The sequence below is a fragment of the Sus scrofa genome, chromosome 1, assembly GCF_000003025.6.
Source record: "Sus scrofa isolate TJ Tabasco breed Duroc chromosome 1, Sscrofa11.1, whole genome shotgun sequence".
Classification (NCBI taxonomy): domain Eukaryota; kingdom Metazoa; phylum Chordata; class Mammalia; order Artiodactyla; family Suidae; genus Sus; species Sus scrofa.
The window spans coordinates 163,344,869-163,413,667 of record NC_010443.5 but is presented as its reverse complement, the minus strand read 5'-3'; the positions used below and the strand labels follow the sequence as shown (position 1 = coordinate 163,413,667).

The following is a 68,799-nucleotide window of genomic DNA, read 5'->3' as shown; positions in this document are numbered from 1 at the left end:
ACTAGTCAGATTCTTAACCTACCTGCTGAGCCACAAGGGGGAACTCCATGACCCAGGATTCTTCATGCTTAAACAAGTGCCTGAGGTCCTTCTACTTTCCTGACATAGTTAGAAATGCAGAATCTGGGGTGCCCCAGGCCTCTGCATCTTAACAAGGTCTCCTGCGATTCTGTGATTTGTGTGCACAGCAAATATGTGAGAATTGCTGTCCCAGAGGTCCTGACACCTATGGTTCTGGGATCTCAGTTGGAGAAACTCTGCTAATAGCACTCCTGGTCAGAGGCTGGGAAGAGAGGGGCTGTAAAGGGACTTCATTCCTGACCCTGGGTACTTTTCCAGGAACTTACGCCACTAAGTCAGGGGAAGGGTATAGTTTTTTTGTTGTTGTGTTTTCTCCTGATGGCAAAAGTTGTTATGTATTCATTGTGGAAAACTAGGGAAAAGCAAACATAGAAAAATCCCACCATTCAAGAGATAAAATTGTTAACATATTGAGTGTATTTTCTTCCAGATTTTTTTCTGTGCACATGTACATTTTCCCTTAAAATTAAAAGCATGCTGTATTTACAGTTCCAAGTCCTATTTTCATTCAACAGTATATCATAAGCTTCTCCTCATCTTTAAATCTTTTTCAAAAAAATAAAAATTTTTTTGGCCTTGCCTTTGGCATGTGGAAATTCCCAGGCCAGGGATCAAACCTGAGCCACAGCAGTGACCTGGGCCACTGTGGTGACAATGCTGGACCCTTACCCACTGTGCCACAAGGGAACTCCCCCAAAATAATTTTTTTTTTTTTGGTTGCAGAGGCTCGATGTGGGATCTCAGTTCCCAGACCAGGATTGAACCTGGGCCACAGCAGTGAAAGTGCCAAGTTCTAATCACTGGACCACCAGGGAACTCCCCAAAGCTGATTTTTAATAACTGATATTCCATCACTTGAATATAGTCATAATTTAATTTGCTAGTTGTTGCTAGTTGGTGCCAGTTGTCCACTATTACAGTTAACACTTCAGTGATCAGCCGGGTTCACAGCTCCTCACAGCTTCCCAGCACAGGTGCCCACAGGTGGAATCCCTGGTTTTAAGGTCAAGGTGGAACCCCTGTATCAGTTACCCTTTCTCTGGCATTGCAACATACTATTTGAAAGATTTACCAATTTGATAGGTAAACACGAACATCTGTGTTTTGATGTGCATTTCTTTGATTTGGTAAAATTGAGCACTTTTTTGTTTCTTGGCCATTTGAATTCCTTTTCTGGATTTTCTGTTCATGTCCGGAAGGCAAGGGCTTTTTAAACAGTTTTCAGTTCACGTCAAGATAAAAGTCTGCACCTATTCAAATCTTTGGTTCTGGTCCAGACCTTTCCAGACATATTTTCATCACAGCAGGGAGCTAAGACCATATGGGAGGAGTGTGTACTTCTTGAGGGAAATGAATTTAACGACAGCAGGTAATGACTAGTAATGGCAATGACCAGTGTACTGAGTGCATTTTATGTGCCTGCATTGTATAAGGCCGTTTCACAGAACTTATTCGTTCCACTCTCAGAGCAGCCCTTTCAGTGAGGGACTATCTCCCCATTTTACAGACACACTAGGGCTCAGAGGGGGTCCGGTCTAGCAAGTGGAGAAACTGAGCCTGCTGTGTTCTCTTAACTGGGGTGTGGAGGGCCCTCCAGGTCCAGAGAGTGGATGGAAGGGCAGCCCGCAGCTCCCCCGCTCCAGCGCTTCCCCTCCTCCTGCAGACGGGAAGCCTATTTCTACCGATGTCATCGTCCTGGGCCGCACCAACCTGCTAATCACCAGCGCGCAGCCCCGGCACTCTGGCGTCTACGTCTGCAGAGCCAACAAGCCCCGTACGCGCGACTTTGCCACCGCCGCCGCCGAGCTCCGCGTGCTGGGTGAGGAAGGCTGGAGAGTGAGACAGGGTGTAGGACACGGGAGTAGGCGTGAGGAAGACCAGATTGAGGCTGGTTAGCTGGGGCTGAGGAAAGGAGGGATGGGAGGGGGGAAATGGGCAAGTGGGTATGCTGGAGGATAAAAAAGGATGGGGCTAGAGAGGCCGGGGTTGGAGAAGGGTGATTAGGGCATGGCTTGGGTGGTTGGGGATGTGGAGGGGTGGTCTGGGTGGACGCAGGTAATGGGGGAGGGGTGCGACTGGGGTTACTGGAGGAGATGGAGTGGTTTGGGTGGAGAAAACTGGGGGACAGGGTTGGCAGAGGGGTAAATCTGATAGGTGTGGGATCTGGGAGGTAGGGGAGAAGAGAGGGCTAAGTGCGGACGCGGGGTTAGATCCACGAGGGGCCAGGGTATTTAGGAGAGGCTGAGAAGGCCTGGGGACAACTCAGGGAGAGGGAGAGAGTGGGGGTAGAGTAAAAGCGCGAAGAGGGCTGGCGCTGCGCTGCCGAGAGTATTTTGGGGGACGGGTGAATCAGGGAGAGAGTTAGAATAGGTAGAGCGGACGCCATAGTTCGTCGGGGATTTGGGGGCGGGGCCCGGAGCGGCCGGAGCTCGAAGTCAGCGTCCCCATCCCCTCCGACAGCGGCTCCTGCCATCTCGCAGGCGCCCGAGGCGCTATCTCGGACGAGGGCGAGCACCGCGCGCTTCGTGTGCCGCGCATCGGGTGAGCCGCGGCCCGCGTTGCGGTGGCTGCACAACGGGGCGCCGCTGCGGCCCAACGGGCGTGTCAAGGTGCAGGGCGGCGGCAGCAGCCTGGTCATCACGCAGATCGGCCTGCAGGATGCCGGCTACTACCAGTGCGTGGCCGAGAACAACGCGGGCACGGCGTGCGCCGCCGCGCCGCTGGCAGTAGTAGTGCGCGAGGGTCTGCCCAGCGCCCCCACGCGGGTCACCGCCACGCCCCTGAGCAGCTCCACTGTGCTGGTGGCCTGGGAGCGGCCCGAGCTGCACAGCGAGCAGATCATCGGTTTCTCCCTTCACTACCAGAAGGCACGGGGTACGTCTGGGGCTAAGAAGCTCCAGCAAAAGCCTACGCAGGGGCGCACTGGGAGGGGCATATATTGGTTGGCAGAAGGGTTGCCTGGTTGGTATCTTTGGGGATAGAGTGGGGTGGGGAGGGAGCCCACAGGAGAGACCTGTGTAGATATGGGTTAGCCATTTTCCCCATACCCACAATTTGTTATGAGAAGTGGGAGAGGATGCTTTTCCTCCCATGGAAAATTGCCTTGGCATTCCTGGAGTCAGCTTAACTGCAGCAGGAGTCACTTAAGTTAGACGCTAGAAAGAACTTCCTAACCAGTGGAGGAATTAATACAGTGGAAGTTGAAATCAGGAGAGTGTATTCTCTCCTCTTCAGATTATCTGGAATGATTTATAAAGAGGCTATTCCAGAGAGTGGGACAATATGTAGGATCCCCAGACAGCCTCCAGCTGGATCACTGGTGGTGGCCCTATGACAGACCCTTTGATCCTTTCTCCCCTGTGTCACCACTTAGGCATGGACAGTGTGGAATACCAGTTTGCCGTGAACAATGACACCACTGAGCTACAGGTTCGGGACCTGGAGCCCAACACAGACTATGAGTTCTATGTGGTGGCCTACTCACAGCTGGGGGCCAGCCGCACCTCCACCCCAGCGCTGGTCCACACATTGGATGATGGTAGGGCCTCTGTACCTGCAGTGGGCACCTTGGGGCCCGGAGAACTCCCTGGGGATGGTAGTTCAGCTTCTCTTTACTAGTGTACACCAAGATGCTTTTCCCTACCTTGTATCATCTTTTGTGCCCTGAAAGGGGGTTAGCAGGGTTCTTATCCCTAATTTACAGTTGGGGAAACTGAGGCCCAGAACATGAGTGACTTGCCCAAGGTCAGTAGTGTAGCTGGGACTGGAGCCCAGTTCTCATGATTGCCTGTATGATATAGCTCTTCTCCTCCTCGCCCACGTACCAGCCAGTCAGGCAAGAGCCAGTGACAACCCAGTGGATGTAGGAGATTGTGCCCCCAACCACCTTCTGGCTTCAGGGTGGGAAGGATATCCCCTCATCTGCAGCTTGGAGCTCCCCTGAGAGGCTCCCTTTCCTCCCTCAGATCCTGGTCCTGGGCCAACTTCTGACTTGCTGTGTGACCTGGGCAAGTCTCTGACCGCTCCTGAGCCTCACCTTTCACGTCGGTGGAACAGAGCTCATGCTGATGTTCTTCTGTCTCAGTCCCCAGTGCAGCACCCCAGCTCTCCCTGTCCAGCCCCAACCCCTCGGACATCAGGGTGGCGTGGCTGCCCCTGCCTCCCAGCCTGAGCAATGGGCAGGTGGTGAAGTACAAGATAGAATACGGTTTGGGAAAGGAAGGTGAGTGGGGGCGAGGTGCAGGGGCTCCACCTGGCTGGGAATCCTTGATGTGCAGGGTGGGTCAGAGCAGCTGGGGGCCTGAACAAAGCTGAACAGTGGGGAGTCTGAGGAAGGTAGGCAGAGCGGTGGAGTGGGGCAGGGTGAACCTGGAAAAGGGGAGTGTGGGCTGGCGGTAGGGAGGGCAGGAGTGAAAGGGGGCTAACTCAAGACAGGGGGAGACCTGGAGTCTAGCCCCACCTCCTCTACAGCTGCGGGGCTCATCCTGTTGTGTCCCTGCCTTAGTTTCATTATCTGTGAAATGTATCGGTGGAAGGTTATCCCCGGGGTCCCTTCCACTCACAAAGTGGATGAGGGATAGGGCGGTGGAGGGTATGTGTGGGACTGGGGGAACTGAGGCACTGGGGGAGGGATTGGGGCAGATGTCCGGAATCTAGAGGAGGGGGTACGAAAGGGATAAAGAGTTGGGACAAGGAAGGTGGTTGGGGGCCAGGGTGAGGATGAGGGGGAAGGGGAGGGTGAGGAAGAGGGCTTGGGGGCCCTGGAAGGCAGGCCTGATGGCCTTCACAGCCAACCCCTGGTGCCCTTGCCCCGGTGCGTGTGGGGCGGTCATTGACTGCTCCTGGGAAGGTGGGGAGCGCATGCCATCATTCGAGTCTGTCCAGGCACTGAGCCGTCAGTGCTGAGAGGCCTCAGGCTCCGATGGGCACCGAGGAACCAGGAGTCATGGTCCTTAGGTGGCCGCCCAGCAGTCAGTCTTTTCTGTCCCAGCAGATCAGATTTTCTCCACTGAGGTGCCAGGGAATGAGACGCAGTTTACACTGAATTCACTTCAGCCCAACAAGGTGTATCGAGTGCGGATTTCGGCTGGCACAGGGGCTGGATTTGGGGCCCCCTCCCAGTGGATGCAGCACAGGACGCCCAGTACACACAACCAGAGCCACGGTACGGGGTCAGAGGGGACAGGCAAGTGATGTGTGTGCATGGGTATATGTGTGTCCTGGGAGTTCAAACCCAAAGGCCCCCATCAGAGACCTTCCATGGCTCCCCCTGCTGGATGGGCAAGGGGGGATGGGTGAAGAGGCCAAGCGCTGGCCTTTGCGGACACTCCTGGGCTCATGTCCCTTCCCTCTGCTGTGTGACCTTGGACAAGCCATTCAAAACTCCACCACTTCGTTTACTCCCAGGCATGGCATGAGGATTGATTAATGTATTGTAGACAAAGTAGTACAGAATCAGACATTGTTAAATAGCAGCTGCTTCTATGATTATGATTGTTGTGTGTTTTGTTGAGAAGCCCAATGTTAAAATGATTAAATGCAGACAAAACCTGGCACACATACTATCTGTGTGACATCGGCAAGTTACTTGACTTCTCTGAGCCTCAGTTATCTTACCTGCAAAATAGGGGTAGTAGTATTTTTGTTATTTTACAGGATTATAAGAATAAAGTTAGGAGTTCCTGTTGTGGCTCAGTGGGTTAAGAACCCGACTAGTGTCCATGAGGATATGGGTTCCTTCTCTGGCCTCGCTCAGTGGGTTAAGGATCTAGCGTTGCCATGAGCTGTGGTGTAGGTCGCAGATGCCGCTCAGATCTGGTGTTGCTGTGGCTGTGGCTGACCTAGCCTGGGAACTTCCATATGCTGCAGGTGTGGCTGTAAAAAGAAAAGAAAAAAAAGAATCAAGTTAAAAGATATGGTGCAGGAGTTCCCGTCGTGGCGCAGTGGTTAACGAATCCGACTAGGAACCATGAGGTTGCGGGTTCGGTCCCTGCCCTTGCTCAGTGGGTCAAGGTTCCGGCGTTGCCGTGAGCTGTGGTGTAGGTCACAGACGCAGCTCGGATCCTGCGTTGCTGTGGCTCTGATGTAGGCTGGCAGCTACAGCTCCGATTCGACCCCTAGCCCGGGAACCTCCATATGCCACAGGAGCGGCCCAAGAAATGACAAAAAGACAAAAAAAAAAAAAAAAAAAGAAAAAGATATGGTACAAAGTGTTTAGAACAGCATCATAGACACATAGTGAGCCACCCCACTCTTCGGTTCCCCACTCCAACGGCCCCATCCCTCCTTCCTGGCTTCAGCAGCCTCTGTGTTCCCCTTGCCTGCTGGTATCCACTCATTTGATTCCTTCAGAATTCTAGAGCCCTACTCTAGAGTAGGAACTATTAACCCTGAACCAGAGGTGCTCCTTGATAACTTCTTTGCAAATGCCCAGGAGACATCTCTGTATCCCCAGCACCCTGGGCTTGTGGAATAGTGAGCTCTCTAGACTGAGCCGGGGCCTGGCACTTAGGCTGGTGGCTGAGTGGTGATGCTGGCAAGGCTGTCACTCCATGCTGTCTTCCTGCTTTTTGTTTCCTCATGCCTCCTCCCTCTCTCACCCCTGGCCTCCTCCTCCTCCTTCCTTGTTCTCTTCTCCTCTCTTCCTGCTCCTCTGCCCCCAGTCCCTTTTGCCCCTGCAGAGCTGAAGGTCCGGGCAAGGATGGAGTCCCTGGTGGTATCCTGGCAGCCACCTCCTCACCCTGCCCAGATCTCTGGCTACAAACTGTACTGGCGGGAGGTGGGGACAGAGGAGGACGAGGCCAATGGTGAGAGCGCCCCAGGGGGCCGTGGAGACCAGGCTTGGGATGTGGGACCTGTGCGGCTCAAGAAGAAAGTGAAGCAGTATGAGTTGACCCAGCTAGGTGAGAGGGCCGGTGGTGGTTTGGGGGGAGTGCGGGGAGGGGATGAGATGGCCATGGCTCCGGTGGAAGGCTGGACAAGCTGGGTCAGGACTTGGAGATGGAATCTCTCTGAGGATAAGAGAAGAGAATGACCCCAGAGGCTCCTCTAGCCAGTGAGTTGACTCCCCATGACCTTCCTCAGTCCCCGGCCGGCTGTACGAGGTGAAGCTTGTGGCATTCAACAAACATGAGGACGGCTATGCTGCGGTGTGGAAGGGCAAGACGGAGAAGGCTCCCACGCCAGGTGAGGGGGTGGCGAAGGGGAGGAGAAGGCTCAGTCAACCGGCCTGTGTGTGGCCTCTTTCCCTCTCTTATGGTCCAGTCCTGGTTGTCACACTGAATGGAAGCTTCAGCCACCCCCAAACCCATTGTGCTAGGCTATCCTAGGTCACAGAAAGGAGCTCCAGCTTGTGCGCTGTCTTTTAGGCCTGCTACCATGTTTTCATTATCCATGAGCAGTGCTAACTTGGAAGGTTTGGACCAAGAGAAACCTCATCATTGACTTCCGACCCCAAGTTTGACCTTTAAACAGTTTTAAAAATGCATCCACCTATCCCTCTGCTCTAGGCAGGGAGGGGATCCCTGTGTGGCCCACCAGAAAATGGAAGCTCAGGGTCTTAGTCCAGGATGCTGTCACAAAACACCTTAGACGTGGTGGCTTAAACAAGCAACATTTAGTTCTCACGGTTCTGGAGGCGGAGAAGTCCAAGATCAAGGTACCGGCAAAGTTAGTATCTGATGAAGACCCTTCCTGGTTCATAGACCATAGGCCATCTTGCTGTGTCCTCACATGGCAGGAAGAGGACCAGAGAGTTCTCTGAGGTCTCTTTTCTAGGGCACGGCTATGGACTGGATGTTTGTATCTCTCTCAACATGTGCTGAAACCCTGTCATGGGATACATGCGATGTATAGGAGATAATTAGGATTAGATGATGTCCTGAAGGTGGGGCCCTCAGGAATGAGATTAGCACCCAGTATAAGAGGCGAAAGAGAGGAGTTCATATCATGGCTTAGAACTGAACTAGGATCCATGAGGATGTGGGTTTGATCCCTGGCCCCACTCAGTGGGCTAAGGATCCGGTGTTGGCATGAGCTGTGATGTAGGTTGCTTGGATCCTATGTTACTCTGGCTGTGGCATGGGCCGGCAGCTGTGGCTCTGATTCACCCCCTAGCCTAGGAACTTCCCTATGCCTTGAGTGTGGCCCTAAAAAGCCAAACAAACAAACAAACAAAACACAAGAGAGCTTGCTTCCCCTTTCTGTTCTGAAGATATGAGAAGTCAGCAGTCTATAACCCAGAAGAGGGCCTTCTCGAGAGCTTGACCATGCTGACACCCTGATCTCCAGCCTCCAGAACTGGGAATAATAAATTTCTGTTGTTCATAAGGCATTCAGTCTATGGTTCTTTGTTGTTGTTGTTGTTTTATTTTTCGCCTTTTTAGGGCCGCACCCGTGGCATATGGAGGTTCCCAGGCCAGGGGTCCAATCAGAGCTACAGCTGCTCGCCTACACCACAGCCACAGCAATGCCAGATCCGAGCCGCATCTGCGACCTACACCACAGCTCACAGCAATGCCAGATCCTTGACCCACTGAGCAAGGCCAAGGACCGCCCAAGTCCTCGTGGATGCCAGTCAGATTCTTTTCCGCTGGGCCATGACATGACAGGAACTCCTCTGTCTATGGTTCTTTGTTATAGTAGCCTAAAACAGACTAAGACAGGCACTAATCTCTAAGACAGGACCCCACCATATGTTCAAATCTCAACATATGAACTTTAAGGGGAAATAAACATTCAGTCCATAACATTTTCCTATATACTTTACAAATATTAATTTAATTCTCATAATAGCCCTATGAGATGTAGGTACTATTATCAGCCCCACTGACAAAATAGGAAATGGAGACACAGAGGAGTTAGTTAACTTCTCCTTAGTCACACAGCGAGTAAGTGGCAAAGTTGGAATTTGGACCAGGGCAGCTTGGCTCCAGAATCCATAATTACCATGATTTGCTGTCTCTCTCTATTACACTCTTACATACTTGTGTTCCCCAGTCTGTAATCTGTATGACCTTGGCAAAAAATCACTTAAATTCTTGGGTGCCTCAGTTTCTTCATCTGTGAGGTGAGAGCGATGCTACCCAATTCAGGATTAAAAGAGAAAGGGTAGAAGAAAAGGCCCTGGGGGCCCGAGCATCCTGGTGATAGTAAAGAAAAAAAAAAAAAAAAACCTGGCAAAAAAGAAAAAAAGAAAAAAGAAAATGCCTTGGGAACTGCAAACCACTATCTGTATTTAGAGATGAGTATCATCCCTCCCTTCCCATACCCTAATTTTTACCCTCCAGACCTGCCTATCCAAAGGGGGCCACCCCTACCCCCTGCCCATGTCCATGCGGAATCAAACAGCTCCACGTCCATTTGGCTTCGATGGAAGAAGCCAGACTTCACCACAGTCAAGATTGTCAACTACACTGTGCGCTTCAGCCCCTGGGGGCTCAGGAATGCCTCCCTGGTCACCTATTATACCAGGTGGGAAGAGGGGCTCATGGTATGATGGGGGAGGAAGAGTGCAGACGGTGGGGAAGAGTCAGCAGGTGATAAGGAGAGGGACCTGCCTGGGGGTTCGGGGACTCATGTGTTAACCCAATTGAGGGTCTGATGACCTGATGGTGACATGTGGAAAAGGGGGAGTCTATCCAGTCCCATCCACCCCCTCACAGGAGACCCTTGTACTCAACCTTAGGAAATGTCATGTGCAACAGACCTATTTCCTCAACTTCAGATTATGGGGAAGAGACAGCCCAGCTGCTGTCCTAAGAGGCCCCCGATTGGGTAGGGAGACAGACCTGACCTGGGGAGCTGTTGGTTTGGCAGAAGAAACAATACAAAGCAACAGATACATAAATCACACCTAAAGTAAAATTAAGTCAAGGATAAGATGCATCAGAGATGGTTCCTTGGGTGGAGAGTGATGTGGATTAATCCAGGAATGCTTCTTGGAAGAGGGGTCCTGGCTTGGGAATTGACCTTGGAGCATGATACCCTGGGAGCAAGGTACATCCAGGCCTCTCTGCAGGTCCTCTGGATGGTATTAGTGGTCCCCCCACCAGAGAGCAGGTTCCCTGCAAGGGGCAGGGGCTGGAGCGGGGTGTAGATCTGGAGGGGCCTGCCTTACTGGGAGGGTGGGCCTGAGAGTCCCAGTCACTGTTTCTTGCCTCTGCAGCTCCGGAGAGGACATCCTCATTGGCGGGCTGAAGCCATTCACCAAATACGAGTTTGCAGTACAGTCCCACGGAGTGGACATGGATGGGCCTTTCGGCTCTGTGGTGGAGCGCTCCACCCTGCCTGACCGTGAGTGGCCCCTCGGCCCTCTGGCCACTAGTCCATCTTTCATTGTACTCCTTTTTGCCCTTCGTGGCTCAGTGCTAACGAACCTGACAAGTATCCATGAGGATACGGGTTCGATCCCTGGCCTCATTCAGTGGGTTAAAGATCCAGTGTTGCAGTGAGCTGTGGTGTAGGTCACAGATGCAGTTCAGATCCTGCATTGCTGTGGCTGGAGTGTTGGCCAGCAGCTGCGACTCCAATTCTACCCCTAGCCTGGGAATTTCCATGTGCTGTGAATGCGGTCCTTAAAAAAAAAAGCAAATAAATAAAATTAGAAAGTACAAATAAGCCTTCCGAAAACTTTGGAGCTCTGTCCCCAGGTCCCTAGAATACCAGACAGTGTCTCCAATCCTTGGAAGTGTTTGGGTGTGGAAGTTTGGGGAGCTCTACACTAAGGAGTGGAGAAGCGTTTCTGAGAGGAGAGGAATGGTGGTGAAGTGCCCCCCCCAGCTGTTTTCCAGAAATTCCCCAATGAGTGACCAGACCTCATTTTGCTTTGCATTTTGTGGTTTTTCTTCCTAGTAAAAGAGGAAGCATGTCCTCACGCCCTGGCTCCCAGCTGCCCCCAGAGCTGGGGCTCTCAGTGACCCTGCCTCTTTCCATCTCCTCCCTTGCATCCCAGGACCCTCAACGCCCCCATCTGACCTGCGCTTGAGCCCCCTGACGCCATCCACCGTTCGGCTGCATTGGTGCCCCCCGACGGAGCCCAACGGTGAGATCGTGGAGTATCTGATTCTCTACAGCAACAACCACACGCAGCCCGAGCACCAGTGGACCCTGCTCACCACAGAGGGTGAGTGCTCCCACCCGGGGGCATCTGAGCCTGTTCTAAGGGCTTCTAGGAGGAGCAGGCAGAAGCTCCTGCCGGAGTGGGAGAAGCAGATTTCCTCTGAGCCACTTCCCTGGCCCCTCTCTGCATCCCACCCCGACTCTGTTCATCTGCTCTGCTCCCCCTGCCCCCCCCACAGGAAACATCTTCAGTGCTGAGGTTCATGGCCTCGAGAGTGACACTAGGTACTTCTTCAAGATGGGGGCACGCACGGAGGTGGGGCCTGGGCCCTTCTCTGGCCTGCAGGACGTGATCACGCTCCAGGAAAAGCTCTCAGGTAAGAGGTGGGAGGGGAGAAAAGAGTAGGGTCTGTGCTGGTGTCGCCCAAGGCCTCCAGAGGCCCCTGGAGTTGACTTCTAACCCTAAAATCACCTCTTCCAAGGCCCTGCCTCTGGACACACTACCCTCTTGTAGTTTTGGACAGCTGCCCCTCTTAGTTGGGTGTGGAGAAGACAGATTTGAAGGGGAAATGGGTGTGGTTCAGGGGCAATTCTGTTGAGGGGCCAGTTCTGAGGGAGATTGGCTTGGTTTCTTTGGGGGACTGGCTTAGAGATGTGATGAGCTTTATGGAGTGGAGGTCTCGGGCAGTGGGACTGGCTACATAATTTGCGGAATCTGGTGTGAAATGAAAACATAGGGCCCCTTATTTAAAAAATTAGGAAGAATTTCAGGGTGGTGACAGCAGAGCATTAAACCAAGGCCAGAGCCCTTCCAGGCATGGACTCCATGCCACTGCACTGCGGCAGGCATGCCGAGCCAGCCCTGCTGGGCAGGCAGGAGGCGTGTCTCACTGAAAGGCCAGGTTGGTGGGGAGGAACCACAACTTCCAGATGTCCCAGGGGGCGGACAGTTGCAGAGAGAAGTAGTTGTGTTGCTCGTGAGACAGGAAAGGCCCTCCTGCCCTTGTATGTGTCTGAAGGGTGAGTCTCTGAAGGAAGCCACAAGAAGTCCCTGTCTGTGAACCCTGGCTTCCCTGTCCTCCTTCTCCCCTGCCAGATTCTTTGGACGTACACTCAGTCACGGGCATCATCGTGGGCGTCTGCCTGGGCCTCCTCTGCCTCCTGGCTTGCATGTGTGCTGGCCTGCGCCGCAGCCCCCACAGGTGGGTGCAGGGACCAGTCTGACCACAGAGAGGAGAGATTTTGAGAAGGGCTACAGAGATGAGAGAGCAGGAAAAGTGGCCATGGCCTGCCCTGGGCACTCCCAGGAGCCCCATTAAAGTTGACTATGGGATGAAGGGATTGGGGGCGGTGTCCTCATGGGAGGGGGGTGGTTTAGGGAAGCCCTCAACCTGACCCCTCAGCAAGGGCAGGCTTAGGCAGAGATGCTTCTCTCTTGCTACCTTGGTAGCTGCCAGCACCTTGGAAAAAGGGATCCCCAATTTCCAGATACCTGGAGCCAATGGAAGAAAGGCCTCATTTGCAGTGTCACAGCTATTTTGAACCATCACAGAGTGTCTCATTCATTTCACAGAATGGGAAACCAAGTCCCAGAGATGGGCAGGAAGCTGCCCAGGGACACAGGCTGAACTAGATCCTGGTCCCACCCCCACCCTGCTCTTTGACTACTCTGCTTGTTCCCCATCCTCCCTTCCAGGGAAGCCCTCCCAGGCCTGTCCTCCACAACCACCGCTGGAAACCCCGCGCTGTACTCCCGAGCCCACCTTGGGCCCCCCAGCCCCCCAACTGTCCATGAACTGGAGTCCCTTGTGCACCCCCGTCCCCAGGAGTGGTCCCCACCGCCCTCAGACATCGAAGACAGGGCTGAAGTGCACAGCCTTATGGGTGGCGGCAGTTCTGACTGTCGGGGTCACTCCAAGAGAAAGGTGAGCCTGGAGCCCTGGGATGTCCGAGCCCCACACTGCAACTCACTCCCAAGTAGGACACCAGGGGGCGCAGGAGCACAATGTGTGACCCTGTAAGAGACCCTCTCCGCCTCCTCCCCCTCCCCTTCCTGGGCCATCTGAAGAAGAACTGGCACTCTCTCCCTCCTCCTTGAAAGGGCTGGCAGGCAGGAAAGCAGATGGGTCCCCATCTCTGGCAGAATAGGTCAACCTGGTTCTCCCCGAAGGAGGGGAGGGCCCCCAAAGGGCTGTTTGTCAATGATTCATGTGGCCAGAACACCTGGATTCCTTCTCATCCTGGAGCTGGGGCGACCTTTAAGATCCAGCTCTCTGCCATATGGGGAAAAGAACCTGGTTATTTTGGCCTTGGCCAAGTGGGACCGGGATCCGGATAAGGTAGGCCCACACAGGGCAAGTCCCCTCCTTGCTGGCTGTGGTGGCTCATCTCACATTCTCTGACCAGTCAGCTCGAATCCCTGAGTCCTTCCTCACCCTTTTTCTGACTCCGTGGTGAAGGAGACCCTGCCTGGGTTGGAAACCTCTGGGCCTTTCTGCAGGAGGACCTCTCTGTCGTCACATCCCCCCACCTCCCGCCCCCCAACACTCAGCCCATTCTGGCTTGTCCCCACAGCCTTGGGGAGGGGGTTCATCCTCTTCCTCCTCTTATACTTCCCAGCCAAGCCCTCAGGGCCCCGCTTCTTTCCCTATGCAGATCTCCTGGGCTCATGCCGGCGGGCCGAGCTGGGCAGGTTCCTGGGCAGGCTGTGAGCTGCCCCAGGCAGGCCCCATGCCCTCTCTGACCCGGGCTCTGCTGCCCCCTGCTGGAACCGGGCAGACGCTGTTGCTGCAGGCTCTGGTGTATGACGCCATAAAGGTCAGTGTCCTGGGAGGAAGGGGGAGGAAAGGAGAGAAGGGTCCCTGTGTTTGCGAAGAGCAAGTAGTGAATCCTCTGGAGACCCCTGGTGGTGACTTCTCTGGGGATAAAAGTCTAGCCTCGAGATCCCGGGAGCCTGTCATGGTGAGTGAGTGGAGGGTGGGCCGGTTTGTGAGAATCTGTGTTTGTCTGGGTTGGGGACCGTCCCTTTTCTACCTAGGTGAAAGTGGGCCATGGCAGAATTACCATAGATCTGAGGGTGAGCCTGGCCCAAGGGCATTCAGCCCTTCCCCCTATTCGCTGAGGCCCTGACTGAATCCAGTCCTTCTGGAACTCCTGGGCAAGAGCATTTCCCTGCCTCCCCAGGGATCCAGTCACCCTCTCTTGTAGGATAGTCCCTGATCTTCCTTTACCATCTCTCAAGTAATATACAGTGGGCTCTGGGCTGGAGGTCAGTCCCTCTCCATCCCAAGTGTGATGGGCATTCTTCTGATGGTCCCTCTCAGTGATGGTCTTGGTGTTCTCTGCTCTGACCAGGGCAACGGGAGGAAGAAGCCACCCCCAGCCTGCAGGAACCAGGTGGAGGCTGAAGTCATTGTCCACTCTGACTTTAGTGCATCCAAAGGGAACCCTGACCTCCACCTCCAAGACCTGGAACCTGAGGATCCCCTGCCCTCAGAGGCTCCTGACCTCACTTCAGGTGTTGTGGATCTAGGACAAGGAGCAGACTGGTTGGACAGGGAGCTGGGAGGCTGCGAGCAGGCAGCTCCTGGGCCAGACAGACTTACCTGCCTGCCAGAGGCAGCCAGTGCTTCTTGCCCCTACCCAGACCTCCAGCCCAGTGAGGCTCTGGAGGAGGCCCATGGGAACAGCTGCCCACCAAAGGCCCCCTGCCCTCCAGGAGCCAGTCCAGGCCTGCCTAGAGCCCCAGTCTCCTCCTCTGCTTAGCTCCCCTCGAGGGCACAGTTTGGGTCAGGCTGGTATGGATCATGGGACATGACCCATGTGACCACACATGTACACACGTGTACCTGCAAGGACAGAACATCATCAAGCCATTTGGAGCCTCCTAGGTTGCTTTGGCTCAAGGGAGAGGAAGAAATGGATTATTCCCTTCTGTGACACATGTGATATGTGAGAGACGTGTGTGGAGCACAGCTATATGTGATGTACACATGTGTGAAGCACACGTGTGTGTGCTGGTTGGTGAGCTGGGAAACTTTGGCCCAGGCTGGTCACCATGGCCTAACGGATCCTCCAGGTCAGGACAATGCCCCAGTGTGGTCTGTTCCCAGCCCTGTGGGCCCCCCATCTCCATCACCCAGCCTTTTATTACACACTCTGAGAGTGTCTCCAGTGCCCTGTCTGACAAAGACAGCCCCAGCCCCCTTTCCTGTCCGGCTGGGCTGAGTGCACGTAGGCTCTGAATGTCTAACACTTTAGTTGCATCGCCTCCCACCTGCCATATCCCCATTGCCCAAGTTGAGAGGGTGACTCTGGCTCCCCTCAGCACAACTCTGCATCTAATTTGGTAATTGGGGAAGTGCCTGGTTTTGAAAATCCACGTTCTCTTGCTCTCCTCTCCCGCCTCCCCACTCTGGTGTCTGTCTCCCACTCCACCTGCTCTCCCAGTCCTAGTGCCCTCCTCTCCCTCCCAATACTCTTTCCTTTCCTCTCTGCGGTTTCTCTTGTCTCTCTGCTGTCTGCCACACCTCTCCCGAACCGTGTCCCATGGTTCTCCTGCCTGGCTTCAGTCTCTGCATCCTTCCCTAACAACACGACTACCTCATGTCCATTCGAGGCGTAGTGCGACTCCTGTGTCCTGTCCATCGTCCACTTGAGCCATTATCCTCTTGCCCCCTCCTCCCTGGGCACCATAGGCCCCCTCCCCAGGCTGACTACCTACCCCCAGCACAGGTCTGGAGAAGTCCTTTCAGCTTCCCTTGCATTTTTCTCCCTGGGATTGAGATAGGAGGGTTCTCCTTGGAAGAGACAAATGCAAGTCATACAAGGGGGGTTTTGAGACAGAGAAAGGGGAACACAACTCAAAGGCTCAGGATAAAATTATTTTCTCCCTTTCTGTGCTAGGAGGCAGGTTTGCTGGATGGAGGGGGTTTGGGACCTTCCTTCCCAGCTGAAGCTAGAAGGGTAGAAGCAGATGGGGATTAGGAGCCCTGCAGCCCAGCTGTATCCACCTCTGTGCACCTTGAATGTGGGCTTGATGGGGTGCGGGTAGAAGGAACCTCTTCTGGGGTGCTGGAAGGGAGGAGGTCTTTGCCCAGGACAAGGGCGATAGGCTCATTTCATTCTGTTTTTTCTTTAAATTCAATCCTAAAATCATTTTCTGTTGACCGCCACCCAGGGACAAGCTTGACTTTTATTTCCTGTGGAGAGAAAACAATGTCATTTATTTGATTTTGCACCTCAGCCTCTCACAGGAGCATCAAAAATGCGGTCTTTTCTCCCTGAATGCGTCTTTTTTTAACTGAACAGCACATCAAGAGTTAACTCTGGCTTCTGGGCCAAATTAGAAATAACCAGTCTAGCTTTCTTTTTTTTTTTTTTTAAATGGTGAAATGTCTCTCAGCGGAGTTGCAGCTTTCTCAGACCCTTTCAGCATCTGTGTTTATTACACTCGGGTGTCACTCACGTCTGACATCCGCACCTACATTTTCTCCCCCTCCCCCTCCTTCAGCCAGCCTATGATAACACTAAGGATTATTAATGTTGGTTTTGTATCTCGTTAAGGACAGAATTGTCACTTGTACTCTTTCTGTGGCATTCAGCGTTGCTGTGGCTGACACCACTGTATATGGTTCATCATTGCTCTGAAGGTCAAAAGCCTCATTTTATTTTGCTGGTTTGATTTTTTTTTAAAGGAAAAAAAAAAAAAACTGCCCTGAATTAAATGGCTGTTTTAACAGTAGGCTCTTAGCATTACACCACATAGTCATTTTTCATGTTCTTGTTTAACAGGCACTGAGGTTCTGGTTTAAATTAAATAGCTGCAAATGAGACAATTTATAACCCATTAGGTTGGATGGAAAATTGTTTCTCAAAAGCAAATAAGTAATAAATCTGGTATCTGCCTATAACTCACAGTTGATAAGAAAGTGGCCATTACTCACTAGGATTATATATGATTTGGGCTTGGGGTAATTTGGAAGTGTTAGGTTTGTGTCTTTGTAGCAGTATTTTTATTAGAAAAGAGTCTATTGGCCTTTTACAGGGTATTAATCCCTTTGTCACCTACCATTGATGCCTTACGGTTTTTGACTTTCATTTAAAAACCTTTTCTTGATGCATGATAAGTGTAATCGGTACCTGCTCACTTATTTGTCTGTATTTAGTTTTGCTGTATTATTTAATTATTTTTCCAGCATTTTTTCCCTCCTTACAAATATGATATTCTTTAGTGTTAAGCCAAGGTGTTTGTTGATCATGTACATGTCCCAATAATGAATTAATAAACTATTTTCCAAAAATGTTCTCTTTTGAAACCAAAGGACTAGAATTCCCTCAGCCTTTCTGTCCTAAAGAATGTGTTTCCTACTAGGATGGGAAATGTTGGTTTCTGAGAGAAAGAGCAGATGGTTATAAGCAAGAATTGAACGGTCTCTGGAGAAAAGGGAACCCTCGCACACTGTTGGTGGGAATGTCAGTTAGTGCAGCCACTATGGAAAATAGTATGGCGATTTCTCAGTAAAACTAAAAATAGAACTACCCTACCATATGACCCAGTGGATTCACTCCTGGGTATATATCCAAAAAAAACCCCAAACACTAATTCAAAAAGATACATGCAGGAGTTCCCGTCGTGGCGCAGTGGTTAACGAATCCGACTAGGAACCATGAGGTTGCGGGTTCGATCCCTGCCCTTGCTCAGTGGGTTAACGATCCAGCGTTGCTGTGAGCTGTGGTGTAGGTTGCAGACTCGGCTCGGATCCCGCGTTGCTGTGGCTCTGGCGTAGGCCGGTGGCTACAGCTCTGATTCAACCCCTAGCCTGGGAACCTCCATATGCCGCGGGAGCGGCCCAAGAAATAGCAACAACAACAACAAAAAAGACAAAAGACAAAAAAAAAAAAAAAAAAAAAGATACATGCAGTTCCTAGTGTGGCTTAGCGGGTTAAGGACCCAATGTTGTCTCTGTAAGGATGTGGGTTTGATCCCCGGCCTTGCTCAGTGGGTTAAGGATCCGGTGTTGCCACAAGCTGTAGCATAGGTCACAGTTGCAGCTTGGATCCAGTGTTGCTGTGGCTGTGGTGTAGGCCTCAGCTGTACCTCTGATTCATCCCCTAGCCCAGGAACTTCCATATGCTGTAGGTATAACTGTAAAAAGAAAAAGAAAAAAGAAAAAAATACATTCACTGAAATGTTCTTAGCATCCCTATTTACAATTGCCAAGATATGGAAGCAACCTAAGTGTACATCAACAGATGAATGGGTAAAGACCATGTATACACACACACACACACACACACACACACACACACACACACACACACGCACGCAATAGAATATTACTCAGTCATAAAAAAGAGTGAAATTTTGCCATATGCAACAACATGGATGAACTTGGAAGGCATTATGCTAAATGAAATAAGTCAGACAGAGAAAGACAAATACTGTATGATATCGCTTATATGTGGAATCTTAAAAAAACAGTGAATATAATAAAACAGAAACAGAATCACGGATATAGAGAACAGCTAGTGGTTACCAACGGGGAGAATGAAGCAAGAGGGTCAATGTGGGATTAAGAGGTACAAGCTATTATGTATAAAATAATGGAGTTCCCTGGTGGCTTGGTGGGTTAAGGATCTGGCATGTCACTGCTGTGGCTCAGGTTTGATCTCTGGCCCCAGAATTTCTGCATGTCACAGGCACAGACAAGTAAATAAATAAATGAAATTTAAAAATAAAATAAGCTACCAGTATATAGTGTACAACACAGGGGATATAGCTAATATTTTATAAAAACTATAAATGCAGTATAATCTTCAAAAATTGTGAATCCCTGAATGGTATATCTGTAACTTATATTGTATAGCAACTATACTTCAATAAAAATGTTTTTAAAAAGAGGGAGTTCCCGGCATGGCACAGCAGAAATGAATCCGACTAGGAACCATGAGGTAGCAGGTTCGATCCCTGGCCTTGCTCAGTAGGTTGAGGATCCAGCATTGCTGTGGGCTGTGGTGTAGGTCGCAGACATGGCTCAGATCTGGAGTTGCTGTGGCTGTGGTGTAGGTTGAAGGCTGTAGCTCTGATTAGACCCCTAGCCTGGGAACCTCCGTATGCCACAGGTGCAGCCCTAAAAAGCAAACAAACAAAAAAAAAAAATTAAAAAGAAAATAACTTATTCAGAATCCTAGGATAGGAAACCCCCCCCCAAAAAAAAAGAAAAAAGAAAGAGCTGAACCATCTCTTTCTCTCAACAGGCACTTAGGAAAAATATTTAAACTTAGGAAAGATGTTTTCTTTGATGGCATGCTTTTAGACTCTTCAAGGATCTCCTTCCATCTGGACACATATTTTTTAACTTTCTTGGGTGCAAGGGAGGAGTGAACCACTAACTCCAGAGGTCTGGGCTCAGCAACTCTTCTTTGTTCTGGCAACTCCAGAATTGCCTGTGGCTGCATGTTCACACATATAGACACTGTACCTACAAGCTCAGAGACCTGTACATGCACACTCACCTTCACAAATACCCTTGAGTCCATTAACCTGGGCACAACAGTCACACACAAAACCCCACACTGACACCACTCACACAAGGATCACAGTTGGCAGCTTCTCTGCTAAGATCTTTACAGTGTCTGGACTATGCTTGCTTTTCCTCTGCAGGGAACCAGAAGCCAGAGGCTGCTCTGCCCAGGACCACCCCAAAGTGGCTGGTAAGCCAGCCCCAAGTTAATTGACAGATCATAGGGAGAGATACCGCACATTTTGTATGCAGCGGAATAGCCATTATTTGCATATCACTCTCAGACCAAGGGTTGTGATAAAGAAGAATTAAACACTTGTCAAAATGAATTTACAATGACAGCAACTCGAGACACCAATTTGACCTCTCCAGAGTCTAGGACAAGCCAAGAAGGGGTTGTTGAGAATTCAAGCCCTGCAGGGGGGAGTTCCAGGACTTTGCACCCAGGGAGGGCCCCCCTTCCCTCCCTTTCCGGTGGTCAGTAGTGGCCCATCATTCCTGCTCTTCCTCATAATAAAATTGGTTTGCAGCTTTGGTGTTCCCTAACTCTGAATTTCTCCATTGCATTCCATTGCCTGCTCCTAAGTCCTGTCTCTCAGGCTCACCTTCCAATTGCTACCTTACAGTCAGGAGTCCCTGGACTCCCTAACCCATCATTAGTAAACTTAACTGATTTCTAGAGGACTTTTCTTTACCCACCTGCACCAAATTTAGTTTTATATATGGTTAATTAACACTCCTGGTCCAAGATTCCAGAGCTGATACTAAAGGGGAGATGTAGTTATTCCTCTGCGGTACCAGTTCAACACAAGAGCGAATGGCTGAATGTGGCAGAGATTACCCTCTTTAAATCTCCTGCTTGTAGAACTTCGTAGTTGCTCAGTAATTTTGATGGACTAGCCCATGGTGCTGAACTCTGAGGGCGAGCATGGATATGTATCTCCTAAGAGGCATGCCTATCTTCTGTAACAATTCTTACGTGAGACCAATGTCCTTTATGTGTTTTCTGACGTGAAACGTTCAGTCTTTGTGGCATAGAAATGTTACTGGGCATTTTAACTTTCTGTGCGCTTTTCCGGTTACTAGATTGTTTGTCACGACCTGTGTTTTGTAAATGTCCTATGAGTGAGCAAGAGAGACACGACTATATCTTCCGGATGAGCTCAGAGAGTGACTATCTTGGCAGAACTGCAGTCAGAACCCAGGAACCCGGTTACTTTAGCATTCTCATTGTCTGCTTCCCAAGGAAGGCCCTGGGGGAAACTGCCTTCCCACTCCCTCGTGCCTCCTGTCCACCCGAGAGCCGGAACTCCTCAGTCTAGAGTGGCCAGTCTTGCATCTAAACGTCCTAGCCTTTGGATGGAAGAACCTGAAGGCCTTGGAAAACAGAATCTGACAACTTTGTGCAGCTTTTAGGGAATTATCTTGACAATGTAGACTTGGGCACGGTGGAGGAGGGCGCAGCAGAGAGTGGGTCAGAGCGAATCCCGCAGCTTTGCCCATTTCTCCGCAACCCGGACCCACTTCGCAGTCCTTTGGGTCTCCACTTTCCCAGCCCCCCAAAGTCCGGGGCTGGCTCGCGGGAAGTGGGTACAGGGCTGCTCCTCGGGACGGCGCCAGCCCCGCTAGCCCCAGTTCAAAGCGCAGGGGGCGCGTCCGCCGCGCAGCCGGGAATGTCCGGCCGCTTAAAGCGCTCGCCGGCTCTTTTGTTCCCCAGACCGGGCCTCCGGGGAGAGGGGGCTGGGGGAGGGGACCGGGAGAGGAGGGAAGGGGGGCGGCGGGCGGCGGGAGGAGGGCGGGGCGGGCTCAGGCGGTGCCGAGTGCGGAGCGCGCACCCAGGGCGAGGCTGACAGATCGCCAGGGTGGGTGCAAGATGGCGCAAGCGGCGCTCCCCCAGCGCCCCTGGCGCTCCTAGGCAGGCATGTGGCCCCAGCCCCCAGCCGCCCGGGCTCGGCCCCGGCCGGAGCCCCGGCCCCGGCCCCGGCGCCGGCCCCGCGGAACGCTGTGAGCCGCGAGAGGCCCCGGAGCCGCGCGTCGCCGAGCCGAGCGGACCGCGAGCCCCATGGCTGCTCTGCGCGCCGCGCCCCCGAGCCGCTGGCCCCGGCTCTTGCTGCCGCTGCTGCTGCCGCCGCTGCTGCTGCTGCTGCCCGCGCCGAGCGACGGTGAGCTAGGGCGTCCGCGACCCGGCGGCCGTGAACCCAGCCCGGGGAAGGGCGAGAAGGGAGTAAACGCGCGCGAGGGGCGGACCTGAGGAGAGCGGCGCGGACCTGCAGGCGGACCCCGGGACCTAGGGACTTGCCGGAGAACGGGAGCCGAGCGGGACAGGGCGGAGCCCGGGGAGAGGGCACTGAAGCGGGCACGGCAGGAGGATGCTGAGGACCGAGCTCCTGAAGAGAGACCTGCAGTCAGTCAGTCCGCTGCAGCTCCACAACTGAGGGCAGGACCCGAGCCCGGACCGAGGGGCAAGGAGCGCGGCAAAGCAGGAGCTCGGCGGGAGGGCTGGAGTTGGGGAAAGGGGGGAACGAGCCACGGGAGACCGCAGGGCAGAGTCCTGTCCGAGGGGGCGAGCTGGGGTGCGCGGAGCCCTGCGGTGGGCACAGGGTGGCCGGAGGCGGCGGATGCAGGAGACCGCAGACCCCGGGGGCGAAGGCCGGGATAGAGCGGGCTGCGCTGGGCGCAGAGGGCAGGTCCTGGATTTGGAGCCGGGACTGAGGCGGGGAGTGAGAGGGAGAGACCAAGGAAGAGGAGGAAGATTCCTGGCGGTGCGCGCGTTGGGAGTGGGAGACCTGAGAGACACACCTCGAGCTGAGGAAGGGGCAGAGAAGCCGACCAAGGGCGAGTGAACGGCTGGGCTGCCCACGTGCCCGCCTTGCCCCGGAGGGTGTGCACGCAGAGCTCGGGGTCTGCCGGCTTGGCTGCCCGGAGCTCCGTCACCACCACTCTGTTTCCACAGTGGGTGTAACGGGCTCACCTCACAGGAGAGGGGTGCAAATTGAGTCCCTTCTCCTCCCACCTCAAGTTCTCAGCAGACATTGCTCTGGGCACTGTTCTCTCCCCTCTTAGCTCCGAAGAAGCGGGATATCGCGGCAGCATCTAGGAGAAACTTTGTCCTCCGGTTGCTATACCGGGATTGGAGCGGGGAGCAGAAGCAGCTGAAATGCAGGTCTTGGGGAAGATGGGTAGGGATTTGAAGGGGCGTGACCCTCAAATGTCCTAATAGGAATTACGCAGCCCTGAGGGTGGGGAAAACCCCCCTAACCCCAGCCCTCCTCCTCCCTCCTTTCTCCCCACCCACTGCCTGGTCTCCTCTCAGCCAGGGAGGGCGCTGGTCTGTTGGGAAGGGGCCAGCTCAGGGATCGCTAGCTTCACGGAAATGTGAGGAGGGGGTCTGTGGCTGCCTTTTCAGCTCAGGTGGGTTCTTTCTCCCTGGCGGGGAGTTGTAACTGGTCTGGTGAGTTGCTCGTTGGAGAAGTTGGAGACTTGGCATCTTGCCTGATTTGGAGTTCTTGTTCTTCCTCTTCTGATTCCTTGATCACCCTCTTCTCCCTTCTCTTCCTTCCTTCCTCTTTCTGTCCCTTTCTCTTCTGCAGGAGTGAAGAGGTTGCTGACAGTAGAGCTTCTAGGAACCTCCCTCCTGAATTTTGGGAAATATGAGTTGATATTTGGTATCCCTCATCTGCCTTATGACAAAGAGAAAACAAGCAAAACAACCAAAGCCCAGAGCTTCTTAGGGGAGGAGCAGTAGTGCTGGATGCTAGCCTAGCTTGTACCTGATACTGGGCCAACACACCCTGCTCCCTGCCAGGCACTGGACCAGGCCTCACATGGTTTTGCCAGCAACAAGAAGCAAAGATTTATTACTATCTCATTTTATATTTGTTTGGAACTTTTTTTTCCCTTTTTATCTATTTAGGGCCACACCCATGACATATGGAGGTTCCCAGTCTAGGGTTCGAATCGGAGCTGTAGCCACAAGCCTACACCACAGCCACAGCAATGCGGGATCTGAGCCACGTCTGCAACCTACACCACAGCTCATGGCAATGCCGGATCCTTAACCCACTGGGCAAGTCCAGGGATCAAACCTGCGTCCTCATGGATGCTAGTCAGGTTAGCTAACCACTGAGCCATGATGGGGTCGTGGAACTCCTATATTTGTTTAGAACTTTTAACTTTTCACAGTGCCTTTGAATCTGTTAGTCACATTTAATAACAAGCCACACTGTTGTTCCTGATTTAAACACATAAGGAATGGAAGCCAGGCCAGGTTGAACACCTAACATGAGGTCATACCCTGAAAGTCTGAGGCTTCAGTGATTTGCTAGGATAACCACAGAAGTGGCAGGAGCTGTATTGAAATCAAAGTCTTATTTTCGGGTCCCGGATTTGCAGCTATTAACTGTGAGGCCTCAGACAAGTTGCTTAACATCTCTGGGCTTCAGTTTCCTTTTCTCTAAAAGATAAAAAATTTTTAAAAGATGGTAGTGGAGTTCCCATCATGGCTCAGTGGTTAACGAATCCGACCAGGAACCATGAGGTTGCGGGTTCGATCCCTGGCCTTGCTCAGTGGGTTAAGGATCCGGTGTTGCCGTGAGCTGTGGTGTGGGTCAAAGACGCGGCTCAGATCCTGAGTTGCTGTGGCTCTGGTGTAGGCCGGTGGCTACAGCTTCGATTAGACCTCTCGCCTGGGAACCTCCATATGCCGCGGGAGTGGCCCTAGAAAAGGCAAAAAAAGACAAATAAATAATAAATAAATAAAAGATGGTAGTAATAATATCCATCTCTCCAAGATGGTCTGTTGATGAAGTAAATATACTGTATGAGATGATACTTCATAATAACTCACAAAGTTCTGTGTGTTAATGGAGATTCCTATTAACATCACAGAATGACAGGGATGGGATGCACAGATCCAGAGAACTTGGAACCCTTGCTCCAGCTCATTCCATGCTCACCTCTCCTTTTGCTCTCATCTCCCTCACCCGATTCAGGTCTTGGCCACTCTGCTGAACTGGCCTTTGCTGTGGAGCCAAGCGATGATGTTGCAGTCCCTGGGCAGCCCGTGGTACTGGGCTGCAGGGTGGAGGGGACCCCTCCAGTGCGAATCACCTGGCGGAAGAATGGGGTGGAGCTGCCAGAGAGTACCCACTCTACCGTGCTGGCAAATGGGTCCTTGATGATCCGCCACTTCCTGCTGGATCAAGGAGGCAGCCCTTCAGATGAGGGTGACTATGAGTGTGTGGCTCAGAACCGCTTTGGGCTGGTGGTTAGCCGGAAGGCTCGAATCCAGGCAGCAAGTAAGTGGATGCTCTTACCTTTTTTTTCCCCCCAGGCCATGGGGGATAGAGGAGTGGTTCCATCTTATGCAGCTTCTGGAGCACTAATTTCTCAGCATGGGTCAGTTGAGAGGTGCATAGCAGTGATCTGTGGTGGTAGAATTACAGCATATACTCATTTAAGTGATTGGTATGCAATTTGACAAGAATGTAGCCAAACACTGTTGTGGGGAGAGGGAAAGAGAAATCGAGAGCAAGCTTTATCCAGCTCTTGGGTCAGTGTGTCTTAGTTTCCAGATGCATTGTGAGCATCCCAGTCTATTGAGTAAAATTCTCAATAGACTGGGATGCTTTAAACAATTTAAAAATTGTTTTAAAGATCAATGATTGTCATATTTTGGGGCGATTTAAGAGAATTTGAAGGGTAATTTTGGCTACCTGCATCTTTTAATTATGTGCTGACTCTCAAACCTTTTGGGTAGGATAAAACCTCACTGTGCCAGAGATGACATTCTGAAGCTTGTCAACAATTTGCTTAACAGAAGATGTGATAGAATAATTTCAGGGTTAACACAGTGATGACATTACTCCCCCTTCAAGCCGGTGTACTTTGTAAAAGAATTTCAGCTTTATTGAGGAATAATTGACAGTAAAATTATGAGATACTTAAAGTATACATGGTGGTGACTTAATATTCAGTGTGGGGTTTTGTTGTTGTTGTTGTTGTTTTCTTGATTGGGAGAGAAGAGGTGTCTCAGCTCTGGAATTTTGCTTTGCTTGTGCTGATGGACCATTGGGTATTGCAGTGATGAAATGATGGCTGTGCTTTACCGCCCTGCCCTGCAAAAAGTTATTGTAGTTGTTGTTTAATCTGTGTACACGTGTGGGAATTGTTTCTTTTTTCTTTTTTTTTTTTTTTTTTTTTTGGTCTTTTTGTCTTTGTTGTTGTTGTTGCTATTTCTTGGGCCGCTCTCGCGGCATATGGAGGTTCCCAGGCTAGGGGTCGAATCGGAGCTGTAGCCACCAGCCTACGCCAGAGCCACAGCAACGCAGGATCCGAGCCGAGTCTGCAACCTACACCACAGCTCACAGCAACGCCGGATCTTTAACCCACTGAGCAAGGGCAGGGACCGAACCCGCAACCTCATGGTTCCTAGTCGGATTCGTTAACCACTGCGCCACAACAGGAACTCCGGGAATTGTTTCTTAAACCAAAATTATTCTTATTATTTTTATTTTAATGATTTTTATTTTTTTCCATTATAGCTAGTTTACAGTGTTCTGTAGATTTTCTACTGTACAGCAAAGTGACCCAGTCATACGTACATATACACATTCTTTTTTCTCACATTATGATGCTCCATCATAAGTGACTAGATGTGCTTCCCAGGGCTACACAGCAGGACCTCATTGCATATCCATTCCAAAGGCAATAGTTTGCATCTATTAACCCCAAATTCCCAGTCCATCCCGCTCCCTCCCCCTCCCCCTTGGCAACCACAAGCTTGTTCTCCAAGCCCATGAGTTTCTTTTCTGTGGAAAGGTTCATTGCGCCATATATTAGATTCCAGATATAAGTGATATCATATGGTATTTGTCTTTCTCTTTCTGACTTAGTTCGCTTAGTGTGAGAGTCTCTAGTTCCATCCATGTCAAAATTATTTATGTACCTTGGGAAGGTGGCGGGCTATGAAGGCGGGAGGTCATGGTTGAGAACCACTGCTCTTGAGAAAGCACAAAAGCTTTGCCAAGTGGAAAATGTTCTCCATCCTGTATTGCTCTACTTCTGGGGAGGTGTCCCTTAAAGAGGCTGCTTTAACTTTGGTTGGGAGTACGTCTAGCTAATACTAACTAAGCACTTGCTGCATGTTGGGCACCCTGCCTAAGCGCTTTGCATGAACTATCTCATTTAGTCATCATGATGATGCTGGAAGATACGCTGTTGTCATTCCCCTTTTACAGATGAGAAGTGAGGGAGTTCCCTTTGTGGCTCAGTGGGTTAAGAACCCCATATAGTGTCCCTGAGGATGCTGGTTTGATCCCTGGGTTAAGGATCCGGCGTTGGGTTAAGGATCACCCAATGGGTTAAGGATCCAGTGTTGCCACGAGCTTCGGCACAGGTCGCATATGTGGCTCCGGTCCTGTGTTGCTGGGGCTGTGGTGTAGGCCGGCAGCTGCAGCTTGCTTTGACCCCTAGCCTGGGAACTTCCATATGCCATAGGTGTGGCCCTAAAAACAAACAAACAAACAAAAACAAACAAACAACAGCAAAACCCCCAAAACTCAGGGGAATTGGTGGCTTCTGGTGAGCAGAGGAGCCAGGCCTGCAGCCTAGTTATTCTGAATCCTGCACCCTCCCACTTAACTCCTGTGGCACGCTGCCTCATCACCGTCTGATCGCTGACAAGTTTCTTCCTGGCTCTGAGGGCATTTGCACAGTTGCTCTGAACGGCTGGTGAGTGATGAATTGTTCTGAGGCAGGAGCCCTCTCTTGAGCTGAAGATGCCCCTTTGTTCTAAGGAAGGCACATCCAGGCCCCCATATGGAGCTCTCTGGGAGGCAGCCCTGGACCCTGAGACCGAATCACTTCTGGCTCAGCAACCCCTCATCCCCCAGCCCTCCTGGCGGTGGTGGGGAGGCTGGTGTAGCCCTGAGCAGATGGCTGGGTGTGAGGAGGAGAAGCGTGGGTGAAGGGTGGGGACCTGAGGAAGATTTTCAGATGGGAGAAATGAGACTTCTCAGGGAGCTGACCCCCGCACCCTCCCTGGCCTGTGTCAACACTGGGCGATAGATGGCCCCTGCATCACCAGCCTGGGATCCTGGGAGATAAATCCCCAGGTGTTTATATATAGCTAATTGTAAATGTGCTTTTCTGTAAATGGTAATACCTTCAAGATGTTTGGTTTCATTAAACTCCTAACAGTGTAAGAAATTGAGCTGTGGGCCTTGGCTGGGGAAAGAGCCAGTGGGCAAGTTCAGCTTGGTTAGTTCTTTGGGGTCCTGGGGACAGCTGGGCGGTTGCCTCCAAACACTGGCAGTCTGATCCACCTCTCTCTCCCCACCAAGGCTTATGGCCCCCTGGGGGAATGCTTGGCTACCAAGCAACCGGGTGGCTGGACCCCCTTTTCTCACTTCAGAGGCTGATGTCCCTAGAAACCTCCAGTGCTGATTAGCTGCCTGGGTTTGCTCCTTTGGTAATAATTCCCAGCCCGTGTGCCCGCAGGCAGGGCAGATGTTGTGTGACACGGGAGGATGCCTTCTGAAGAGGTGTGAGAAGCCTTCCAGAGCCCCTGCTTCTCCTTCCTGCTCCACCGGAGCTGACAGGCAGGGGGACTGTACCCTCACAGACACATAATCCACCCAGTGGACTCACCCAGTGAGGCAGGTAGGGGTCCAGGTCTGTGTGGGCAGGACTGCTGGGGCATCTGAGCTCTGGGAATACCCCCTCTTCCATCCCAGTGAGCTCAGATGCTGTCATTGAAAGATGGCCTGGAGTTCCTGTCATGGTTTAGTGGAAACAAACCCAACTAGGAACCCTGAGGTGCGGGTTCGATCCCTGGCCTTGATCAGTGGGTTAAGGATCTGGTGTTGCCATGAGCTGCAGTGTAGGCCACAGACATGGCTCGGATTTGGCATTGCTGTGGCTCTGGCTTAGGTAGGCAGCTATAGCTCTGATTCAACCCCTAGCCTGGGAACCTCCATATGCCGAGGGTGCGGCCCTTAAAAGCAAAAAAAAAAAAAAAAAAAAAAAAAAAAGAAAGATGGCCTGAACAGGATGGGCTAAACGACAGGCTGATTTCTCGGGGCTTCAGTTCCAAGCGTCTCCTTTTTAGGATGGAGTGGCTCAGGGTCCAAAGGGCACTCATGCTTCCAGCCCATCTGGTTTCTCTGGCTTGCCATTCCATGTGTTTATAGTTTGGGGGCTGAAAATCGAGATGTGTGTTAAGGATGGGACCCTGGACAAGTTAACCTCTGCATGGCCGTTTCCTTACCTGTGAAATGTGCATATAACCCTACTTTGGGGGATGGTTGTAAGGACTAACGCACTCCGTGCTCTGCCTGGCACATAGGAGGTGCTCAGTAATGGAGCTAATACTTTTTTCTTCATTTAAAGGTGACTTCACTGATATACACTGCCAGCAAAAGCAGACAGCCTGAATCTGCTCCCAGCCCCCAGCTTTCTCTCTCCCTGGGACTCAGGAAGCACTCCAGGGAAATCTCTCAGGGAGCAGAATTACTGGAGCCTGAGCACAACTTGTTTTAACCCCTTCCTAGGAGAGCCTTGGGGTTCTCTGAAGCCTCTGGGCATCAGCCAAAACTTGACTGGCTGTGAGACCCTCTGCCATCCTTCTGGAGGGGTCCAAGGACGGCATATGGGTCACCTGATCCAGTGGGAACATGCATTGATGCACACCTGTTGAGGGCTATGAATCTGGATGACAACAGCGAAGAGGGGGGCCCCTCAAGCAGATGCCCTTGGTTCCGAGTCCTCATTTCCTGGTCTCAGTTCTCAGGCTCAGGCCCCTGGAGACTGGAGTAAAGAACCAGATGATCTAGAGCAAGACTTCTCTAATATTACTCGGCCCGGTGATTACCTGGGGATCTTGATAAAATTCAGATTTTGAATCAGTAGGTCTAGGCGAAGGCCTGGGGTTCTGCAGGGTTAACAAGATCCCAGGTGAGGAGTTCCCATCGTGGCTCAGCGGAAATGAATCTGACTAGCATCCATGAGGATGCAGGTTCGATCCCTGGGCTTTCTCAGTGGGTTAAGGATCTGGCGTTGCTGTGAGCTGTGGTATAGGTCACAGATGCGGCTCAGATCTGGCATGGCTGTGGCTGTAGGCCAGCAGCTACAGCTCTGATTCAACCCCTAGGCTGGGAACCCCCATATGCCTTGGGTGTGGTCCTGAAAAGACCAAAAAAAAAAAAATCCCAGGTGATGCCAACAGTGCTGGTTCACAGGTGCTAGAGGAGCGCCCCTTCCCATATCATAATCACTGGTGTAGGGGGTCTGTGGGCAGCAGAGTGAAGTCTGTAGGACATGAGCTTCAGGGACAGACCTAGGTGGGTTTGAACCCCAGCTCAGCCACTCACTGATGCTATATTCTCAGCACAAGTTCCTTTTAACGCTCTCGAGTTTTGTGCTTTCATCCGAAAAAAAATGAGCATAATCCCATCAGCCTATCAGGGTTGTTGGAGGATTAAATGAGGTGATGGGTGTAAAGCATGTGGCACAAGACTTGGCATCTAGGAAATGCTCATTATGTATTATTGTTAGTGCTAGCTGCTGATGGCTAATTTAGGCTGAGAACCAGACTGTCCCAATGCAGGCTGGGCTCTCAGAGCCAGGATTGCCTCCCTTCCAGCCTGGGGTCATCCAGATTAGGCAGGCCCAATGCTGGTTCTGAAGGTTCTGAAGGCAAAGACTCCCCAGCTGGATGTACATTGTCCTCTGAGTCTCAAGGTCCTTATCTTTAAACGGGGAAATAGTATTTATCCAGGAGGAATGCTGTGAGGATTACCTATGATCACGCGTAAAGAACCTGGCAGAGTTCAGGGCACGTAGAAAGTGTTGCTGAGATACTCTTATTGTTTGGGGGAGGGGAGGTGATAGAGGTGAGAAATGTGACGTTCTAAGCTCCTTTAGATGTGGTGGTTCCAGGCAGGCCCCTGGGGAGCCCAGACGTCTAGAAAGAGGCAGTAGGGTATGCTGAGAGGGAAGTCCAGTTCTAGTCCCCTGCTCTCACCACCTCAGTCTCCTACTGCTCAGGTCCTCAGTCACCCAGTCCTAGAGTCTGAATCGTTCTCATCCTCTCTGAGGGAGGGCTTAACCAGCAACTCTGAAATCTCCTTCGGTAGCAAGATCCACGCTTGTGTGGGAGTTCCCGTTGTGGTGCAGCAGAAACAAATCTGACTAGGAACCATGAGGTTTGATCCCTGGCCTTGCTCAGTGGGTTAAGGATCTGGCATTGCCGTGAGCTGTGGTGTAGGTCGCAGACGTGGCTGGAATCCGGCGTTGCTGTGGCTCTAGCGCAGCTTGGCAGCTGTAGCTTGGCAGCTGTAGCTCTGATTGGACCGTGTGTGGATCCGGGGGGGCAGCATCTGAGCTTAGTTCTGTGGAAACAGATCTGGGACAGGGAAACTATGGGCTGAAGTTGCTGTGTGGTACAGCTTGTTGGGGGGGCAACATATTTAGGGGACCCCGGAGGGCCTCAGGGCAATGGGTTGTGCAGTGGGTTGTGGCTGGTAACCCTGGAGGCCTCTGTCACTTGTGTGGATCCTAGGCTTCTCTCCTTGAAGGACGGCTCAGCTAAAGTAACCCTGAGGAAGTCTCCCCTGCCCCTCACGCGCATCTGCCTACCCATTTGGGCCAGAAGCAGGCTCTGCAGCTGAAGTATCACTGGTGTGATGAGTGAGTGGCCATGCCTAAGCCTGCTTTCATGCCAGGCAGCTCACCCCTAAGCATGCCATGGTGCAGAGGTATGTGCGAATGAGCAAGGGTCAGGGCCTTCCTACCTGCCAGTCAGTACTCCAGAGACCAGCCCCTTCTGAATCTCTTGAGAAGCTATCAGGTGTGATGGAAAGGCCCTGGGCTGGACATCAGGAATCCTGTGTGGCTCTGGGCAAGTCACTCATCCTCTCTGGGCTTTGCTTTTCTCCTTGTAATATCAAGTAATTGGACCAAGGTTCATGTCTATGGTATTAAGGCTTCCTTTGCATCCAGTCAGTCCATGGGACATGCCTGCCTTCGCTGAGCCTTTTCTCAGTCTTTTCTCGTCCCTGCTCCTGCCTTACCTGATCCCTCCCTAAAGACCACTTAGCTTACGGTAATTCCTTTTTCCCCCTCCTAAGGTGGGGAATATTTGTGGTCTGTGGCATTCAGGCTGCTTGCATTGTTAAGTAACTGTTTTGTGGCTGGATATTCCATCTGTCTCCTCAACTAGATTTTAAGCTCCTAAAGGGCTTCTCTTTCTTTTGTATTTCTCACGTCCCCTGCCTGTGGAGCGTGGTACAAACGAAATGAACCTGTGGCCTTGTGGGTGCAAGGCCCTGTCTCTCTCCACTTCTCTTTTGTTTCCTCTCTCTTGCTGGCTCTCCCTACCTCAAATTGACAGCACAGCTCACAGGAACAGAAGCTTGTGAACAGGCAGGATCGGCAGGGGAATGTAACACTCGGGGCAGGATCACGGGGTGGTGGCTGCATGTTTATCTCTAGACGGGCCGAGACGCTCTCTTCTGCACCAGATGGGGTGTGAATCAGAGACCAAACTGCTTGGTAGCCTTCATGCGTGGGTCCCCGGGTCTCCTGCCTTGGCCTTTATTCCTCGCCTGGATGAAGCGTCTGCCCACCGGCCCCAACTGTGGGGTAGGACGGCCCCTCACCCCACCAGCAGGACTTGAGTGTGGAAGTCAAATGCTTCTGGTTCCCACACCTTGGCTCCACTGTTGCAGGCAGCCAGCTGGCCCCTTGAACACAATGTGCAAATCTTCTCTGTTCCTGTTCCCGGCATTGTCCGTGGCCGGGCGCCTTGGCTGGGAATGTGGGCCGGTGAATAGGAGAGGCATTTGCAGCCTGCAAATGAAACAGGCCCCCGGTGCCCCCCCCTCCCTTAGCCCCCATCTCCTCCCCACCCCCAGGGAGAAAGGACTTTTTCACTTCTGGCCTCCTTGTATTGCCTTTCCCTCTTCTCTTCAGAGTCCCTGCAGGCGTGTGTGTGTGTGTGTGTGTGTGTGTGTGTGTGTGTGTGTGTAAGAGAGACTTTTCACAGTAGCTCGAAGGCTCCTCTGCACACCCTCAATAAAAGTAGAAGGGCACCCAGGATGGAAAACCAAACAGCTCACTGCTGTCTTTGTGTAAACTGGATCGAGTGTTTCCAAGAATGTCTGCCTGTGTAACTAACCTATGGCTCCCTAAGATCTCTGGCCACAGCCTTGTTGCAGCAAGGAATGTAGAGGCCAGTAGTGCATGTGTGCATTGCCATGTGGGCCCCGGTGGGCACCTGAATACAGGTGTGTGTTGAAGGATGGGCTCAGGATTGGGGTCCAGCTCTCTTCAAAGGACTTCCCTGTGGGAATCCCTCTTCCCTTGAGCAGTGGGGCCAGCTCAGAGATATGGAGTGAACAGAACTGGTGCAGGGCAACGGGTGTGTGTGTGTGTGTGTGTGTGTGTGTAGATACTTTTATTAGGTTCTGCAGCTGAAGGGAGGGAGGAGGGAGGCAAGCCCTAGGTCACTGGTGGAGCGCGGGGCTTCTGTGATGGGCATGAGGGCCTGGCCTTGGTACCTCTGGGCGTCTGGGCCAGAGTTCTCTTATTCATTAGGCGAAAGCCTACAATCTGGCTGCAATCCGAGCCTGCTGGCCTGGGCTGCTCCATCCTCCCCCCAACCTCCACCAAAGGACATTTCTTTGATTTCTGTGCTCACTTCCCCTGCCCCCAACTTTGTTCACCCTGTTCCAAGAAGGACTAACCTTTGTGACTGCCCTCACATGTAAGGGAGGAGTAGAAAAGAAAGGGACCTCCATGGGCAGGAGCAGTTCCAGGGACTTCCTGAAGAGGGGTGCCTGGACAGGTGATACTGTGACCCGGGGAAGGTGGAAAGGCCTGAGGGGCAAGCAGGAGGCGCTCTAGGCCAGACCACAGGGAGGTGGAGGCAGTGGGGAGTGTGGGTTTAATCCAGGCCAGCCCACCACCCACAGAGGCAGAGGGAGGAAAATTAGATGCAGAGGGCTTACACCCCACCCTGACCTTCTCTTCTCTGGATCTTAGTCTGGAAACTCCACAGTCTTTGACACCCCTCCGCACTCTGCCCCACCTCTGCTTTCCAGTGTGTGAGGCCAGGTTTAGGGTCTTTATCTTTATCATCCCTCAGTCCTTGTTTCCTTTGCCCTGCAGTCTTCCTTCCTCAGGATTTCCTTCTTCCTTCCTTCCTTCCTCCCTCCCTCTCTTTGCCACTCCACAGCATATGGAGTTCCCAGGTCAGCTGCAGCTGCGACAACACCAGATCCTCAACCCACTGTGCCAGGCAGGGGATCAAACCTGTGTCCCAGTATTCCCAAGACACCACCGATCCCGTTATGCCACAGTGGGAATTCTTCCTCCAGCTTTCTTTATTGTTCTGTCTTTCCTCCTGCCTCTTGCTCCAATTATAGCAATTCCTGTGTCCACCATTCTCTGCTATGTTTGGAGGGAGATACCCTGTTTCAGGAGCAAAAGTAGGTGAGCTCAGGCTTCAGTACAGAACAGAGGGAGAGGAAGAGGAGAGGCTGAGAGGATGAGCTTCAAAGAAGACCCCAAAGGAAGGGGTCTGTGGTCTGCCCAGCGTGTCGGAGTCTCCCTGGGGGCATACCTTCCCTGAGAGGAATCTGAGAACACTGGCCCCTGCTTGGGGCCAGTCTCTGAGCCCGGACACTGACCAGAGTGGGTGGTAGGGCAGCCCGGGGCTGCTCTCTGGAATGCTGGTGTTGGGTTGCAGTGCAGATGCAAGCGGTGATAATGGGCAGGAACTGGACTTTCTGGTCTGGCTGCTGCCCCCAAGGCCACTGGAATGTGAGGGGGGGACAAGCAAGAGGCCCCAGGGACTTGGGGTGGGCAGATGGAGACCAGACCACCTAAATGGAGAGGAAGGGGCAGACCACCAAGAGAGAGAGAACTGAGGTCCAGCCCTTTCACTGAATTGCAGGCTTACAGCGAAAAAATCCTAAAATTCCCAGTGCATCCAGGACCCTAAGTAGGATCACAGGCATCCAGCCTATGGGGAAACTTTGGAGCTCATCTCATCCCACTCTCTCATTTTACAGACTTGAAAACTGAGGCCCCAAGTGGGTAACCTGCCCAAGGATGTGACTGGTCCTCCAGCCTGGGCAGGTAAGAGAGCCTCTTGGGTCCCTCGTTCCTCTTGCCCTCCCCAGTGCCTCACTGCTCTCTGGTATGGGAAGGGAGAGATTTTTTTATATCCTTCCCCGCCCAGGGCAGATGGGCACATACATTTCTGTTTTTCTCGTGTCCTGCCCTGCCCCAGGCTTTGTCTGTGGTCATAGTTCTGGATGTGATGGTTACCAGCAAATCTCAGATGTGGGCTCCTGACATCCACAGCATATTTCATAGAGCCTCTGAGTTTCCAAAGCACACCAGACACTGAGCTGAGTGGTCTGAGGGCTACCTATGTGCTGGTGCTGGTGCTGGTGGTAAACCAACTAGTAGTTGTGGAAGTGGTCCTAGTAATATAAGGCTGCACTCTGCTAATCCCTTTGTGTGTTAATTTACTTAACTCCCGTGACATTTCCATTGGTAGCTGTTACTAGGCCTATTTGAACAGATGAGTAAACAGAAGCCTAGAATGGTTAATTAACTTGCCCAAGGGTGCACAGTAAAGTAGAGAAGCTGGGATTTAAACCTGGTCTGCCTGACCCAAAATTCAGTGGCCTGTGTGTCCTTAGAAGGGCCTCGTGTCCCTTGAAAATATAATCAGTATTGTCTGCCTCAGAAACAGAGCCAGGTACCTGGGCACATGCAGGGTGGGTGAGAGGGCGTTGGGAGCTTAGAGTCCTGGCCAAGGTGGGAGCCACTTCCTGGTGTGCCCAGCAGGGCTACACGCCCTCCACCCATAGCTGCTGCTGGAGGCCTGGGCGAGTTAGGCTGGGATGCTCTGCAGAAAGAAGTCTTGTCCTACCTGTGAGACTGGGCAGAGGGGCTGGGGACAGGTTCCCCGCAGGAAAGGAAAGGAAATCGGGAGGGTGTTGGGGCTGCTGGAGGTAGAGGTGGGAGTTGCTTCTTTCAAGGAGGAAAGACAAGTTCCCCTCCCCCCAGGGGTCCTTTCAGCTCCCTTTCCCTTTCTTGTTCTCCCGCATAATGACGCTGATTGCTCCACATCTGTCATAATTACTCTTTGTTTGAAAATTCAGAACAAATCACAGGAGAGGAACTGGTGTGGCTCGTGAAGGATCCTTCTCCCCAGGGGTTCTTGGCAGGGGAGGGGTGGGGGGTGGGTATAGGTAGTAGGGAAGAGCCATAATCAGCCTGGAAGATGGAGGAGCCAGGCTGCTGATCGTCCTTGTGCTGTCCCCTTCCCTGGGCGAGGTGGCCTAAGGCCTCTTGGACTTATGTGGCCCTCACCCCAGACCACAATCCCTGTCTGCTGTGTGGCTGGGAGATTCTACCACCATCACAACCTGGGTGGAGGGGTCTGCGTTAGGCCCCTGCTCTCTCGGCCTTACTGTACAGTGTTTTGGACAGGAGGCTTCATGATAAACCCAGTGGCACTGCAGGGAAGGGCAGGCTGTGCCTGCTGGAAGGGCACAGGGTAATCCCTTACTGGCAAAGGGAGTGGGGCAATTGCAGCTGGGGTCCCTAGAACAGAGGTGGGAACCAGGGGTGGGGGAAAGGAGAGAGCAGGAAACCAGACCCTCTTGGGATCCAGCAGCAGCCCTGGGTGCTCAGTGTTTCTTCACCCTCACTCTTGGCAACCTGACTTCTGGGGAGGGTCCTGGTTCCTGTCCCCATCCCTACCTGAAGGCCTCTGGTATGGAGGGCTGATAATTCCAGGGGCATATGCCCTGGCCTGTGGCCCCTGCCTGCCATGGACATTTTTCCATTTCATCCACCCAGCCTAGCCCCTTCCCACCTGGGATTGTGTCTGCAAAGACTGTGACCTTTTGTGGGGAGAAATCAAGGACAACTTAGAATTCATCCCCAAACCCTGCCTGTAGGAAAACCCCACTCACTCTGGCTGTGGGATCATGGTGGAAGTATAGATACCCTCAAGGAACTGGAGCCAGTACGAGATGCAGGTGGACTTGAGCTGAGGTCTGGTTCTGGGTTCAAGTTTCCTCCTCCCCTTCAAACTTCTGGGTCTCAGTTTGTCTTTGTGGGAAATGGGATAGAGCACTGCCCTGCCTGACTTGTGAAGTGGGGAGGATGAGTAGGTTCCAGGCATTTGTAGCATGGAGGGTTCTCCATCAGTGGAGGCTCCCTTTATTCAGGCTTCTGAGGGCATCATTGTTAGCAGGGCAGAGAAGCTAGGGGGAGGGCTGAATCTTGGAAATAGAACTCCATGGGAGTTGCCTGGCTAGGGCTGCCTTAGAGGGGACATCTTCTCTGGCCCCACCATTATTATTACAATTTTTTGGCTGTCCCCAAAGCATGCAGAAGTTCCTGGTCCAGGGATCAAACCCATGCCACAGCAATGACAACACTGGATCCTTAACTGCTAGGCGACCAGGAAACTCCTTAGCCCCATATTATTGACCGAGAGTCCTGAGAGGAGACTGGATTTGACATAGACATCATCATTACTTCTGTGCCCTCCATGGCTCCCACTTCACCAAAAAGCTGCTTTTAATAAGGAAATTCTCAACTCTTTCCCATGTGATTTTGGACCCACTTAGTCCAAAGTTCACCTTCCTAGGCCTCAGTTTCCCTATAGATGGCAGGTAGTGTGAGGAGGACCAGATTACAAGATTCCTAAAGTCCCATCCCACTTCTAAATTTCTAAGAGGAATTCCCATTGTGGCTCAGCAGTTAACGAACCCGACTAGCATCCATGAGGACATGGGTTAGATTCCCGGCCTTGCTCAGTGGGTTAAGCATCCAGTGTTGCCTTAAGCTGTGGTGTAGATTGCAGACGAGGCTTGGATCCCACATTGCTGTAGCTCTGGTGTAGGCTGGTGCCTACAGCTCTGCTTCAACCTCTAGCCTGGGAACCTCCATATGCCGCCGGTGTGGCCCTAAAAAAAAAAAGAAAAGAAAAAAAGAAGGAGTTCCCTTTGTAGTGCAGCAGAAACGAATCTGGCTAGGAACCATGAGGTTGAGGGTTTGATCCCCACCCTCGCTCAGTGGGTTGAGGATCCAGTGTTTCTATGAGCTGTGGTATAGGCCTACAGCTGTAGCTCTGATTAGACCCCTGGCCTGGGAACCCCCATAAGCTGTGGGTTCGGCCCTAAAAAGACAAAGGACCAAAAAATAAATAGATAAAAAAAATTCTGAGACAGTATCTCATTTTGTCTTTTTTTTTTTTTTTTTTTTTTTTTTTTTTGCTTTTTAGGGCCACACCTGTAGCATATGGAAGTCCCAGACTAGGGGTGGAATCAAAGCTGTAGCTGCCAGCCTACACCACAGCCACAGCAACACGGATCTGAGCCGCATCTATGACCTACATCACAGCCCTGGACAACACCGGATCCTTAATCCATGGAGCGAGGCCAGACATAGAACCTGCATCCTCATGGATACTAGTTGGGTTCGTTATTGCTGAGCCATGACGGGAACTCCAGTCTCGTTTTGTCTTGAACTGGCTCCTACCTCCCCAACTCTTCTCTCTATCTCCTTCTGGGCTCTGTCTAGCTCTCTCCTCCATCTCCCTCTCCCACGCCTGTCTCCTGACACCTCCTCCTTTTTAGTGCCAGGAACAAAGATCTGCTGCAAAGTTCTCTTGTTATCCTCACCCTCTGTCGCTCCCTTGGCCAGGTTGCCACCCACCTGGCTCCAGGCAGGCAGCGCATGTCAGGCTGGGTCCAGGCAGGGTATGGCAGGGCGGGGCGCTGCCTAGTTCTACGCGCTGCGGGAGCTGTGACACCAGCCTCGCTGGTCCCCGCGGGCACTGGCTCACTGGAGCGAGATAGGAAGAGAGTGGACCTCCCCTCTCCTTGGCGGGGAGGAGGGATGACCCCACCCCCAGCACAAGTCCCTTCTCACCGTGACTAGGTGGGTGGGCTGGCTGACATGTGGCAGAATCAGAATCGATGTGCGTTAAATTAACTCCACGCGTCGCAAGTCTTGGAGCCTTCAAGTTACTGCGCCTTGGTGTGTCTGTGTGGGTGTGAGAACGTGTGTGTGCAAGTGTGTGAGTGTTAGTATGTCTGGTGTGCGAATGCTTCCTGGAGCTTCTACATGGTGCCTGGGGATCACTACTCCCCTGGCCTTCACCTAGTAACCAGGAAGCCAGGGCTGGTCTTGGGGAACAAAATGAAACAGGAGAGTGAGGTGTGGGCTTCCCAACCCTCTTCTTCCCAGTTAGCTTGGGGTGTAGGCCAGAGACTTCTGACAAGGGGCCAGAGCTAGATAAAAGTTTGTAGGGAAAACTTTGAACAGGCCAGCTCTCCTGGGGAAAGGGAGCAGAGAGGGTTCCAGGGCCTTCACAGAGGTGGGTGCTTATCACCCTGACAGTGCTTGGGCTGGAGGCCCACCTTTGTTTTCGGAAGGGGGAGGCTGGGGAGACTCAGAAGACTTGTGATCCATTCTGGGACAGTGAGTATATAGTTAGTCTCCCCACTGGTCTGCAAACTCTGTGAGGGGAGGGGCTGGCCCGTCTCCGCATCTTCAGGGTTGAACACCGGACTTGGTCTGGAGTTGGTGCCTGGGAAGGGTGGGAAAAGGGGCGCTATGAGTGTGTGAAAGGGAGTGTAGGAACACCTCCTGCCTGCTGTGGTAGGCACACTTGCCCTCTGGAGCTCACCAGCCTGGGGTTGGGGGAGGGCAGATAAAGCTGAGTCAGATATTATTCAAGTGCCTACAGAGTTGTGTCACCTAAGCCATTCTCCCCAGGCTTCTGAGTCCCTACTGTCAGGAGCTGAGAGTGGCCAGGTCTGCATTTAACTGTATCCTGACATCTCCTAATCCAGCTTCTTCTGGTCTATCTTCCTATTCTACTCCCTTCCTTGAAACACTCTTTTCTCAAGGTCCCACCAGTGGCCACTTGGGGGAGGATGGGATTGGACAGAGCTGCAGGGGCCTCCACTGAGTGCTGAGTGGGAACGGCTTGGCCTGATGAGTTCAAACCCCAGTCTGCCACCCCAGGAGAGGTGGCCACCAGTACTCAGTTACCTCAGGGTTAGACACCGTTCCAGGCAAGCTAGTGAAAGTCTCAGGATGCCAGATCATTGGCCTCACCGCCAGAATAGCTAACAGGCTAATTCCATGCCAGGAAGCATCCTTCTTCTCTCCAGCCTCTTGTGCATCCTCTGTGGAAGGACTACCCCCTGTAGGTACACACCTGCCTTCTTGTTATCTTGGAAGGTCATAACCATGATAACAAAGCATCCTGTGAATGCATGTTGCTATGGGAATGGCTAAGAGGAGAAAAGGGAGTTCCCTGGTGGTCTAGTAGTTAGGATTCAGTACTGTCACTGCTGCAGCCTGTGCACAGTCCCTAGTTTGAGAACTGAAATCTCACATCAAGCTGCTGCACACTGTGACCAAAAAAAGACAAGATACACTCTGTTATACTTGGTGTCTCCTTATCAAAATACTTAGCTATGGAGCTTTTCTTTTTTTCTTTTGGCCATAACATGCAGCATCTTGACGTGGGATCTCATTTCTCAGACTAGGGACTGAACCGAGGCCACAGCTGTGAAAGTGCTAACCATTAGACCACCAGGGAACTTCCTCTTTTTTTTGTTTTTGTTTTTGTTTTGTTTCTGCTTTTTAGGGCCACATCCTCAGCAAATGGAAGTTCCCAGGCTAGGGGTAGAATCAGAGCTACAGCTACAGCAACACCAGATCCAAGCTGCATCTGTGACCTATACCACAGCTCATGCCAATGCCGGACCCCTAACCCACTGAGCGAGGCCAAGGATTGAACCCATATCCCATTGATCCTAGTTGGGTTCGTTACCACTGAGCCACAACAGGAACTCCCATGGAACATTATTTTTAAAGTTATTTGTGGTCCTGGGTTTGGGGAAAGAAGAGATGTGAAGAGAAATAGGCATCCTTTAAAAAGGACTTTTTAAGTTAAAAGTATTGAATCTCTAATTAGAGAGGTGGCTGGAGGCACCTCATGTTTTTTGAATAGTGGATCATTTCCCAAATGTAATTTCTGGGGATTAGACATTCAGGCACACTTGCTGAAATCTGGACAAACCATAAAGGCACATATATAGTAATAGATAATAATAGCTATGTTTGTAGTTTCTGTTTGGTCATTTTAGTCTTGTAAAATGAAACTAGTGGCCTGTTTAGCATTAGAATGATCTTTGATCTACTACAAACTAATTGTTGTTTCCTTGAATAATTCCAGATCAGGGGACTTGAAGCATCATTCTTTAGAGTCCTTGGGTCTGTGTGGGGGCTAAAGGGCTGGAAAAGGAGGAGAGAGGGAGGCCAGGCTGTGGGGCTCCAGGCTTCTTCCATTTACCACATCCACAGCAGCTCTGCTTTCTTCTTGCTTTGTTTTGGAGTTCTTGAAACTAACCAGGCAGATCAGTTAACTCAGTAGAAGGTCCTAAGCAGGGGAAGAGCTCAGCAGCAGTAGGTGCTGTGATGCCAATCAGGCTTAAGGTTCTAGAGCCTTCAGCAGAAGAAATATGACTCTAAGATGAAGAGTTAGGGGACTCATAAAGGAACACATTATGATCATATTGGAAGTTATGACAGGGTTAGATTAAACCTTGATTCAGGACTGAGTCAGAAAAACAATGAGCTATTCTGAGATCGTTCTCTTGTTTAAAAAGCATGCTTTTCATATATCCCTGTTACGACTCCCACCTGGTAACATTAAATGTGGTCGATCAGCCAAAACAATGAACCATTTTGGCCGCTGTTCATTCAGTCTCTCAACAAGTGTTGTTCATTCTTTAATTTTATCCTCAAATAAATGGCTAGATGGATGTTTCTGTTTCAGAGTTTAGTTGTGGGCTGCCACAAAGGACTTATAATCTAGTAGTGATATGGACATTAGAAAAGACTGAGGCCTCAGAGCTCTGTAGTTTGCATCATAAGTTTTGTTAGCTAAGGGCTCCTGTGTCAGCTCAATAGCTGTTGATCTGAGCAATAGACCTTTTTAATCACTTGTCAAGCCTGATAGGACATTGGACCTTGTGTATGACATTCTTCCTTTAGGCAGAAATAGTCTAAGAGCCCATCAGAAGGGATTAGGAAGTACATGCTTCTAGAAAAGGATACGTAGAACTGAAGGATATTAAAGCAGGTCAGTTCTCAAATCAACAGAGCTCAAAGAGCATCTGTCCTATACCTACCTGCCTCAGAGCTGGGTACCCTGAGGGAGGCTAGAAAGATAAGACACCTCCCTAGCTTGAAGGATGTACTCTCTTCTTGCCCTGCCAAAAAGCAACCTTATTTGGAGGTGACGGTGAAGAGAAGGCAGCCTTGATAAAGCACAGAATCTGCTGAATGCACAAATAGTGTGGTGGTGGTCATCTTGTCCATCTGCATCATCATTGTCTTTAGTGCTGATTTCTTTTTTTTTTTTTTTTTTTTTTTTCTATTTCTTGGGCCACTCCCACGGCATATGGAGGTTCCCAGGCTAGGGGTTGAATCGGAGCTGTAGCCACGGCCTATGCCAGGCCACAGCAACGCGGATCCGAGCCGGTCTGCAACCTACACCACAGCTCACGGCAACGCCGGATCGTTAACCCACTGGGCAAGGGCAGGGACCGAACCGCAACCTCACGGTTCCTAGTCGGATTCGTTAACCACTGCGCCACGACGGGAACTCCTTTAGTGCTGATTTCTAAGCTCCCATCCTTATACGTGGGGTGGGGGGAGGAAAATGCCTCAGGAAAAGGAATTTTTTTTCCCGGTTTCTGATAAAGAGTGGTTTCCACAGGCCTGTGGTTGGAACTCCAGTCTTAGCTATCTGTCCACCCCTCTCATGAGGACTTTTTTGGGATCAAAACAGTGGCGTTGGTGCTTGGGGCAGTGCATCCGAATCCTGAAACCTGGCCCTGGATGCAGACCTTGGATAACCTGGACCTCCTTTTCCCAACCATTGTCCCTCTTCCTCCTTGAACATACCAGTCCCTTGTCGGTCCAGGCTCCTCACTGTTCTCCACCTTCCTTCCTTTTCTTTTCAGAGTCCTGCTGGTCTACTCACATCTCTGCCAGCCATTCTCTGAATTCCTCTAGTCCTTTGAGCTGGTGGCACACAGTTGGGCACTGAGGGGTATAAATCCCCGACTCCTCCCATTGTTTCATGTGTTCCCAGTGAAATCTAATTCGGCTATCGGCTGTCGAAGGCAGGGCCGTGCCTGTTTTTTGTTTTCCTGAGTCGGGGACAGAACCGGGGGAGCGCCGTACGGGCCCTTAAGACCCTGCAGGTGGAGAGAGGAGCCCCGGTGGGGTCGTGTGTCCGCCCGCCAGGCCTCCACGCGAGGCGGAGGGCTTCGTCCCCGGGGACCCGGGGACCGCTCGCTCAGTTTCCCGGGCCAGCCCGGTGCGCCGTGGCCCGGGCCCAGCTGGGGAATTTGCCCCGCCGGGGGGTTGGGGAGCGGGGGTGGCGGGAAATGGTGCCTCGCTCGCCCCAGCGACATCAAACCCTCGTTTGGCGTGCGAGGACAATGGCTGTCTTATTTTCTCCATTCGCCGCGCACAATGCCGGATTCTCTCATTCACCCGCGGCGGTGCGAGCGAGGTAATTAGCCAGCGCCATTCAGCGCGGACACTATTGCTATGCGGGGGGGCGAGGACGCCCGCGTCGGCGGGGATTAGCGGCGGGTCGGGGTGTGCAGCTGCGGCCACTTCAAAGGGGCCCGGCGGCCCGGCCGGCTGTGGGAACCGGCGCCGCCTCCCTCGGGAGCCGCCCCGCCGGCTCGGCCCCGGGCCCTGCGGACGGGACGCGGCCAGTCCTCCTCCGCCCGCAGCCGCCCGCCGCGCTCTCCGCCCGGGCAGGCCCGGCGCTGCCCCGGCCCTAGCTGCAGCGGCCGTTGTCGCTCCCCATCACACTCCCACTTTCATCGGGATCTCAAGTGCTTTTTTCTTTTGAGTCCCGGGAGTCAAAGGGCAGAGAGGGGAAGGTGGGGGAGGAGCGAGGGGGATGGGAGCTTGACACAAAGCGCTGACCTCTGCGGAGTGGAGCAGATGGTCCCACTTACTCCTGCCGCCGAGCGAGCGGCTCTCAGGCTCGGGGCCCTGACCCCGCCCGGCAGCCGAATGCCTGAACTGGGGCCCCGCGGGGGCCGGGCTCCCGCATGCTCCTCCACCCGCCCCGCTGCTGCCCGCTCTGCGTCTCCTGCCACTGGAGTCAGTCTGCCTGGACCAGCCTGTCTCCTTGCTCGGTGGCTCGGCTGAGAACCTGCCCTTGGATGCTGGAGCCGGAGGGAAGATCAAGATTCTCAAGAACCTGCCAGGCCAGGGGTACTCAATTCTGGTTATGCACTTGAGACATCCTCATGTGCTCTCATAGAAACACAGATTCCTGAGCATCAAGTCCCACCAGGGATCTGAACTCTGGCAGTGGAGTCCAGAAATCTGCCTTGGTACCCAGCACCCTAGGTTATTCTGATACACAGTCAAGTTTGAGAAAGGGGGTGTGGTGCCTAGTCCAAGTCCTTAATTTCATCGAAGTTGAAACTCCAGTAGAGGAAATAACTTGTCCAGGACTAGACAATGACTTGTGCAGGGTGGGGACTTGGGTGGAAGGGAAGGTGGTGGGGAATGACCGAGACCATATGACCCTTAAAGGCAGCATTCAGGAAATAGTTAATGAGGACTTACTATTTACCTTGGCTTTGTTCTAGGTGCTGGAGGTAGAAAGGTAAATTAGACTGTTCTGTGCTGGTAAGGGTCTCATAGGCTAGTAGGCAATTGATGTATGAGCAGCTGATTCTAATACAGTCTGTTAAGGGCTAGCAAGAGGCACAAGGCAACACATTCAAGGCAGGAGTTAATTCTGCCTCATTTGGGAGATGTGAAAGATGGGGTGCTAGTAGAGAAAATAGCAAGAGAGTTCCAGGCAGTGGGGACAGCAGAAGTAAAGAAACATAAGCACGAACATCTATGATATGTCCGGGGAAAGCAAATTTGTCTCGTGTGGTCAGAGTACATAGCACATGAAGAGAAAATTAGCTACATTTGAAGCTGAGAAGATGAAACAGGACCTAATAATGGAGACACTGAATAGCATTCCCAAGAAGAGTACCTGATTCAAGGCAATGGAGAACCACCATAGGTATTTAGTGATCACATTGCATATTCAGGAAGAAAGATAATTACAGCTTCAGTTGGAAGATGGCGAGGGAGAGAGGACTGGAAGTGGGAAGGCCAGAGAGGGGAAGCTATTACGGAAAGTTGAGAGTGAAAAGAGCTTAAGCCAAGGCTTTGGGAGAGAAAAGGGAGGTTAGACTAGGATTTAGTAAGAGGAAGAAGCCTTATTTATGGGGAAGAGGGAGAAGGATGGGGCAGTAACCCCTTGGTTTGTTTTAACTTGGGCAGTTGGTACATGATGAGGCTGTTAATAAGAGTCACAGGAAGGGAAGAGGTTAGGGGTGGGTGTGGTGATTCTTTGGATTCAAGGGAAAGCTTTTGAAACCCTCTGCAGATGATTCCTGGGCCTAGATCTCTGACAACTAGACAGCAGCAGTGGAGTTCCCCAAATAAGTCGACGTCCACGAGTTGGTAGCCCTATCCAACCAAGGAACTCCATGATCCTCCCTTGGCATGTGGGCCTCCGTCTTCCCCCAAACAGATAAGGCTTCCTCTGGAGTCTTGTTGAAGGGCGTGCAGGGCTGAAACCTCTTGTGGTTCAGTGTTGAGCTGCCAGAGATGCTATAGAACCATGAGAGTAAATACAGCATCAGTCAAGGTTTGCGCATAGGAGAGAGTCCTTTCCTGGGTGGAGAGACTACTCTACCCAGTGTTATCCTAAAATCTTAACAGTATGCACCTTAGAGTTTCTTGTTTAGCCTCCCCCAGTCCCATTTTACAGATGAGTAAACCAAGGTTGGAATTAAAAGGTCTAAAGGGAAACTGTGACAGAGCCAGGCATGATCCCAGGTCACCTCTCCATTACCTAACCCCTACTGTATTAGTCCCTGCAAATCCTAATATATGGTTCTGGAAATTTGAGGGAAGTATCTGTTTTTGTTGAGTTGTCCTCATGGTCATGTGAAAGCAATTTACTTAATCGCTCCAGCCTGGGCCCCCTAACCAGACACCCTTCGGAAGGTGAAGGAGATCCGGTATCCTGACCAGAAGGACGGAAGTTAAGGATGTTGTGGGCCTGAACGGGTTTACATAAGGAAGATTGGTGACCCTGACACCAGCGGAGACGTGCAGTCTGTGGAGAAGGGCTCTGCTGGGCCTGGACATTTTCAAGTCTAAGGCAGAGAGGGATTCCCAAATCGACTGCCACCCTCTAACCCTGCACCCTTGGCTGGTGCTTGGAAGCAGATGCGTCTCAAAGCCGGATGAGACTTTATAGCTCGTCCAACTCAACTCCCCCATTTTACAGAGGAGGAAACTGAGGCCCAGAGAGCGGCTTTGGCTTTATCAAGATGGCACATCCAGTTATGAAAAGGGCTGAGTCAGTCACAGCTACTCTTCCCTTTGGCACATCCATGCCCTCTCCCCTGCCACTCAGCCCATGGGAGCCACTACCTTTCACAATGTTTTGTCCTCCCCTGCAAAATCAGGAAAATAAATTACTCCTCTATTATATAAGGACTAACAGGTGACAGGAGTAACCCTACAGGCCCCATCCTTGCAGCTCGGTGTCCTGGCTTGCTGATTTGGAAATGCTCATGGAAGAGCTATACCGGGGAATAGCATCTAGGTTGTTTATTTACCTGTGTTAATAGAATTTAGGAAACATGTGGGCTAATAATACCATCTTATCATGGTGCTTATCTGCATTAGTTACACTCTAGGAAACCTACTTCAAACTCTGGAGGAATTCACTTAAAATGAAGCCTGGTGTGTCATGGGTGTTTCTGAGTATGTGTAGGCATGGTGCTTTTAAGGGTCTAGGATGTATGCCTCTGTGATTTTCTGTGCCAACATCTGCAGTTATGGTCAGTCATGTTTGAGCCGCATTTGCGGGGCGGGGGTGTATCTCAGAGCTGTGATGCTGGGAAAGAGCACTGGATTTGGAGTTAGACCACTCTAAGTTCAAATGCATGCTTTAGCATCATGAAATGGTAATGTGTGACCATCATTAAATGGCTGTGTGATTTGGGGCAAGTTACTTAACTTCTCTGAGCCTCAGAAGGTCTTGTAATCTCTACCTCTCAGGGTTATACTGATACTATATCAGTGGCTTCTGCGTGTGTCTATTTTTCAGTGCTGTATTGTTATTATGGTACCTAAGATCCTGGCACAGGTGCTTTTATCCTTCTGATATTTTTCAGGAGCTTGGGTGGAAAATCTAAGGACAGGCCTATGGAATGGAGGGAATATGCTCCTGGGGTGCCAGGGCATCATCTTGCACAGGTTAGCTGTCAGTAAGTATTTGTCGAATGAATAGTTAGAGTCGATTCAATAGGTGTGCTGTGTAAATAGGACAGATGACGATGTTTCCCAAACCCCAAATCAGGACACATCCTCTGACTCATTGCCTGATATGTGGGATGAAAATAGGGCAAAATATTTGAAACTGGGGCTGCTTTTGAAAAGCATGGGGTAGGTAGGGTGGTCACATGGGGTGGGTGATACTCCTCCCTCTTTCCTGTCCCCTGAATGTGTAGGGGTCACACTGAAAGCAGGGGTCAACCCACCCGCTGGCAGGCGCACCACCTTTGTCCCACAGTACATGCTCCCCCAGGCACACTTCACGCCCTCCGCGGGTGGGCTGGAGGCACGGGAGGGAAGGGGGAGTTCATGGAGCCTCTGAATTATGGGCTGAATAATTAAAAGTAGGGCTTTGAGAAGTTTTATTCTTCTTGGGTTGTAAAAGCCAAGCCCAAAGGCTGCAGAGAGCCCCAGATTGTCTCCCCTGCAGCCGTTCCTTGGGCCCTACTGTCCCTTGGAATCAAAGATCAGGCCATAAAAGTTCGATGGTCACCAGCCTACAAGTGGGCCAGCAACTGGATGCAGGGACTTTTCCCAAGCTGTGTCCGGCCCCCCACTGTCCCCTGCTTCTCCCCCTCATTTGTCAGAGGTGGCTGCTAGGAGGGAGGGGAGAGACATGGATTTATGACTGCTGACTTGAAAGACAAAGTTGCCTTTTGTGTTAGAATTGGGGCTGGGGGAGTGGTGAGCTGGTGGTGGTGTGGGAGGGTGGGAGGGAGGGGTTGGGGTTCAGGGGCCCAAGGCAGGGGGTAAGGGGCTTGAGGAGGCAGACAAAAGGATCCAGAGGCTTCTCAGAGCAGGGTCACCAAGCAAAGGCCCAGATGAATCGATTACCCCCAGCAAAGCTAAAGAGGGCCCCTGAACCATCACAGTCCTCAGCAGCTGTTTGTAAGCTCTGGACACCATCCTCCCACACCCATCTAACACCCAAACCCTACACAGTGCCTCCGCCCAAAAACACTTTAGATTCAGAGCCTTAATTCAACTTTCAGACCTCCCTCTGGAGGCCCAGGGAAGTTAATACAGGTCTTCTAAATTCATCCTTTCCCCCGCCCCAAAGGTCAGTAGCCTCTGGAGGTTCTCCTCTACCAGAGCAAAAGTCAGGGGCAAAGTGGGGACTCAGATATTGGGGAGACTGGGCCAGAGTGTTGAGAGTGAGTCCAGGCCAGAAAAACTGATGGCAAAACCAAGATCCCACTGGGGACCGTGGCAAGTTGCGGCCTCTGCAGGACTCGGGTTCTCTTCCATCCACGCCCTCCCTCCTTCCCATGTGCATGTAGAGAGAGGACATTTACAAGTGCTTTGCAGAGTGTAAAGAGCATGTGAGGTGGGACTTGGCAGGCCTCCTGGCCCTCCAGGGGTCACTCTGCCTGGTGGGTCTGGGTGGAGGCCAGAGTAGCCATCGGGTGCCTGAGTCCAGCAGGTGCTTTAACTACACCTCGGAGAGCCACATCCATCCCCTGGAATGAGCCTGGCCAATAAAGGCATGAGTTTATGGGCTTCATAAACATTTTACTAGAGAAATCAAGGCCTCAATTACCCAATGGCTTCTTCCAACTGACAGCTCGCCCAACTGGGGCCTCTGTGAAGCCCCCAGGCAGAAGTGAAATAGAAGCCAAGCTCTGGTTTATACCCGGTTGCCCCCTTCCCCCAGCACTGACCCTCTCACCATTCAGAACCTGCGCGCTGTCTTGACTCACTTCTCCAGAGGGCTCTGCCACTAACTGAGTCTTTGCCTCTCTGTGGCAAGATGATTCCACTCTCAGAGGAGATAAACCCCCCACCCCTGATCCCACCATGCTCTTCTGTAACCTCTCAGCACCTTTCGGTTCAAGATTCTATTTTCTCTCAACAATAGCTAGCAAGTGGAGTTCCCGTCATGGCGCCGTGGTTAATGAATCCGACTAGGAACCATGAGGTTGTGGGTTCGATCCCTGGCCTTGCTTAGTGGGTTAAGGACTGGCGTTGCCCTGAGCTGTGGTGCAGGTCGCAGATACGGCTCAGATCTGGCGTTGCTGTGGCTCTGGCATAGGCCAGCGGCTACGGCTCCGATTCGATCCCTAGCCTGGGAACCTCCATATGCTGTGGGAGCGGCCCTAGAAAAGGCAAAAAGACCAAAAACAAAACAAAACAAACAAACAAAAAAAACCATAGCTAGCAAGTATTTGCTGTTTACCAAGGACCATGCTAAACCCTTTACAAATCTATCTCCTTGATTTCCCCCCAGTGCAGCAGCTTTAGCAATATGAACTATTATCATTCCTATTTTATGAGAAAGTAGAGATTTTGAGAGTCTAAGTAACTTGCCTGAGGTCATAGAGCTAAGAGTGGTGGTGTTGAGTTTTGAACCCAGTTCAGATTCCAGAGCCTGTACAATCAACTCTTCACTGTACCACTTCCTCAAAGTGCTCTTAGCAAGTATTTCCCCACTAGGAGTAGAAATCTTGCCATATGAGACCTTCTCTGCCATGCAGTGTGACAGTCTCAGGATATCAGCGAATGCAGGCCTTGTCAGCAGTCTCTCAGTCTGTGCACCCGGGAGAGGAGAGCTCAGGCAGGAGCAAGGCTGGAACAGTGATAAAGATGGAGGAGAAAGCGGGGCTCGCTGCTGGGGCAGCAAGAGAGAGGGAGCAAGACAGGAGGCAGCTGTGGGTCTGAGGCCTTGCCTTGGGTCTGGACGTGCTGTCCAGTAGATTTTCTGTGGTGGTGGGAATACTCTGTTGGTGTTGTCCCATAAGGGAGCCTGTAGCTCCTTGTTGCTACTGAGCCCTTGAAAGAGAGCCAGTAAGCCAGAGGAACTGAGTTTTTAATTTAAGAGGCTACAGATGACTAATGGCTACCATATTGGATAGCACAGCAGTGTTCACTACAGATGATGGCTGACATCTGCTCAGAGTCCTCTGGTGAGGTAAGGCCCTGGTGGGCTCAGACCATCTACAAGGGTCTTCAGGCTCAAGGCATTTTTTCACATCACAAATGGCTGAAGAGTTATGGGTGTTTTCCCTCAGAAAATGTTTCTCAGGGAACAACCCAGACATCAAGTATTTGAAGGTCTACTGTGTGAAAAACAAAATTGTGTAAAAAAAAAAAAAAAGTGTGCCTTCTAGAGTGGTGCTGTCCAGTGGAAGTATCATACCTGCCACTAATTCTAAATGTTCTAGTAGTTACACAAATAAATTTCAAAAGGAAACAAGTGAGTTAATTTTAACACTAAATTTTACTTCATTTGTCTAAAACATTATTATTCGAACATATAATCACTGATTTTAAATTATCAATAAGTTTTTTTACATTTTTGAGACAAAATCTTTAAAATCCAAAATGTTACCATTTTGGAGTTCCTGTTGTGGCTCATTGGGTTAAGGACCCAGTGTTGTCTCTGGGAGGTTGCAGGTTCCACCCCTGGCCTTGCTCAGTGGGTTAAGGATCTGCTGTAGGCTGCAGCAGCAGTTCTGATTTGACCCCTGGCAGGGGAACTTCCATATGCCACAAGTGTGGCCACAAAAAGAAAATAAAAATGTCATCATTTCAACTTGTAATCAATTTTTTTGGTCACGCCCATGGCATGTGAAAGTTCCAGAGCCAGAGATCAAACCCGAGCCACAGCAGCAACCCAAGCTGCTGCAGTGATGACACCAGATCCTTAGTTTGGTGCACCACAAGGAAATTCTCTGTAATCAATATTTTAAATTATTAACTCTCATTTTTCCCAACTTTGTAATTGTGGTAACTACGCATAATGTAACATTTACTGTCTTAATCATTTCAAATATGCAATTCAATAGCATTTAGTGCCTTCATATTATTGTGCAAACCATCATCATCATTTTCAGGATTGTTTTCTACAAGTGAAACTCTCTTCCCTTTAAACAGTAACTCCCTAGTCCTCTCTTGCCATCGGCCTATGGCAAACACGATTCTACTTTCTGTCTCTGAATTGACTACTCTAGGTATCTCATATAAGTGGAATCGTACAGTATTTATCTTTTTGTGACTGACCTATTTCACTTAGCATGATGTCCTCAAAGTTCATCCATGTTGTAGCGTGTGTCAGAGTTTCCTTCCTTTTTTAGGCTGAATAATATTCCATTGTATGTATAAACACGTTTTGTTTGTCCATTTGTCCTTTGATGGCTACTTGCACTACTTTCAACTTTTAGCTATTGTGAATAAGGCTGCTATGAACATACATGTACAAATATTTCTTCAAGATCCTTAATTTCTTTTTTGGCCACACCATGGCATGCAAAAATTCCCTGGGCCAGGGATTGAACCCATGCCACAGCAGTGACCCGAGTCACAGCAATGACAATGCCAGATCCTTAACCCTCTGCCAACCAGGGAACTTCTAAGACCCTAATTCTTTGGGGTATATATCCGAAAGTGGAATTACTGGATCATATGGTTGGTTGTTCTATTTTTATATTTTTGAGGAACCACCATGTTTTCCATTTTCCAAAAACACCAATTTACATTCCCACCAGCAGTGTACAAGGGTTCCAATTTCTCCATATACTTGCCAACGCTTGCTACTTTCTATTTTTTGTTTTTGATTTGATAGTAGCCATCCCAATGGGTGTGAGGTGGCATCTCATTATGGTTTTGATTTGCATTTCCCTTGTGCTTAGTGTCTATTTTCTACTAAGTCTTTGAAATCCAGTGTGTGTTTTACACTTAGAGCCCATCTCAATTTGGACTGGTCACCTTTCAAGTGCTTAAAAGCTGGCTATTACATTGGAAAATGAGATTCTCAAGGGAAAAGGTGGGGGCCGTGCATGGAAGCATATGGGGTTCAGGCATGTTTCTAGTATAAGGAGAAATGTTACAATTATCTGAGCTGCCTGAAGAGGAGCAGGACATTTGGAGTGTCCATGGTCCTTGGCAGGGGTGGGTACCAGGAGGGGCACTGGCCTTGAAGGCCTTTAGAAGAGCCTGTAGGTCATGGTTGTTGCTCTCAAAAGGCTGTATGAGTGGAGTCAGTCATTGCCTCAGATCCTCAGTGCCACTGGCTTTGCAAGTCTGTGTTTTGAACTCTGTCCCAACAAGCCCACTGAGCTCTTTGTTGTCACACACCAGATAGGAACCTGGCTGTAGCCAAAGGGTTGGTGGCTGGGCTTGGGGGATGCTGCTGGCTTCCCTCCCAGCACTCTGTCTCGACCCTTCCTGCCCCCCAGCGTCCCCCTGGAGCCTGTCTAATCAGATCCAGGCCTGACCTCACCAGAGGTCCTGGACCAGGAGGAAAGTCCCCCTCCCCTCCCTAAGCTGCTCTAGATCTGGCTCTCAGGAGAGCCCCCTCCCCTTGGGTGATTTATAGGGGTGTCCAGGAGCCATTTCCTGCCTGTTTCTGCTCCCTTCCAGCGCCCCCCTCACGGGGGGGTGGGGGGCGGAAGGCGGGTTGCTGGGCACTCTCTCTGACCCTCTCTCCCCATGGCCTGACTGTCATGGGGGGCACAGGGAGTAGCTGGGAGATTCCTTCTCACACCGTTTGGGGACCAAGGCGCTTTCTTCTTCCTTTCTCCATAATGGCTCCCATGCATCCACTGTTATCAACCACACAGTGGCCTCCAGGATGACTTGCTCAGGGATCAGGGTTTTCAGAGGTCCAGTCCTCAGCCCCATGTACCCATGGTCGTCCAGGGATGCCTCCGCCCCAAAGAGACATGATGAAGGACAGTTTCCCCTTGACTCTGTGGCCTGCAGAACAGGCTTATGAACCAAATGTCCCACTCAGAGATCAGAGATCTATGTGGCCCTGAGCAACTTTCTCCCCGACTTCCTAAAGAAAAAACACTCTTACTTGTGAACACGGAGTGGAAGATTCCCCAACTAAGCTGAGCGTGGACAAAGTCCTGTTTATGAAGGTGACAGGAGTCCGAGCTGGCAGGCCCTGAAGGGTACCTGTTCACCCCTTCATTTGTGGATGAAAGGAGTGGTGCTCTTGTTGCTGAGTCCAAGTTCATACTGCTGGCCACATAAGCTGAGAGACGGGTTGTTGGCGCAAGAATAGTGACTTTATTTGGAAAGCCGGCAGGCCGGGAAGATGGTAGACTAGTGTCCCAAAGAACCATCTTGCCTGTGTTTGGGCGCTAGTTTCTTTTATAGAACAAAGAAGGGGAGGTGAGAAGGTAAAGTAAAAGAGGTGATAAGTTATGGCAAATATTTCCTGCTTCCAGCCAGACTCAGAGGGGATGTGTTAATTTTTTCTTGTTGGCAGCCATTCACAGGTGGGCCTGGTCAGGATATTTCCTGTGAGCTTAAAAAAAAAAAAAAAAAGTATTTGAGCTTAATGCCTGGGCATGGGAGCCAGGTTTCCCAGAGCTGGGCCATTCTATATACTTTAAGCGATAAGCAGCATCCCTTTAGTGATTAAGTTGTAGCAAAAGCAATAGAATACAAAGGTTAAAGCAAAAGAAACAGGGTGCAGATTTGTTCTTCCCTATTACATTCTGACACTGCCTGCCCAGGGTCCCAGGACAATCCCCCAGGACATCCTAAGGGATATACAGGGCTGACCCAAGGGTTGGAAAGGGGTGGGAGGAAGGGGAGGGAAGAAGGAGCCTCGGATAAAGAGGACCCCCCCCCGCCTTATTGCAATACCTGCCTGAGACCACATTGTGCAGCTACCTGGGCTCTAAGGGATGGGACGGAGGACCATCTCTGGGACTCGTTGTCCTCCCTGCAACTTGCAACCCAGGGCCAACTCCCACTTAGTGAAAAGAGGCCGGGCCAGCCTGCAGTCCACTCTGGGGTCGCCTGTCTTCAGAGAGTGAAAAACTTGCTAGAGAGCTAAGGGATGGCCCAGCAGAGGGCTTGGGGCATGGAATCTCTGATTTGGGGCTGGTAAACCACCAACGGGGCCTGATCATATGTTTCCTGTTCACAAGAAGAATGTGTTGGCTTTAGATGAGTGGTTTTCAAGCACTTTTTATTTTTTTTTTTTTTTTTTTTTTTTTTTTTTTTTTTTTTTTTTTTTTTTGTTGTTTTTTTTTGGCGTGCGCATATGAGTTCAGTAGTCGATTGGCTGTAGCACTGCTACACCAAGCACAGCAACCGGATCGAGCACTCTCCTACACACAGTCACGCACGGATCGTTAACTGGCAGCAGATTGAAGCCTATGATTCTAGTCGGATCGTTAAATGGCAAAAATATTTCAAGCACTTTTTAAAAGTAAGGCTATCGGTTGGGTGTTCCTGTTGTAGCTTGATCGTAACAAATCCGACTAGCATCCATGAGGATGCAGGTTCGACCCCTGGCCTCGCTCAGTGGGCTAAAGGATCCGGTGTTGCCATGAGCTGCAGTGTAGGATGCAGCTCAGATCTGGCATTGCTGTGGCTGTGGTGTAGGCTGGCAGCTGCAGCTCCAGTGCAGCTCCAATTTGACCCCTAGTCTGGGAACCTCCATATGCCTTGGATGCAGCCCCTCCCCCCAAAAAAGAAAAGCTACCCTTCAAATGAAATGTTTGGCAGAACTGCAATTAAGTAAAGCTGACTGGCTGCTCCAATGGAAGGAAGATGTGGGGTCCCGGGTGGCGAGGGGCCCCAGCTGCATCCCAGGGACCCCAGGGGACCCCCAGGACTGTGTTGTACACAGTGCGATGATAATCAGCCTGGCTCCTTAACTCCCACCTCTTCTTGCTCGAACATTCCTCTCCAGCATCACATTCAACCCCTGCTTTGTCATTGTTTAGTTTTGGGGGGAGAAAGAAGGTGGAGCCCAAACTTTCTCCATCCGCAGTGCCCTGAGGAGAAGCAGCCCTTTCCCTTGTCTCTATCCTCAGGCCAGCTCCTAGCTCTAGGCACCTCCAGGGAGCCCAGAAGAGGGGCTAGAAACACAAAGGGATCCGGTTCCTTAATGAGGAGGCATCTGCAGTCAGCAGAGCCATTAGTCCCCGCCCCAGGTCCCTGGGGGGCTGCAGGCTCTTCTCCAGCTGGAGTGAGGAGGGGACAGGCAGCTCCCTGGCTTCTGAGTGGGCAGGGCTGGGAGGGGACCCAGACGGCTGCCCCAGGAGCCTGGGTGCCCTCTCCACTCCCTGGGTCTGCCTCCAGCCCTGCCCTCCTAGAGGGAGAAGCCTGGAAGCAGTAGAGTGGCCCCACCAGTGCCTCAGCCCCCTCCCCCAAGCCCTTAGGCTGACCTGCAGGCTCTTGGCCAAACACAGCCTTTGGCCTGAGACAGGACAGGCCGACCTCCGATGCTCCCTGAGGATTATTTCACCAGGGCTGATGGGGACACCAGCTGGGGCATTTGCCACCACCTCCCTAGGGCCCCAAGGTACCCTTTGTAAGGGCTGTACCTACATGGGGATGTGTGTGATTGATGATCCACACACAACCAGAATCACACACCAGCCGCAGGAGCTGAGGGACACCACCCCCCATTCACATCCAGCCTCAGCCACCCACACCACAGGCACAGAGACAGCCACATCCTTCCAGCAAGCACAGCCCTGCACACATGTGCCGGGAGGCGCTCACACCCATCAGCCACCCTCCCAGGAGGCCTCAAAAGAGGAGGAGGCAGGGCTGGGGATTTTTATGCATGTTTATATTTAATGAACCACATGCAAATGAGATGGAGAACGTGCCACAAAAGAGTCAGCCCCCAGAGACCTGAGAAGAAGGGCACAAAGGCTCAGCCTTTCTGAGCTGCCCTGGAGTCCTGAACAGGCCGTCACATTGAGGGGGGCCTGAGACGGAGGGTGTGCCCGCCCACACCAGGGAGCCAGGAGCAGGAGCCAGGACCAGCTCCGGTGTCCCTGCTGCCATGGGGGGAGGGCTCCTTCTGGGAGGGGACAACTGTCCCAGTTGATGGAGTGCTGGAGGGGAGGGGCTGCCTGCCTGGACAGATGGTGAGCCGCCTTCCTGCACTTGAAGCAAAGTGGGTTTTAATGAAATCACAGCCCTAGTGCTGAAGCTGGAAACCCGGGTGGGAGGGGCCCCTTCTCTGGGCTTTACAGGTTGGGGAGTGGGGCTGGGTGGGAACGAGGGAGGGCAGGATCGCTTAACCAGCCTAAAATAGGATGGGGAGTTCACCACGGCCCCTCCCAGGGATCGGAGCTCCAGCATTTAGTTCAGACAGATCCCCCAAAGGTGGGGAGGAGGGTCCTTGAATATTTATGATACATTGAAATGTAGATTGGTGGGACTGACAGTCTTCTGAGAGGCTTGTCACCTTAGATGGATACACCATCCATCCTCTTGGGGTGCCTTGAGAAGCTGCAGAAGAACTGGGGAGAAAGGGATGATGATGAAGGGAAGAAAAAGCCACTGGGCACTGGTAACCAGGGTCTAATGACCAGTGTCCCTGCTAGGTGACACTGGACTAATCGCTTCCCCTCTCTGGGACTATGTCCTGTTCTATAAAATATGCAGCATAATACTTAGCACTTGCATACCTTAGGGGGAGTTTGTAAAAGTAAATCCGAAGGCACCTGGAAAAGTGGGGCACAGGCCTTTCTCTGACCAGCCTTTGTGTGTCACCAGCCCAAGATTTCCATGTTCGAGGTTTATCATCCAAGAATTTGTTCAGGAGTCCGTCGTGGCAGTGTTAACGAATCCGATAGACCATGAGGTTGCGGTTCGATCCTGCCTTGCTCAGTGGTTAACGATCCAGCTGCGTGAGCTGTGTGTAGTTCAGACGGCTCGGATCCGTGTTGCTGTGCTCTGGTAGGCGGTGCACAGTCGATTAGACCCTAGCTGGAACTATATGCGCAGAAGCCCAAAGAAATAGCAAAAAAAAAAAAAAAAAAAAAAAAAAAAAAAAAAAAAAAAAAGAATTGTTCGTACCTTCTCTAAGTGGCCTATAACCATCCCTTAGGGGGAGATATTTCCCACTAATAAGAGGCAGAATAAGTACTGCTGTGCCAACCCCAAGCCATTGCCCTGTTATCTGCCAGCTCCAGGAAAACAGGAAAACACCCTGCCCCTGGGTGGGGTGAGCTCCGGGCTCTGGGACCCTGAGCCCCACCCCCCAGACGCCCTTGCCTGTCCCTTCCGCAGTTAGCAGCCTGCCTTTCCCATACACACTTCCCTTTCTTTCTCCAGCTATGTCAGACTTCCACGTACATCCCCAGGCCACGGTGGGTGAGGAGGGCGGCGTGGCCCGCTTCCAGTGCCAAATCCACGGGCTTCCGAAACCCCTGATCACCTGGCAGAAGAACAGAGTCCCCATTGACACAGACAATGAGAGGTGAGCCATGGGTGGGGAAGATGGAGTCAGGGGGACCCAGAGTTGGGCCCGGGGTCTGGGCCTTGAACAAGGCCAGTCTGGTGGTGGTGGTGGTGTCTCTGCAACTTTGTTGAGACCGAGTATATCTGTGTGGCTTGTGGGCCCAGATTCCAGACTCCCATCCATGAGAAGATCTGTGTGTGATTATTGTCAAGGCCAGAATTGCAGGTGCATCCATCCACCTATGACGATGAGATTGACACGAGGACAGGGCCTGGGTCCTGGGTGGGGTCTGTGATGCTGTGGCCCCTGATGCTGTGCTCATGGTTGACCATGTCCCCCACCACAGGTACACACTGCTGCCCAAGGGCGTCTTGCAGATCACAGGCCTGCAGGCTGAGGACAGCGGCATCTTCCACTGTGTGGCCTCAAACATCGCCAGTGTCCGGGTCAGCCACGGGGCCAGGCTCACTGTGTCAGGTGAGGGGTCTTTGCCCTGCCTTGTGCTTCCCTCCACCCTCAAATCAATCCCCCTTCAACTGAGCCCTGGAGCCTAGTCAGCCAAGTGTGTACAGAGCACCTTCTGAGCACAGAGATCTGGGCCCTCAGGGTGAGGGTTCAGCCAGAATCTGAGGCCCTGTCCTAGCTCGATTCTCCCTGAGGAAGCCTGCCCTCTGCTTATGAGTGATTGAATGGGGGTGGCTCTCCCATTGCCAGAGGCTCTGCAGAGTCTAACTGGAGAAATGAGTGTGTGTGCACATCCTGGAGCCACTGGCATCTCCTCTCTGCCCCCAGGACCCGGCTTCTGGGCAGAAGCTTGTCCCCCACCTCCCATGTCCTAAGCTATATGGGGGCGGGGGGTGAGGAGGTGGGAAGGGTCCCAGCTAAAGTTAAGCAATGTGTCATCCTCCTCCCAGGCTCGGGCTCTGGGGCCTACAAGGAGCCTACGATCCTCGTGGGGCCTGAGAACCTCACCCTGACGGTGCACCAGACAGCCGTGCTCGAGTGTGTCGCCACGGGCAACCCTCGCCCCATTGTGTCCTGGAGCCGCCTGGGTGAGCCTCATCCTGCAGCCCCTGCCTCTCCCACCCTGTCCCACCCCCGGGAGGGCCAGTCTCTTCACCCAGCTCCTGGAGGGAACTTGGAGTCCTGTTTGTTCTCCGTGGGGGTCCGTTCTCTCTGGGGGCAGGGGGAGGGGTGGCTTCCCTCTCCTTGGCAGGACCAGGGAGGTCCGCCTGCCCACTGCATTCTCCCTCCCCATGTGCAGATGGCTTAGCTCCCCGGGTTACCTCGTCCGTCCCCACAGTCCTGCGCCAGCTCCCCGCCTCTGTGCTCCCTTCACCCTTGGCATTGCCATCGGACCCTGCAGAACCCCTCTGTGGCTCTCAGCACCCCTAGTCTCTCTCCCCTCCTGCTCATCTCTGCCCTCCACACCCTGGCCATCCTCCCCAGCCATGCAATCCCAAGCCCCTCAAAATCCCAGCCAGTTGGCACACCCTCGCTCTGGGCTCCCCCAGTCTCTAGCCTGGCCCCCTAAATCCCCAGCCTAAATCCCTAGGCAGCTGAAGGAGAGAAATGAAAGGGTGCAGATGGGCCCACATTGTCTGAGTGGAAAGGTCACTGGGGGAAGGAGAGTCTGGAGGGGATGGGGTGGGGTCGCATTCACAAGGAGACTGGGCCACATTGTAGCAGCTGAGTGATTGGGGAAGGAGGGGGCAGCAGGCGGGATAATGGAGTAGATTTCACCACTTCAGGGACTGAATGGGGAGCTGTCTCCTCGAATTCTGACTGTGCTAATCTGATCCTGGGTGGGGGGAGGGCCCGGGGCCTGGGAGAGGCTGGAAAGAGTGGCCTCACCATTAGGAGGAGCCCATAGGCTGTGCAGGGACCATCTGGTGCAACTTTCCCCAAAGCGTGATCTGCTTTGGGGGGAAAGAATGGCTTGGTGCTCTCACAAGTATGGGAAGCAGAGTTAACCAGGTTCCTTTGCGGTGGGACTTCTCAGAGCCTTTATGTCAATGGGCATTGTGACAGCCCAGGAAGGGAATGGCTATTTAACCATGGGGCTTTTTTCAGGAGAGACAAACCAGGTTGGGAAATGTCCATGTAACCCAACCCCCCTACTTTCCTGACTGAGAAACTAAGGGGAAGGGATTGGAAGGTCACCAGTGAGGCGGTGACAATGCTAGGATTTAGGACCCAGGTCTCTGCTGCTAGGTGAGAGTTTTCTGTGCCACCTCCACAGTGCTGTGATGCTCGGAGGGAGGAGTCAGTGTCAAAGACTGAGGGGGGGAGGCTCCTGGCAGGTTGATGGGTGGCCACTTCCATCCTGGGCATTCTTCCGGCGCACCTGCCTCCCTGACACTCCCCTTCCTCTGCAGATGGCCGTCCCATTGGGGTGGAGGGCATCCAGGTGCTGGGCACGGGGAACCTCATCATCTCAGACGTGTCGGTCCAGCATTCAGGTGTCTACGTCTGTGCAGCCAACAGGCCTGGCACCCGGGTGAGGAGGACGGCACAGGGGCGGCTGGTGGTGCAAGGTACGAGCTCCTTAACCCCATCCCCTGCCCCCTCATTGAGATCCCTGGCCCAGCCCATTGCCTTATTCTCACCCACTATCCTATCCTCACCCTGACCTTGCCCCTGCCCCTCTCCAGGCCCCCAGCCCAGGCCAAAGGCAGCAGCTCTCTCTCTCCCTCTCCCCCAGAAATGTGTATGGGGAGTGGGAGGGCATTCTTGTCATCAGCCCCTCCAGGTGCCATTGCCACCCCACCCCTGTCATTTCCACTTTGGACTCTCAGCTGGTCTCCCCGATCTGTGTCGCTCCCACCTGTCCCTCCCCACACATGCTGTTCTCATTCACACGTGTGGCACTTCCATGCTCACACCTGCCCACACGCTCTTATCGTGTTTGCCATGTCACACTCTCACACCGCATCTCCCGCCACACACACACACACACACACACACACACACACACACACACACACGCAGCCAACCTCTAGTCCCATTGTGTTCAGGGCCTCTGCAGCTGACCAGGTCATTCTGTCCATCCTCTTGCCCTGGGGTTCAACTGTCCCTGTGAACTGGCCCTGGGTTCCCGTTCTCAGGGGTTTTCTGTGGTGGGTCTCTCCCAGAGAGCTGGGCAAGAGGTGGGAGAGAGGGGATGAGGAACTTAAATGCCTGTTTGTTTAGCATTCCGTGTGCTGTTAATCTGTCCAAATGAAGGTGATGGAGCATTTCATTTCTCGGGTGTTAATGGAAGCTTGAGGCTTGGGATTGGAGGAGAGTGGAATTGAATGTAGGGGTGAGGGGGGCCGGTACCGAGGGCTCATCCATCTCCCCGTCATTACTGCCTTCGAGGTGCAGCCAAACCTATTAGCACATTTATTTATTTAACAATTTCCTGAACAGGGAGCTCAGCTTGATTGCTTTCGGATACAAATGTCAGTCTTTTAAATAGTCATTAAAATGGAGTCCTCTCCTGGGTCTGCCTCTCTGGGGCAGAGGGAGATGAGGCCTGGCTCCCTCTCCTGGAACCTGGGTCAGGGTGGGAGGCTGGGCCCTACCTGGACGATTCTCCTAGGGGTGGGGGTGGGGGGTCCCTTGGCCACCTTTCCCCTGCAGACCTCTGGCCCCACCCTCTCCCCTTTCCTTCACCAGAGCTGTCCCCTCCCTCTCCACCTGACCCCTCACAACTCTCTTGCTTCTCTGTGCCCCCCCACCCCAGCACCAGCAGAGTTTGTCCAGCACCCCCAGTCCATCTCCAGGCCGGCTGGGACCACAGCCATGTTCACCTGCCAAGCCCAGGGTGAGCCGCCCCCTCACGTCACATGGTTGAAGAACGGGCAGGTGCTGGGCCCCGGAGGCCACGTCAGGCTCAAGAATAATAACAGGCACGTGTGTGGTGTGTGCACTGGGGTGAGGCCTGGGGAAAAGACGGGGAAGAGGGTCTAGAATGAGTGGCCTGGGCAGGCTGTGCACCTCCTCCTGGGGGCAGAACCCTAAATCGGGGGTCTGGAGACGTGGGTTTGAGCCCCAGGCCTGCCCCTAACTTGCTGGGAGTCCTCAGACAAGCCTGTTGTCTTCTGGAGGGGCTCAGTTTCCCCATATGAAAGATGGGGAGATTTGGCTTACCTCCAAGGATTCTCTGGAAGGAGGAGGGGGTCTGAGGTTCTCCCTCCCCCTGCAGCACCCTGACCATTTCTGGAATCGGCCCTGAAGATGAGGCCATCTACCAGTGCGTGGCTGAGAACAGCGCTGGCTCCTCTCAGGCCAGTGCCAGGCTGACCGTGCTGTGGGCCGAGGGGCTGCCTGGGCCCCCCCTCAATGTGCAAGCGGTCTCCGTGTCATCCACCGAGGTCCGAGTGTCATGGACTGAGCCCGTGGTCAACACCAAGGAGATCATCGGCTATGTCCTGCACATCAGGAAGGCTGCCGGTGGGTCGGGCCCAGGAGGGCAAGGCTGCTCTGCAGCTCCTTCCTCCTACTGTGTCTCAGCCCCCTCAATCCTGCACATCCTGACCGGACACCTTCCCTCCCTTCTCCCGGCTGCACCTTGGCTGCCCTCATTTCACCAGTGTGGCCAGGAGTCCCTCACGCTCCTTCATGTCCCTGCCCTGCCCTTGCCTCCCCAGATCCGCCGGAGCTGGAGTATCAGGAAGCAGTCAGCAAGAGCACCTTTCAGCACCTGGTGAGCGACCTGGAGCCCTCTACTGCCTACAGCTTCTACATCAAGGCCTACACACCCCGGGGGGCTAGCTCGGCCTCTGCCCCCACGCTGGCCAGCACTCTAGGTGAAGGTGAGGTCTGGGCATGGAGCACAAAACCACAGACACTCAGGGTATTGTGGTGGAACCCCTGTGGGCAGTTGTTCAGGTTGTGCACTGCACAGGGTTCTTCACTCTGAGGCTAAGTGGAGGCTGGGTGTCCTTTTCTAATTTACATAAAGGTGCTATTTGAGCAAGCAGAGACCCTAGGTTAGAGGCCAGGGACCCATCGGGCTCGGGTGGGGGGAACTGGGTCACGGGTGGCAAGTGGGAGAGTGGAGCTTCAACCACCAAATCCTCACGTCTCAGCCTCCTTCTCGGCCTGCAGCCCCTGCCCCACCCCCACTGTCGGTGCGGGTCCTGGGCAGCTCCACCCTGCAGCTGCTGTGGGAGCCCTGGCCCCGGCTGGCCCAGCACGAGGGCGGCTTCAAGCTGTTTTACCGCCCAGCAAGCAAGACCTCCTTCACTGGCCCCATCCTGCTGCCGGGGACTGTCTCCTCCTACAACCTCAGCCAGCTCGGTGAGGCGGACATGGCTGGGGCTTGGGGAGCCGGGCAGGGGTGCGGACCCCTCACCAGGGACACAACCGCCCAGTGAGGCCTGGGGTGGTCCCTCAGCAGCCTGGCCTTCCCCCCAGACCCCACTGCAGTGTACGAGGTGAAGCTGCTTGCCTACAACCAGCACGGGGAAGGCAATGCCACAGTCCGCTTCGTGTCTTTGAGGGGAGCATCTGAGAGGACAGGTGAGGAGTTCCTATTGTGGCTCAGCAGAAATGAATCTGATTAGTATCCATGAGGACGCCGGTTCAATCCCGGGCCTTGCTCAGTGGGTTACGGACCCAGTGTTACCATGAGCTTGTGGTGTAGGTCACACACGAGGCTCAGATCCTGTGTTGCTGCAGCTGTGGTGTAGGCCGGCTCTGATTCGACTCCTAGCCTGGGAACCGCCATATGCCGTGGGTGCAGCCCTAAAAAGACAAAAAGAGAGAGAGGACAAATGAGGGTTGGGGATGGGGTGTGGCCAAAGACTGGCACTCAGGAAAGGAGGTCAGGGGCTGAGGGAGGAGGGAGCAGACATCTAGGGAAGGTAGGAGTTTGGAACAGTACATGCAGCCCTGGAGAACATAGACCTGAGTTTCCTGTTTGGCTGTGTGACCTCGGGCAAGTTACTTAACCTCTCTGAGCCCCAGTTTTCTCCATAAAATGGGAATACTAATCCAAGCTCTGTAGAAACATACGGAGGATGAAATGGCCCATATAAAGTGTTATTCCTAGTATCTGGCACAGAGTTAGTGCTCAGTAATTAGTGAAAAGAACCGAAAAGGTTGAGCTGGGATATCATAGACAAGGGCAAATGGTATGTAGACTTAGGGGCAGGAGCAGCAGCCGAGGGGGCAGGAATCTGCATGTGCTGGGTGTCTGGAGGCCCCAGCCTCCAACCTGTTCCTGCCCCCACCCCTAGCCCTGAGCCCACCGTGTGACTGCCGGAAGGAAGAAGCCACCAACCAGACGTCCACCACAGGCATCGTCATCGGCATCCACATTGGGGTCACCTGTATCATCTTCTGTGTCCTCTTCCTCTTATTCGGCCAAAGGGGCAGGTGGGCCCTGAACCAGGGAGAGGGGGCTGGGCCGGCATGGGATGGGCAGGCCTGGGGCAGGAAAGCCACAGGGGAGGGAGTGTTTGGGGCACCTTGTCTGCATCTTTTTATTCTTGCTCCTCTCAAGTCCCTCCCTCTAACTCTTGGCTAACCCCTAGGGTCCTCTTATGTAAGGATGTGGAAAACCAGCTCTCCCCTCCTCAGGGCCCCAGGAGCCAGAGGGACCCTGGCGTTCTGGGACTGAATGGGGCAGGATGGGGAGAATTGGGTCCGCTGGGCCGAGATGAGAAACGTGTGGACGTGAAGGAACTGGAGCAGCTGTTCCCCCGAGCAGGGGCCGTGGGGCAGCCGCACCCCAGGCCTCACCCAAGACCCATGGTGAGTGCCCCCACCCGAGCCAGCCGCCTCCGCACAGGCTCTGCCTCTTCACCGTGGTCGCAGGCCTTGGCCATTGGCCCTGACCAAGCTGCAGCTCTTCTCCAGGCACCAGACCAATGGCCACTGCGTCTCTCTGTGCCCCGCGTCAGGCAGGGAAGCCTGGAGACTTCACCCCTGAGTGGGACTGAGTCCAGAGCCTGACACCTCTGGCTGGGGGCCTCTGGCCTCATGCTGACACCTGTGTGACTGTACCTTTCCCCGGCAGGATCCCGAGGCCCCTGCCCTGTGCGAGGAGACCCAGCTCTCCATGCTGTCCCTTCAGAGGTGTGGTGTCCTGGAGGAGATGGCATCGGAGGCCAAGGCCCCCTGCGTGGGCCCCCCTGCTGCCCTGCCACCCCAGGACAGAGACCCTGGCCTCCTGAGTGAAGGACCAGCTGCCCAGCCAGCTCACTCAGGCCAGTAGCCAGTGTCCGGCCCTTGAAGGAGCAACCACCCCATTCTCAGGTCAAAGGCAAGATTTCTCCTGTCATGTGGGATTCGGATGGGGGCTTCCCAGCATTTCTGTCCTGCCTGTTCCTCAGATTGTCAAGATCTACAGTTGCCTTGGCAGGGAACCCCTCCAAGGACCCAGAGGGGATCCTGCGGGAGCACACCCCCCCACCAGGTGAAGCCCCCCTCCCCTGTCGCCACCTCTGCTGGAACCCACATGACGTGGAACTGAACTAATATTTTCCTTTAAAAAAATAACACACTTAAAAGTCCAAAAAAAAAAAAAAAAAAAAAAAAAAAGAAGAAGAAAGAGGAAGGTGAATTAGACTCCAAAAATACGCCCCTGCTGTGGGACTCTGACACTGTCACCCTCCATGCCCTTGTCTTCTCAGGATAGATGTTTGCTGTTTTGGCTCTCAGCACCTACCTCAGCCGGAATGAATGTCCTTGGGGGTGTGGGGTTGTGGCCTCAGCCCCCTGCCCCACAGAGCCCTGAATGCACTCCTACCTCAAGCCCCTTGAGGGGCATCCCCTCCACCCACCCACCCCCACATTGTTATCCAGAGTTTTTTTAAAAAAGGGAAAAAAAAAAAAAAAAAAAAAAAAAAAGCACTTCCCCATTTCCAGGTGTGAAAGAAAATGTCTACCTCGAGGCTCGCTGGCTCTCGGGCCTGTGCTGTGTCCCTGGACCCTGCCTCCTAGGGCTCCTCACCAAGGGTGGGCCTCTCGGGGCCTGCCGAAATAAAGATGGAATTGGTCAAAGAACGTTTTTTGAAAAAGCCAAAAATAAGAGGAAAATTCATTTCTGGGAGTATAAATTGTTACTCGAACTAGCCACCTCCCAGCATGCTGCCAGCGCCCCGTCTCGTCTGTTTGTCCACTCCCGTGGGGACTCTGTGTCAGCCAGCTCTTCCTTGACGGGGACCCCCAGGACCCTCTATGCCCCTGGGCCCAGAGAGGGTGAGACGGTCACCCCGCAGCCTGCCTCCTGTCCCACCCAGACACAGAGCCGTGGGGGCAGGCTGGCCCTTGGAATGTACTGTGTGTGCCGGGTGTGCGTGTGCAAGGGCAGGTCCCCAGCCCTCTGTCCTATGGGACACCGCCAGCCTGACCCACTCCCTGGACCGTGGAACAACCACTGTCAGCAGATGTGGCCGGAAGCTATTTTTCTACAAGGTGTGTTTAAGGATTTATGTTCTTGTGACTTCTTGTTTTTCTCTTTTCTATTGTGTTGTTCTTTGAAAGGCTTAGTTAAAAGATGGAAAACAAACAAACGAAAAAAAAAAACAAAAACAAAAAAACAAGGAAACAAATACCTATTTTTGGTTATGCTCAGAAACATTTTTTTAAATAGCAGAAAGAAAACTTTTTTTTAAAGAAAAAAAAAAGTGTATTCCTTAAGTATGAGATTAGACCATAACATTCCCTGACTCCCAACCCTCTAGGGACCCCACCCCAAACTTTAGTTCATTAGCTGAAGAAAGTAGCCTCAGTGTTATTAGAAGACTGCAGTCTTGTCCATAAGGACTCAGGGAAGGGCATTGTCCCTTCTTCCTAATGCTGAGCCCAAGCCCAGGGTGCCGCAAACCTCCCAGGCAGTGCCCCTCAGTCCCACAGTGACTTCTCTGCACCCCCTTCATCCTGGAACCCCCTCTCCCATGGGAAGGGTGTGTCTGGAGGAGAGGGGGGGGCCGCCTGGCCTGTCTTGGGTTTTGTCACACTCATTTTGACTGAATAAAAGTCCTGTTGCCAAAGTGAATCTTGGGTGTTTTGGTGGCTGTGTCAGGCTGTGGGGGAGGGGTGGGAGTGCTGGGATTAGGGGAGCCAGGGTGGCATCGAGCCAGGCAGACTCCTGGGTACCACATGTAGGTGCCTTACATGCTGGGCCTTCTCTGCAGGTAGGGAGGCTACCTAGGCTCTCACAACCTTCCTGGTCTAGTTATCATCATCTTCTCTTACAGATGAGGGAACCGAGAAAGGATAAGAGGAATGAAGGAAACATCTTAAATCTCACCCTGGAATCTTGGCAGGATCAGAGTTTGCATCCGGGCCAGGGCACCAGGTTCCAGGGTCAGACTTCTGATCTCTGCCTGTGCTCCTTAGCTGGAGACCAATCCCTCTGGCCTATAATGACACACCGCCAGTATTTGAGCTGCAGCTGCCAGCCTACACCACACCTACACCGCAGGTCACGGCAATCCTTTACCCACTGAGCAAGACCAGAGATTGAGCTAGTTGGGTTCATTACCGCTGAGCCACAACAGAAGCTCCTTCTGGGTGACTCTTTTCAGGGCACACAACCATACCCCTGGCCAGCCCTCCCCACTCCTCCCTGTCCTCTACTCAGTTCAGGCTCCCGAGGCCAGGTATCTGGGGCTGCCCAAGCTTAGGATAGGCCAGGACGAAGATCTGGAGGTCTTAGTGGGCCCTCAAGCTTAGAAAGAGGCAATAATGGTGTAATGAAACTGCTTAGGATCTCAGTGTCCCCTTTGCTGCTGAAACGGAAAGCCAGGGCTCACCCCTAGGAGGCTCTGTAAGTCTGGAGGGCCAGATTCTACACCCAGATGCATCTGTTTTATTTTTTCATTTTTTGGCCACACCTGCAGCATGCAGAAGTTCCTGGGCCAGGGATCAAACCTGAGCCACAGCAGTGCCCCAGCCACAGCAATGACATTGCCGGATCCTTAACCTGCTAGGCCACCAGGGAACTCCTCCCAGATGTATCTTTTGAGAGGAACAAACTAGGACAGTGGTTTGCAAACTTGGTTCTCCAATTGTGGCTAGAGGCCTGGGGGGATCTCTCTGCCCTCCCCTCACCCAGAGCAACTCCACTGTTATCTGTCTTATATGCTGGACTTCACCTGAGATTTCATTTGAAAACAGGGTACTGCACCTAAAAGCCTCCACCCTGGCACTTCTGAAAGAGTCCTGCAGGAGTGGTTGGGGCTAAGGTCCATAAATAGTGATGGTGCTATGGATGCTGAGCTAAGAAAGAGAAGTCTGAGGCCACAATGGTGCCTGTCCTGGGTCTTGCAAGGTAGTAGTTGATTTGTCCTGATGTTCCCAGAGGAAAGAACTAAGCCCAAATATAGACATAACACCTCACCCTTCTCTACGCAGAACTTTACAAACACAGGAATTCTTCATCCATGTCGGCCATCTGAGGACCACTTGGGGAAGTGGTGGGTTTATCATCTGATGGAGCAGACTGGGGGTGGAAGAGCAGACCAGGTAACCTCTGGTGCCCCTGTCCCCTTCAAGAGTCCAAGAAGCTAGTATCCACGCCCCCAAGGGAGGGGTCCAGAAACCTTTAAAAACCACCTGATCGGACTCATGCAGATATATGCAAGTTGCACACAAATCACATGCAAATATAGGCAGAGCCTGTTCTAACAAGACCCTGAACTGGGCGAAGGTAAAAGGAGAAACAGAGTTCCATTGAGGAAGTTTGGCAGAAACTGGTATCAAAGCTGAGTGGCCTGGCTACAATCTGGGCCCTGGGATCTCAAATCATCCAGAGGCCTCAGGCTGAAGGCCTCCACCACATACACCCCCTGCCACCCACCCACACATACACACTTTGGGCAGAAATCAGTAGCAGCCAGGGCTTGCAATCTGCTCCAATTATCTGATGCTCCAATTATCTGCCCCACAACTTAGTGACTTCACCTAACATTTCTTTCGCTCACACATCTGCAGTTTGGGCAATGCGCAGTGGGAATGACTGTCTCTGTTCCACTGGGCATCAGCTAGAGCAGCTTGGAGCCAGGGGGCTGGAATCATCTGAAGACTCACTGGTCTCACATCTGGTGGCTGATGCTGGCCGTCGGCCCCAGCACCTACATGTGGCTTCTCCATGTGCCTGGGGGCTGGGCTCCAAGGACAGAGCCAGGCAGGGCCTGTGTCATAGTTTAGAATCTAGCCCTGGATGTTCCACAGTGTCACTACCACATTCTATTCATGAGAAGCAAATCACTAAGGCAGGCACATTCCAGGGAGGGGAGTTAGATTCCACTCGGATGGGAGCAGAGTAAGAAGCTTTGGGCATGTTTGACCACAGGACTCCTTTGTGGGGATGGGTGGCGAACAATAGGAAGGCCCACTGGAGAGGCCCTGGGGTGTGATGGGAGGGGCTGCAGGAAGACAGGGAGGGCTCCTGACTCCCAGCCAAGCCCTGCTTCTGGGTCTCATCCCTATGATTAGTGATGATCAGTCTGGAGG

General features: G+C 52.4%; 2 protein-coding genes across 7 annotated transcripts in view; both read left to right on the top strand.

Annotated features, from left to right (window-relative positions):
* IGDCC4 (immunoglobulin superfamily DCC subclass member 4) overlaps positions 1–17,444 on the top strand; it is a 39,679-nt gene extending 22,235 nt beyond the window's left edge. For 2 of the 3 annotated variants that reach the window (XM_003121731.5, XM_021100162.1), the window contains 15 exons: positions 1,745–1,900; positions 2,542–2,955; positions 3,455–3,619; positions 4,166–4,303; positions 5,075–5,245; positions 6,744–6,983; positions 7,165–7,266; positions 9,369–9,552; positions 10,247–10,374; positions 11,033–11,203; positions 11,379–11,516; positions 12,236–12,341; positions 12,836–13,064; positions 13,795–13,956; positions 14,494–17,444. In XM_003121731.5, coding sequence (XP_003121779.3) covers positions 1,745–1,900; positions 2,542–2,955; positions 3,455–3,619; positions 4,166–4,303; positions 5,075–5,245; positions 6,744–6,983; positions 7,165–7,266; positions 9,369–9,552; positions 10,247–10,374; positions 11,033–11,203; positions 11,379–11,516; positions 12,236–12,341; positions 12,836–13,064; positions 13,795–13,956; positions 14,494–14,904 — 2,915 coding nt within the window. In that variant the 3' untranslated portion in view covers positions 14,905–17,444. The remainder of the gene's footprint in view (positions 1–1,744; positions 1,901–2,541; positions 2,956–3,454; positions 3,620–4,165; positions 4,304–5,074; positions 5,246–6,743; positions 6,984–7,164; positions 7,267–9,368; positions 9,553–10,246; positions 10,375–11,032; positions 11,204–11,378; positions 11,517–12,235; positions 12,342–12,835; positions 13,065–13,794; positions 13,957–14,493) is intronic. The other variant, XM_013993302.2, reaches the window with a different exon arrangement.
* On the top strand, positions 21,504–66,337 carry IGDCC3 (immunoglobulin superfamily DCC subclass member 3). 4 transcript variants are annotated; one of them, XM_021100139.1, is made up of 14 exons: positions 21,504–21,826; positions 24,656–24,961; positions 57,219–57,363; positions 57,692–57,822; positions 58,260–58,397; positions 59,724–59,882; positions 61,073–61,238; positions 61,535–61,782; positions 61,980–62,144; positions 62,440–62,631; positions 62,749–62,853; positions 63,573–63,711; positions 63,870–64,089; positions 64,355–66,337. In XM_021100139.1, the coding sequence occupies exons 1-14, from the start codon at positions 21,727–21,729 to the stop codon at positions 64,550–64,552; spliced, it is 2,412 nt and encodes an 803-aa protein (XP_020955798.1). In that variant the 5' UTR covers positions 21,504–21,726; the 3' UTR covers positions 64,553–66,337. The 4 variants fall into 4 exon arrangements, with proteins under 4 accessions (XP_020955798.1, XP_020955802.1, XP_013848752.2 ...); XM_021100143.1 differs by lacking the exon at positions 21,504–21,826 and adding an exon at positions 21,852–23,075; XM_021100146.1 differs by lacking the exon at positions 21,504–21,826 and adding an exon at positions 47,018–47,099 and having other exon boundaries at positions 24,832–24,961.

What these genes read in the sequence shown, in the direction of transcription:
- IGDCC3 (XM_013993298.2), top strand. Translation starts at nt 24,553, where the DNA reads ATGACAGGGATGGGATGCACAGATCCAGAGAACTTGGAACCCTTGCTC. An exon ending in TGTGTCCTGGAGCCGCCTGG is followed by an intron (nt 58,398 to 59,723) that starts GTGAGCCTCATC and finishes CTTCCTCTGCAG; the next exon opens with ATGGCCGTCCCATTGGGGTG. An exon ending in AGGCTCAAGAATAATAACAG is followed by an intron (nt 61,239 to 61,534) that starts GCACGTGTGTGG and finishes CTCCCCCTGCAG; the next exon opens with CACCCTGACCATTTCTGGAA.